The sequence below is a fragment of the Impatiens glandulifera genome, chromosome 7 (genome assembly GCF_907164915.1).
Source record: "Impatiens glandulifera chromosome 7, dImpGla2.1, whole genome shotgun sequence".
Taxonomy (NCBI): Eukaryota; Viridiplantae; Streptophyta; class Magnoliopsida; order Ericales; family Balsaminaceae; genus Impatiens; species Impatiens glandulifera.
The window spans coordinates 36,707,856-36,779,865 of NC_061868.1; the positions used below are offsets into that span (position 1 = coordinate 36,707,856).

The 72,010-nt window shown below is 29.0% G+C and overlaps 2 protein-coding genes across 2 annotated transcripts; both read left to right on the plus strand.

Moving 5' to 3' along the window:
• Positions 1-25,606: 25,606 nt before the first annotated feature.
• LOC124909825 lies at positions 25,607-26,188 on the plus strand. The gene has a single exon (XM_047450459.1). The coding sequence runs from the start codon at positions 25,607-25,609 to the stop codon at positions 26,186-26,188; it is 582 nt and encodes a 193-aa protein (XP_047306415.1).
• A 10,871-nt stretch (positions 26,189-37,059) lies between these two features.
• On the plus strand, positions 37,060-37,968 carry LOC124909826. Its single transcript, XM_047450460.1, has one exon. It carries the CDS (start codon positions 37,060-37,062, stop codon positions 37,966-37,968), a length of 909 nt encoding a protein of 302 aa, XP_047306416.1.
• The last annotated feature ends 34,042 nt before the right edge of the window (positions 37,969-72,010 follow it).

Here is a 72,010-nt window from a genome sequence, read left to right on the forward strand (position 1 = left end):
TTGTCCTCCCAAAGTATGTGACTGTAAAGGTGAAGAGAATTATGTATAAATTTTAATGGGGATCATCTAATTTCTCACTTTCTCATTTAGTGAATTAGATAATGTTAAATTAATAAAAGAGTAGGAGGTTGAGCATCTGAATCTTCTAGTTTCAATAAAACTTTATTATTTAAATGGTATAGTAGATTTGCATCTAAGTAAAATAGTACTTGAGCTAATTGATTAAATATAAGTATGGTTAAGATAAGTTTGATTGGTTCACCAAGAAATCTTATAGACCCGTGGGATGTAACATTTGAGATGGTATCTATGCCATGTGGAATGTTTATCGAGATAATTCATTTTTGTTATGGGTGATAAAATTTGATTAGTTTCTGAGATGACACTTAGTGTTGTGTTAAATGTCTAGAGAATGTTTTCCCCGAGCTTGCTTATATTGTAATTTGTAGAGATGCATCAGTACAAGATATGTTTGAAATTCACTATAATGGTTTTTCTAATCATATTAGTTATAAAGGAAGATTGAACATAGAGGAAAGTATGTCACATGATAGACGGTTGTTCATAGTTATAAATAAGAGGTTAAATCTGTCTTCTGAGGATTCTATACAGTGGCGTGATCTAAATAACTTTCATGTGGAGCATTATTACACTTTGTTCAATAAAATAAGCATGTTTAATCTTTGTTAGGAAAATTTATGAGAGTTTAAAAGACCTACCAATATCTCATTTTTTTGTTGGAGTGCTATTCACGACATAATTCTCACTAATGATAGATGTATGCAAAAATATGATTCTTGTGAATCATTGTTGTATGTTCTATAAGGATGTGAATACGGCTTTCTGTCTGTTTTTACATTGTCACGTTATCGCATGTATATGGAGTGTTTTGTGAAATTTGACCAGAATCCAATAGGTTATGTCGGAGACCATCAGTGACTATTGGGAGGCATGGATTCGGGTGGCTACTTACAAGATGGATTTATGTACCTATAATTTTTAGATGAACTATCTAAGTGGAAAGAAGTAAGAGAATATTTAACAACCAAAGTATGTCATTAAAGATTATTCACAATGTCATTATCATGACGATGCCAAAGATTTACTCCGAAAAATTTGTGAATTTGTGTGAAAACCTTATTGCTCTTTTAGAAGATCTACGAGTCAATTAATTGTATTTATGTTTTTTAATTTATTTTCTTGCTTTTATGAACTCTGTTTTTCATGTTGTGTTTTTTTTTGTGCTTATACGATTTTTTTTATTAAATGGATCATTTTAAAAAAAAATCTAGTATGACACAACACCGCCATGACTTTCACTTCCATTACAATGTAGAGATTGTAACTTTGGATATTCTTGTCTTCAATTGTTGAGTCATATTACTAGTAAGTGTGAAATGCTCGATCATCTCATGGATGACTTTCACAATAATATTTTCTTAAATTTTTTTTTGAGAGGTGACAAATTCTTTTGAGGAGCTTATGTTTTCCAACATGTAGGGGATAGGTGTTTGAATATGAGAAGATTTCGTATAAATATATGGATTTTTTGGGCACACTTAATTGCGTGCATTTAGTTAAAGGAGTGGATTATCCAGTCTTGTGGGATGGCGTTTGGAATTTAATTTATGGTTCATAATTTCTTCTTCTTTTAACTCAATCATCAACTCATAAAAAATATTAACATATGACTATTATGCATTACATAAAAATACATCTGTTTACGTTGAATATTATTGAGATTCATTAGGTATGTCTGAATCTTTGGGTAGTTGTTGAGAACTTTGATATGACAGTGTAACCCCTGAAAAACCATTTGGTTCCGTGGAAACTCGAGGTTCGAGAATCTCAACATTGGTTTGTGTGTAAATAATCTTTTTAAAATATAACATTATTTTAAAAGATTTTAAATGATTCCTGACAACTTTTGAAATTAATTAAAAACAATTAATTTTTTGTTCAAATTTAAATAATATTGAGGATTGTAGTAATAAAATTACAATTTGAGTTTTTTTTTAGAAATCCGTTGTATAAATTAATTAAAAATATTATTTCATTAGAAATATAGTCGCCAATTGATTTTTGAAAATTAATAAAAAAAAACATACGTGTAAAAACGTATTTTTAGCCAGAATTTCTTTTAGTTCGTAGTTTGGTGAGGCTCGGGAAATGACTTTCACATTTAATTCTCTGTACCCGTTTTAGAAACGGTCTCTACTTATAAATTTGGCTTTTAAAAATCGGTTGTATAACATTTTATTTTAATCGATTATTCTTCTGATCCTAAACACGCGTAGGTTTGTGCGTATTTAAAAATTGTAATAACAATTATATAAATGCGGTTACCTGTTGCAGATGACATTGACTAGGTAGGAAAATACCTAAATAGCATCGATTTTTTTAAAGAAATTATGGTTTAGACATAGATCCCAAACGGGCATTAAAATATTTTGTGTGAAAATATCTCAAAAATATTTTTGAAATCATTTTCTAGTTTTGGGGATTTTTAGAAAATTGTTTAGGGTTCTAAAATTATAAAAATAATTTTAGAAATTTAAAAGGGAACCAAATAGGCCTTAGGACCAATGTCCTATATCCTGGGTTCATTTTATTGACCGGGGCTAAAAAAATACTTTATCCTAGTTAGAGACCCCTCGGTCCGGGTTCGGGATCCTCGTTTGAGGTGTAGAAGTCCCTTGGTTGGGTGCTAAGGCATGTCGATCTTTGTCTAGAATTCTCGGTCGGACGCCTCGATCCTGGGTGAAAGTCATCGATCATGGGTTCAGGAGGTCTCATTTGGGTACGAGACTCCTCTGTCTTATGTCTGATTTTTCTGTCGGACCTCTCAATCGGACCTATCAGTCATGAGTGAAAGTCATCGATCTTGGGTTCAGGAGTTATCGGTCGGGTGCGAGACTCCTTGGTCCTAGGTCTAACTTCCTATTCAGATGTAAAAATCATCGGTTAGATCTCTCGGTCCTAGATGAAGAATATCAGTCGGACCTCTTGGTCCTCAAAAATATCAAAATTGTAGGTTTTGCAATTTTGATGGAGTATTGGATTCTTTGATCCATGGGCTTGGGTAGCTTCACAAAGCTTTCAAGAACATTTAAAACATCATCCCAATGTATCAATCGTTCTAGGTGATGATCAATTCATTCAAAACAGTTTATGGCTAAAACTTGGGTTTTTGGTTTTAAAATTGTTTTGAAGTGTTAGGAGTTTACCAATAATTTCCTTATACTTCATATAATTGTTTGGTACCAAAACATGAACACCGACTGTTCATTTGGACCAATTCAAAAAATCAAAATTTCTCAATTATTTTGAAAAACTTATTTTGATCAAACATGATCGGGGTGGATCAAACATGATCCAAATAGTTGTCCAACATCTTTAGAAACATGTTGGAAAGATTTTTAAGCTGTTGATCTTGAGGATTAACCTAAAAACAGAAAACCCATTTTTAAATTTTTTGAAATTCAAATTTGTGTTTTTTTGGATCGAACGATCGATCTTGGCTTTCACAAAAGCTGATAAATGATTATAGGATCAATTTTCAATAAAAAAAATCTAAAAATCAAGCAGCATACAAGCTTATGAAAACTGAAATATAAAAATTTCAAATTCAAACTGGAAGTATGAATTAAAAGGTGAATGAAAATATACCATGTATCGAAGAACACTCCTTAGATCTTATGGAAGCTTTGGAGATGATCAGATCCATGCTTTAAGGTCTTACACGAAAATTAAAAAAGTTCAAAAGATTAGTGCTTTAATGGCGTATTTTTGAGTTTTTATGATTCGAGGCTTGAGAGTTGATCTCATCGCTTCAAAATTGTCAAGGAAGGATATTTATAGCCTCTCGAAGTTAGTTAATGGAGTCAAGTGGATTGAATCAGCCAAAATCTATTTATGGCATTTTGGCTATTTTTCTAGGTAGTTGCCGGAATAGGCATTGATGATGCCTATAGATGTAGGGGAAATGATTATCGTGGTAGGGTGATCATTTCACCTTTAAAATCAACTATAATGGTGGACTAACGGTAGGGTTCCATCTTTGAAAATTCAAAGATGGTTGTCGTCCTTATCCTTATAACAATTGCGATGAAGAAGATGATCGGGGGACGAAACGACGTCGTTTTGGGAGAGAACACGGACGTGGAGTGGTTCATTATCATTCTGTCACGTTCCAGTCGTTCTGTCGAGTTTCAACTAACGAAGTGTTAGCTGATTTGTTGCGGTGCGGGTGCACGTTCCTTTCGACGCAACGGGCAACACAGCGTGCTCCTGGGCGTTGGATGAAAATCTAACGATATGTAGATTTTGTATTTTTTCCCTCTTTTGGGTTTTTTTTAATGAAATGGCACTAAGCTGTTTTCCAATAAAAAAGAGTGCCTCTATCGAATCGAGTTTGAACATAACAAATTTCTTTTGAAAACGCTGATTCGAGTATGATATCTAATATTAAGTTTATCTAATCCAATTTATATTGGGTGTTTAGAAAGATTGAACTTGTAGCGTGTTCATGTTGGAGTGACCTGGAGATGTTGTGTATAACATTTCTTCGAGGTGCTTCCAAGCATTACTTAGGGATCTTTCCTTGACGATTATCCTAACAAGGATAACTCTTAAAATCTTGTTTTACATATCTTAACAAAGTATCCGTAAAATCCATGGGATAAATGATAAATAGATAATCATAGGTGTTTGAAAAATCAAATCCTATTTAGCATGAACATCAACAGATTATTCAAGATAGTCATGTACAAATGACTAATACATAATGTCGCTTGATGAGACATGAAAAAGACATGGAAGTTTTAGTAAATTTCCATGTGAGTTACTAACAAATAACATTCATGGTGATCATATGTGTATGATTGTAAGGCTATCCATAGATAAGTCTTGGTGAAGACTAAAGAGCTCGTCACAAGGTTTACTAACAAGTAAAGCTAGCATTATACGATCATATACATATGATCGTGGTACTATCAATAAATAGTTTTATCGTGGAAGCTGACAAACTTGCCACGCAGGTCACCAACATGTATGGTTGAGGGCGATCATGTATAAATGATTGTGGCACTATCAATAGATATATTCTTTTTGTGAGTTTAAAATAAATATCTATCGAGAAATAAATTTTTTCGGTACCTATCGAGAGATAGGATTTTGTTTGGAGCACCTATCAAGAGATATGGTTTTATTTGGAGCACCTATCGAGAGATAGGTTTTGTTTTAATTGGATCATGTACAAATGATTTCTGTGATTGTCGATAGACAAGATTGTTAACGGATCATGTACGAGTGATCTATGTGCTTGTTAACATACAAGGCTTATTCGAACAATAGATATAGTTTGAATACCTATTCGAGCGATATAGTTTGAAATACTTATTCGAGCTATAAGGTTTGAGATACTTATTCGAGCGATAGGGTTTGAGATACCTATTCGAGCAATAGAGTTTTGTATGGATCATATATACATATGATCTATGGTCCTTATCAATAGACAAGATTGTTAATGGATCATCAACAAATGATTTATGCGTTTGTCAATAAATAAGGCTTGAATACCTATCGAGAGATAGATTTTTTTTGTTTTTTTGAATTAGGAGGTATACCTATTGAGGAATATGATTTTTGATCGAACATCTATCGAGAGATAGGGTTTTACTTTGAGTACCTATCAAACGATATGATTTTGATACATATTCGAACGATATGGTTTTAGAACGGATCATATACATATGATATCGGGTTCTTGTCGATAAATAAGGTTTTTAACGGATCATGTACGAATGATCTATGTGCTTGTCAATAAATAAACTTTTAAACGGAATCGTATATAAATGATGTCTCAACCTATCGACATATTATGTTTTGTCTTGAGTATCTATCGAGAAATAGTGTTTTAATTGGAGAATACCTACCACTTCACATTAAGATAAAACAATAGTTCGTTGCTTTTGAGATTGATAGGTGATCAAATTCCCGTAAAGATAAAACACCATCCCTTCGATGCTTTATCTGTCTTCTGTGTCATCGGCTAGGTCATTGTTAGTGAAACCAACAAGTTCTTTAATATCTTGTCCTCTTCTTAACTGAATCCCATAGCTCGTCGTTCCCTTTACGTAACAAAAAATGTGTTTTACTACATGTTGGTGTAGAGTGGTAGGCTGCTCCATGTATCCACTCACTATGCCAACAAATAAGAGATATTGGGTTGAGTGTGCGTTAAGTACCCGAGACACCCGATGATACGCCTATACTCCTTTAGATCCACTAAGCTTCCTTGCATATCCTATATGAGTTGCATCTTTGATTCTATCGGATACTTGCTCGGGTTGCAATCCTCTATTGTGAACTGTTTCAACACCTTCTTCGCATATGTCGCCTTAACGAGCCGAAGTCGGTAACCCTCTATGTCGAAAACAAATCCGCAATAGCATTAATGAAGAACCCAATGTTTCATGGACGCAACAAACACATCGACACTCGGTTCCACTTCATCCGCGAATGTGTCGAGAGCCGATATATTGTCGTATAGTTCGTAAGCACTAGAGAGCAACGTGCGAACATTCTCATTAAGGCGCTAGCAAGAGTCAAATTCGCGGAGATGCAAGAGCTGCTCGATGTGAAGAATCTCAAACCAAATCAATTTTACGGGGGAGATTGTGAGTCTAAGAATTGATTGTTAGTAAATTGAAAGTTGTTGGTCTTTATTGTCTTTTATGCAATTAGGACTTATTTAATTATTAATGGGTTTAGGTGTAAGTAGTTTATGGTTTCTATGTTAATCTACTCTTTCAAAAGGGTTATTTGCAAAGGTTGATATACAACACTTAAGAATCTTTCTCTTCAACAAATATTATTGTGATTCCTAATTTTTCTTTAATTTCCTTTCGTCATCATTGTTCTTAGAAAATTCGATAATGATCAGAACCCATATGAGTTATTTGAAAAAAATACACGTTCCTCTTATATTTTAATTATTATAACTAGTGTTACCCGAGATCATCCGTACTCTATTCATATGAATGCTCTAAAATTGAGATGAATTTGAGACAATTCAAAAAGAAAATTACAAATTAGGAATGCAACAATTGAGAAAAGGTGACATCCGAGCAAAAGAAAACATGATAAGTGTATTAAGTAGTTTATATAATTTAGATAATTAGGATGTAGAAAGTTTAATTAATTGCGCATGCAAATATTGAGATTGGAATGAAGAGGATGACAAGTAGAAGACGAGATTCTTCCCCCTTTTCTACGATTTGGCACATTCATGTCATGTCAATGGCCATCGGTCAGAGAACAAGAATCAATAATTGGAGGCAACAGTGATGCTGAGTGTACTAGTATTTCTCCCATGACATTTGAAATTATTTTAATAACTACAAATTCGTTTACTTTTCACATTATTTAAATTTTAAACCACTTTTCAAATTACTAAATTAGTACTCCATGTAATTTAATTATTTTGTTTCAAAATTTATTTATTTATTTAGCATATATATATTCATAGTTAGTATCCATCTTACATTAATAACTCTAAATAACTAAGTTAATTAACAAGTCATGCCTAGTATGGAAGACTCTCTAGCTAGCTTTCAAATCTTAGGGCTTCAAGGCGGACAGATCCGTTATTGTTGGTGTGAACCCTTTCGTTTGGACACAAAGCTTTTTAGTATGTTCAATTCAAACGATGATTTAGTCTTGGATGAACTATGTTGTGGTCACAATCGCATATTTAAGATCTCGAAAGACGAATTTTGTGGACTATGGAAATATTGCATATATAGAACCTAGCTAGGAGAGTATGGATTGTCCATATGTTCGCTCCTAGTGATAGCAATTATAACTTTACTTGCTTTACTAGTGTAGTGAGAAAATGAGAATGAATGTGACTTATAGTTTAATCAGTTTATTATGTATGTTATCGTAAATATTGTTTCTTGGTTACTATATTTGATGCCAAAACTTGGATCAAAGGGACTATACACAATAAAACAAAGCTTATGAGAGATGGATCCCATGAGATAAATTCGATTAGAAATATAACATCAGGGAAAGGTATTTGATAGGTGGATTCCCAAAGAGCCGATAATTGGAAGAGATGTGTGGGGATAATTTGTCTTATTGATAGGTGGATCCCTAGAAGACCGTCCGTCTAGTGGGTACCCCTAATGGAGTGATAATTTCTGAAATGTCTTAAACATCGCATTGATCATTCCAAGAAAACACAAACATTCTAATTCCCTTTGTCAACACTTGGGTTACTACTAGAGATGTGAAGACAATTTTTGAAGTATGTGAGCTTCTTGTGGAGGATGAAGATGTCAAGAATGATGATCTTGAGAAAGAGGTCATTGAGGATGAAGTTGATGATGCAATTGACACATATGATGATAAGGATGTGACTATTGTCAAGATGGAGATGAGGACACACCCATTTGAACCATCTTTACATGTCCTTACTACCTTCTATAGTAGCATGTCAATTTGGTCACAAGAGAAAAGAGAAAAAAATAAAACAAAAATTATAGTGTCATCAATAAAAGAGAAGTTGGGAGAAATACACAAAACCACATAATAGCAATGATATTGATATTATTCATATGGAGCTTGGTTTTTCAAGAACATTGATTTATTTGATCTTTGCCATTTTCTTTTGGGGTTGTTATATGGTTCCTTGACTTTTTTACTTAAATTATGATTAGTCAAGGCATAGCTTACATAAATTTAATGCTGATAAAAAAAATACTTTTCAAACAAAAAAAACTCTAAATAACATAATTATTTTTTTTAAAATCTATGTCAACTGAAGTTACAAGAATTATATAAAAATAAATCGGTGGTTATTCAAATAATCTCATATAAAAACAAGGCAAGTCGAAGAGTGATGCCTTTTTCACTTCTTTCCTTTTATAGATACCGTAAAGTTTGAAAAAACTACATAGTGGAGAGATAGAGAGAACCCTAAATATTCATGGTGCACACATTTACCATAATAATTGATCCCTTTAAGTTGTGCATTTTATGTCACATCTCCATTTCTTACTTATCTTTCATCCTCCTTCCCATTTTTCAACCCTCTTAAAGACACAAAGAATAAGGTTTTCGATATGTAATGGAATACAAATAAACTTTGACATATTTATAATTAAAATAATAACAAACAGCATCTAAACTTCATCTAATATATGTATAACTCCTTTAAATTAAATTTTAAATATAATCGGATAAGATAGTTTATGTGATAAGAGTTACTGAAATTAAGTTAGTAGTTTGATTTTCAATATTAACGCATTAAGTTGAAGTTATAGTAATATTAATTTCCTAACCAAATAAAAGTTTAATTTTGATGATGCAAATTATGACCCCCACCATTATTCAATATACATTGGTGAAGCTACTGTTCATTAAATTGTCATTTCAATCTAAAATGATATTAAATTAGGTTAAACTGTTAAAGAGTACAACAAAGCTAAAGCTGATTAAATACTGTTAAGAGATTCAAATATTATGAACACTTAACATTTGTGTTTATCATAATTTAATGAAATTTTTTATTTTAAAATAAAATACTTAAAATATGAGACCATTATTAACTTATAAAATAATATTTATTAAATACTATGACAATATCGTTATTATATTAGTATACTAGTTCTTAATATGTATAATTATATAATGAGAAGAAAACTGTACGATATTTTATTTCTTACTTCTCTAGATATCAATTGATTCAATATATAACTAAGAAAATGAATAACATCCATCATAAAAACTATAATCCCAAGAGACATATAAAATCATAAGGACATGCACATTTACATCCATTAGAAACAACAAACAATTACAACCAAAAAATGAGAAAAAGAAAATAACTAACATTAAAGATACCCAATATCAATTTACTCTGACATACATATCCAAATTAATTAAGCATAATTTCGATCCAAAAAGCAAATGTTGAGTTTAAGAGCCTACACTTATAATAAACTCTACATTGTTAATTAGAGTTTATTGGGTTTTTTTTGTTTTGGGCTTGGGTCTGACCAAAATTATTTAAGTTTATTACATTAATGTTTATCCTATAAATATGTGATTATTAAGGGTTTACACAAGTTAGACATAATTCTAGAGAGATAAAGTGTGAGGCAAAAACTCTATATTCATTCTTCTTTTTCATAGTGAAATCTGGTGGTGGTTGAAGTGGATGTAGCTCAATTTGAGTGATCCATTATAAATCTGTGTCTTTTTGTGTTCTTCTTTCTTGCATGTTTACAGATTGTTTCAAGCTGATCGGATTTGGGAGATACAAATCCTAACAACTAGTATCAGAGCAGTAAGGCTAGATCTGAGCATTGGAAACAATGGCAAGTGAGAACAATATAGGACATGGGATTGGAAGATTTGATGGGATAGATTATGCCTTATGGAGAATGCAGATTGAATATTATCTCAATGGAAAGAAGCTTCATGTTCCTTTGAGTGAGAAACCAGAGAAGATGGATGAAGTCGAATGGAAACTCTTTGATAGACAGGTTTTGGGAGTTGTCCGATTGACGCTAGCCAAGATGGTTGCTCACAATGTAGAAAAGGAGAAGACCACCATGGGTCTGATGAAAGTTCTTTCTGATATGTATGAGAAACCATCTACTAATAACAAGGTACACTTAATGAAAAGACTCTTTTACTTAAGAATGGTTGATGGTACTTCTGTCACTACTCATTTGAATGAATTCAATACAATTGTGAATCAATTGCTATCTATTGAGATTGATTTTTGGGATGAAGTTAAGGCCCTAATTTTGTTAGCATCTCTACCAAATAGTTGAGAACCTATGAGGGCAGCAATTAGTAATTCAGTTGAAAATGCTAAACTGAAATTTGTTAAAGTTAGAGATCGTATTCTTGTTGAAGAGGTTCGTAATATTGATTCTAGTAAAACATTCAAATGTTCTACTCTGAATGTGGAAAACAAGTGTAGAGATAATGATAGAAATTTCAACCGAGGTAAGAGAAGATCTATGTCAAGGAGCAAGAGGAGTCAGTCCAAGTCTGGGAGGACATTTGAGTGCTGGAATTGTGGTAAACAGGGTCATTTAAAGAGGAATTGCAAAGCACCGAAGAAAAACGGTGATGATAAAAATGATGGAGCCAACGTTATTACAGAATCTATCACTGATGCATTACTTCTGTCTGTTGATAGCCCGATAGATTCATGAGTTTTGGACTCATGAGCGTCTTTCCATACCACTGCTCACAAAGAATTAATAGAGAATTATGTGGCTGGAAACTGTGGGAAAGTTTATCTCGCATATGGTGAGCCACTGGATATTTTTGGAATGGGTGACATCAAATTGAAGATGGCAAATGGTTCTGTTTGAAAGATTAATAAGGTGAGACACATTCCAGGTTTAATGCGCAATTTAATTTCTGTTACACAGCTTGATGAAGAAGGTCACAATTTCATTTGTGGAAATGGTGCATGGAAGGTGACTAAATGAGCAATAGTTGTTGCTCGAGGTCACAAAACTGGAACATTATACACGGCTTCAACTTGCAGAGAAACAGTTGATGCTGTAGTTGATGACTCGAAGAACAGTGAGCTGTGGCATTACAGGTTGGGCCATATGAGCGAAAAAGGGATGAAAATTCTTTTGAAGAATGGACAGATTCCAGAAATGAAATCTGTTGAACATCAGTTATGTGAAAACTGCATTCTTGGAAAAAAGAAACGGGTGAGTTTCTTAAAGATTGGGAAGGAGCTCAAGAAAGAAAGGCTAAAGTTGGTACACATTGATGTGTGGGGACATGCACCTGTTTCTTCTATTGACAGATCACAATACTACGTGACATTTATAGATGATTCGACAAGAAATGTATGGATATATTTTATAAAGAACAAGTCTGAAGTATTTGCTATTTTCAAGAAATGGAAGGCTTTAGTTGAAAATGAAACAAATCAGAAAGTTAAGTGCTTGAGATCCGACAACGGAGATGAATATATCAATTCAGATTTCAAAGAGTATTGTGTGCTGCGAATGGGATCAGTATGGTGAAGACTGTTCCCCGAACGCCTCAAGAGAATGGAGTAGCTGAACGAATGAACCGAACATTGAACGAGCGTGCTAGAAGCATGAGATTGCATGCAAGGTTGCCTAAAACCTTATGGGAAGAAGCTATAAATAGTGTTGCCTACTTGATAAACAGAGGACCCTCTATTCCTCTTGAATTCAGAATTCCTGAAGAAGCCTGGAGCAATAAAAAGGTAAACCTTTCTTATTTGAAAGTGTTTGGTTGTTTATCATATGTTCATATTAATGAATGTGATAGGATCAAGCTTGATCCAAAGTCTAATAAATGTTTTTTTATTGGTTATGGTGATATCGAGTTTGGTTATCGTTTCTGGGACAATCAAAACCGGAAGATCATTCGTAACAGAAATGTTTTCTTCAATGAACAAGTTCTCTACAAAGATTGTGTTGGAAAGACATCAGATGGTGATTCCAAGTTGGAAGAGACTGGTATAGTCGATTTGAGAGAATTTTTAGCTGAATATATACCGACTGTCAAAGAAGAACAATGTGTTGTTGAAGATGAAATTGTTGACAACGTGGCCTTAGAGGTAAATCAGCAAACACCGGTTATACAGTTGAGAAGATCGTCAAGGAATCGAAAACCAGTTGAAAGGTGGTCTCCATCTCTAAACTATATCTTGTTGACAGATAGAGGTGAACCTGAATGTTATGAGGAAGTAATACAACTTGATGAATCGATTAAGTGGGAGTATGTTATGAAAGATGAGATGAACTCTTTGATGTTGAATTAGACTTGGGAGCTCACTAAGCTACCAAAGGGAAAGAAAGCATTTCACAATAAATGGATCTTCAGGATTAAATAAGAACATGATAAAACTATGAGGTACAAGGCAAGATTGGTTGTGAAAGGATTTCAACAGAAAGAAGGTATTGACTACAATGAGATCTTCTCTCTAGTAGTTAAATTGATGACAATCAGAACTATTTTGAGTTTGGTTGTGAAAGAAGACTTTCATCTTCAACAAATGGATGTCAAAACTGATTTTCTTCATGGTGATTTAGATGAAGAGATTTATATGCGACAACCATAAGGATTTGAAATCAAAGGAAAAGATGAACTTGTGTGTAAGCTTCAGAAGAGTCTGTATGGTTTGAAACAGGCTCCAAGACAATGGTACAAGAAGTTCGATAGCTTCATTAAAAGTAACAATTTTCTGAGGTGTGAAGTTGATCATTGCTGCTATATCAAGAGGTTTGATAAATCGTACATTATTCTGCTACTCTACGTTGATGACATGTTGATTGCTGGAGCAAGCTTGTATGAGATTAACAAGCTCAAGAAAGAGTTGTCTGAAAAGTTTACAATGAAGGATTTGGGTGCTGCAAAACAAATCATTGGGATGAGAATTTTCAGGGTTGAAGAAATTCTCAAGCTTTCACAAGAAGAATATGTGAAGAAAGTTCTTAGCAGGTTTAACTTGTATGATGTAAAACCAGTTACTACCCCCTTAGCTAGTCAATTCAGACTATCTAAAGACCAGTCGCCTTCAATAGAGGAGGAGAAAAATTACATGGCCACTGTTCTGTATGCCTCTGTCATTGGTTGTATTATGTATGCGATGGTTTGCACAAGACCAGACATAGCACATGCAGTGGGAGCTGTTAGTAGGTTCATGAGCAACCCGGGTAGACAACATTGGGAAGTAGTAAAGTGGATAATACGATACTTAAGTGGATATATATATATATATTAAATAAATTAATAACTTTATAACAACAAATTTAACTAAATTCATTATGTTTTAAAACAAATTTTAAATAATTCAAATTCAAATTATTATTTATGAAACTATAGGTTAAAATTTATATTTACACATTTTACATATTAAATAACTTTTTAAATAAATTTAATAAATTTAACTTATTAAATTAATTTAAATTTTCTAAAATAAATAAATTAATAATTATATTTTATAATTTTTACTAACAATATAATTTAATATATATATATATAAATAAATAACATAACATAAGTGTGTCAAGACACGATTGTATTAACATAATGACAAAATCTAGTCGGAATAACCTATAAATAAATAAATAATTAACATGAGTGTGTCAAGACACGATTGTGTTGACACAATGACAAATTCTAGTCGGAATAACACAAAAACGAATTTAAACACAAATTAGTACGACACGAGTAAACTCGTAGACACAAATAACACGACACGAAAGAGTCCGTGAATCATAATATTTTGAGTGGGACAAGACACGATACGACACGGATAAGATTGAGACACGACACAACACGACACGATTAAGAGTCTAACACGACTTGCTCTAGTCGAATATAAACGTTTATGCACGATGCCCAACTTTAATCAATACAGAAAGAAACAAGATTAAACCAAGCCTAATAAAGAACATTTGATGCTCACTTTTGTATCTAGCTACTGTGACAGGGAAACCTGTAACGACACCATCAATTTGACCACCCAAGACGTATGAGTTTATCTCGATTGTCGCATCGGACATTAAATTCCAGACTTGAGAATATAACTCATTCTTGAAGGTTTGCATGTAGACCTTCAAGTTAAATGCATGCATCTTTTCGACAACATCCGTCATGAAACTAATGTAGAGAGGCCTTGATCGGAAAACATATAACTTGGATAGGGTGATAGAATGTGCAAAATCATTGATATCCTCTATAGAGGAATTATCAACAGTAATAATAGTTAATCTTAATTCTCCTTTACTTTTTTTAGAACTGCCCTGTCTGATGACTGAATCATAATTTTCCGTGTAGATTTTCCATAACTTGAATAGGCCAAGGTACTGAGAACTGCACCAATTACATTTACATTGTAAGGTAGATAACATTATATATATATATATATAAAAGAAATGTATGAATATTTAATAAAGTCAATGCATATCCAAATAGAATAATGTGAAAGGTATAAATAAATAATTAGTATCAGTGTGTCAAGACATGATTGTGCTGACACAATGACAAAATCTAATCAGAATAACACAAACACGAATTTAAACGCGAGTTAGCACGACACGAATAACACGACACGAAAAAGTCTGTGAATTATAATATTTTGAGTGGGTCAAGACACAATACGACATGAATAAGATTGAGACACAACCAGTGGCGGACCTACAAGGGGGCCTTTGGGGGGCCGGGCCTCCCCCAACCATAAAAGTTTTAAGATATTATATATATATATATTTACCAAATAAGGTTTTGTCTTGCTGGTTTTGGAGTTGAAATCCATAATGAAGGTCCGGTTTTGTCTCCTACATCTTTTTATAATAACCTCACACTTTCTTTTATAAAAATTAATATACATCTTTTTATAATAACCTCACACTTTCTTTTATAAAAATTAATAAAAAAAAACTAATTCTTCATAATTATAGTATTCTAATTTCAAATATAATTTTATTAAAGTAAATCATATAAGATTATTGTGTATTTTAAAACTACATTTATATTATAATTATATATATATATTATTAATTTCAATATAATTAATTAATAATACAAATTACTTATAAAATAAAGATTAAAATAATAATTTATATAAATATAAGGGTAAAATAATAATTTATATAAATATAAAGGTAAAATATTATTTATATTTCTTAATTTTAAATTTTTGTATTTGTTAGATTTTATTTAGGGGCCTATGTTATGACACATATTTATTTTTAGTTATTTATTTTATGTAGGATATAGAATAATGAAGATGTTCTATAAACGAATTTGTACTTCTATATCACATGACCAGTCTGAGCCTTCTCAATCAATTAATGAGTCTACTAATGAGTTTAATGTTACTGATCAAATATACATGGTTAAAATATAGCATATCAAAAGATGCATCATTTTGTTTTTAGTGTTATCTTTTTAAGCCTTTAAATAGAGAAAACGTAGATGATACCTTTATAGGAGATTGGTACAAAAATTGGAAAATGGCATTAGAAAGATTCAATCGACATATGAGAATTTTAAATAGTTGTCATAATGAAGCTATAATTCAATTTGAATCATTTCAAGATCAAATACATAGCATGAGAAACGTTTTACGTATACATGATCGTGATATAGAAATAAATTATCGCACCCGTTTAACGACAATGTTTGATGTAACACGCTTTCTATTGAGTCAAGAATTACCTTTTCGAGGACATGATGAGTCAAGTAGTTCATCAAATAAAGGTAATTTTCTTGAATTGATTGATTGATATAGTCAACGTAATGAAGAGATTTTGTCTTCTTTTGTACCGACTAATAGACAAGAATAATTTAGTAATTGTGCTTGTTATTATTTTTATGTAATTACCGAGTAAAATTTTGATTAAAAAATGCATTTATTTGATCGCCAAAAAAATGCTACGTTACTATGTATTTGGCCCCCGAGAAAATATTTCTGGGTCCGCCACTGGACACAACACAATGCGATTAAGAGTCTAACACGACTTGTCTGAGTTGAATATGAACGTTTATGCACAATGGTCCGCTCTACTAAATATTTGTATTTTTTAAATAAAAAAATTAAAAACTTTAGACAACTTGTCAGTTTTATAAATTTATCTAAATTAGTATTTTAGACAACTTTAATTTAATAAAAACAAATTTAAATATAATATTAAAATTTTAATTAATATTTTATATTGAAATAAATCTAAATTAACTAATTTCATGGTTAGAACTATGTAAATTATTTATTACAAATATTTTCATATTATCAATAATTTATAATTTAAAGAGAGAATATTAAAAATTAAATAAGATATGTAAATTTTATATACTGACATTATTATTTTTAAAAATTAAGTACCTTTATTTATTTACATTAATTGATTTTAGAATAGGTTATCCAACTTATATTTATAGGTGAGCAATGTAATTATTTGGATAAATTATTTGGATAAATTATTTGATTTGAGTTGAAATTCAAAATAGATTGAACATGTTAGAAATATATTAAAAATGTATAAAATATACTAAATATGTCAAAAATAAAATAAAATTAGACACAAATTGTTAAATAGTTTAAAAGGTATTAAACAAGTTAAATTATATTAGATTGATCAAAATAATGTTATACGGATAAAAAAAAAATTATTTAACCTATAAAAACATGTTGAAAACTATGAACACTACAAATTTATTTGGTCAAAAATTTAAATTTTGAATCCATACTAATAACTTGAATTGCTGGACAAAAATAATTTGGGCTGGGTTTTATACCAATCGCTCACACTATTTATAAATAAAGGGAAAGGCCCTTTTATGAACCCATAAATATCATATTACTTTGTTCTTTATGTTATTTTAAAATATTAAAATTATCCAAATAAATCATTATCTACCTCAAACAAAATTTTATTTTAATGCATCAAATCTGTTTCCAAATAACTCTAAACAACCAAGATCTAATTTTTGTTTTGAGACTCATAATTACTCTTAACAAAGTCATTTTTTTTTTTTTGCATAATTCTTTTTTCTTTGCATGTAAATTGTCATTTTAATTACATAAAAATAATAGAATTGTTACAAGAAAATATTGAATACAATTGATTTCAAACAAGTCTTATAGTAGATGTAATCATATTACTCTTTGTTATAAGTTCTAGCAGCACAAAAGCTTAATATATCTTATCTTTTTGAGGGTTTGGATTCGAGTCCGTTAGACGACAAGTTCTGTTCGCCTGATGAATTAGTTAAGTGTGTTTGCAGGTTATTGCTTAACCCGTGGGATTAGTCGCACTCTGAATAAGAAATGAAACTCAACATTGAAAAAAAGCGATTCTCCCCTACCATCGCCGTTGCATTCGTCTTCCAATTTCGATATATTATTCTCCATATCTCCTTCAATTTTGATCGAGATTCGTCTATCTTAGATCCGGTGAGTTCCAATACATTTTTCAATTCTGTTGATTCACTCTTATCATTTATTCCGTTCACCATTCTTTCTACATTTTTAACTCTGCGGTTATTGCAAGATTATTAGGTGCCTTATGACCTCCTGACTTGACAATTTTATTTTCCATAATATTTATGGAGCCCAATGGCAGTATTTTCCTGGTCACCTTATTGAATAAATATAATTCCTCTTATAACAATATTATTGTGAAATGGAGTTTTATGAAGATTTGTATCACAATCTTCCTAGCTATCAGTGTTAGATAATTCACTAACAATTATATATGATGACATTCATCTTTCACCTTATTGTTTACACACTCATTTACTAACATTAACATATTTCACTACCTCAATTGTGAATTATAAGTCTTTGAAATAAGATATAATTTGACTTTTTGTACTAGAATGACTAGAGCTTGCAAGCAAAAGCATAAGGAACACAATGCATAAACACCATTGAAATAAGAACTAACAAAATTGAGATACGAAATACCATCCTAACATGTCAATCAAATTTCCCACAAAAACATTCGAATATCATGCGTTTGGATGACAAGATTTGAATTTAACACTAGATTTTAAACTTTAATTCCATATGAATTGACACTAAATTATAATTCAATTTTTAAGTTTAGAAAAATTATAAAATTATAACTCAATTCCATCTTATATGTTTGAAAAAATTATAATAAAAACTAATTTAAATAAATATCTAGCAATGTGTAAGTGGACTCACTAGGAGTGTTTCATACAAAATTCAAAACATTTTGTTTTCTAGTGTAAATGGTTTTCTTTTCATGACCTTATGGTATTCCTTTTGTGATTTCTACTATAACTTCTTTTACATGTCCAGAATCTAAAAAAAAATATCGATCGAGAAAACATCCTATCAAAGTATGATTTGGAATGTGTTCATATAAATTCAAAAACATTTTGTTTTCAAGTGAAATGGTTGTCTTTTCACCCTTATGGTAAGTTGCGTCCCTTAATTTTCTTTCTATGTATTGTCTATATCAAACTATGATTGATACCTTTCAAACTTGAAAGTATTTGTTTTGTGATTTCTACTATAATTCCTTTTACATGTCCATAATCTAAAAAATATATACTTGGGTTTCATTTTCTTTTATGACTATAAGAATGATTATCAGTTTAGTCTGACTACATTATTTTTTCAGCTTTTATATGAAGAGTTATTGTAACAACTCTGACTCCTAATTTAATTAGACTGAGTGGTGGATGTTTTAATTAATCGTACATACATAAGCGGAAAAACAGAAATATTTGCGGAAGAGTTATAAGTATATAAGTGACATTACAAAACTCGGTCCTTTAAAAATAGACACGGTCATTTATATCAAAAACAATTAAAATATGGTCCATTATTACAAAAACAGTGGTCTTTAAGTGCTAGACCCTAAAAAGTACTTGAACTTCATTTGTCCCTCCTCCCACACACACACCTCTCCTGCACCCTGCTCACTCTCCAAGCCTCCCTTCATTAAGTCAACAAAAAGCTATGGTTGTGTACCTACACCACACAAGTATAGTGAGTCTAAAGACCCAACAAACATTTTTAAAGAGAATATAAAAAGACAAGTAAAAACTGCTTTGTATTGATGTGTTGATTTGTAAAACAATTTATCAAAGTGTTGGAACAGAAACATCTTGAGCACATAACGGCCCTTTACATTTCAGAGTTAATCCTGAAAGTTAGGAATCTTGTTTGAGCACATAGTTGGAAAGGCACTCTTCGGAGTCTATCCCTAAAGTCTGCAACATGGTTAGACACTTGTCTGTGTGGGTAGGATCTTCTAGAGCTCGTCCCAGAAGTCCAGTCCTAATAGAAACTCAGCACATATTTTTGGAATCGGACTACCAGAGCTCAACCTGGCTAGCCTTCTTCCCAGATTCGTCCAGTCCATATATCATTGTTCACAAAAACGTATCATACCTTTGAAAAACAGATCTTACCTTTGAAAACAGATCATACCTTTGAAAACAGAATATACTTTGCAAAAACAGATTATATAAACAAGTGTGAGTTTCTAAAGATGAGTTGAGAAAAGAGCTTGTCTTAGATGATCTTGCTTCTATGTTATGATCTTACTTCTAAAGGGTGCTATGATCTTGCTCCTAAAGTGTGCCTTTGGTTTTCTTAGTAGAGAGAAGGAGGAAAAAGATAAAATGAATGAAGGGGTGCAATATATATAGTACTTAATTAGGCTGGTCGTAAGCATGGGTTTAAGTAAATGATGAAGGGGGTTGGTCATCAGTTTATCATCAGTTGCTTATGCCAATGACAAGCAGGTGATCATCCCTTTTATTAAACTAATATTAAACCCAGTTGATGACAAGCATGTGACCAGCCCTTTTATTAAACTAATATTAAACTCAGCTGATGACAAGCAGGTGATCAGCCCTTTTTGATTAACCCATGCCAATGAAAAGCAGGTGACCCACCCTTTCTCTTAAACCCATGTCTATGACAAACTGATGACCAGCCCCCTTCATCATTTACTTGGTCATCCCATGTTTATGACCGGCTGATGACCAGCCTTATTAAGTACTATATATATTGCATATCTTCATTCATTTTATCTTTTTCATCCTTCTCTCTACTAAGAAAACCAAAGGCACACTTTAGGAGCAAGATCATAGCACCCTTTAGAAGCAAAATCATAATATAGAAGCAAGATCATTTAAGGAAAGCAATTTTCTCAACTCATCTTTAAAAACCCACACTTCTTTATATAATCTGTTTTTGCAAAGTATATTCTGTTTTCAAAGGTATGATCTGTTTTCAAAGGTATGATTTGTTTTCAAAGGTAAGATATGTTTTCAAAAGTAAGATATGTTTTTCAAAAGTATGGTACATTTTTGTGAACAATGATATATGGACTAGACGGATCTGGGAAGAAGGCTAGTCAGGTTGAGCTCTAGTAGTCTAATTCCAAAAATATGTATTGAGGTTCTATTGGGACTGGACTTCTGGGATGAGCTCTAGAAGATCCTATCCACACAGAAAAGTGTCTAACCAGGTTGTGGACTTTAGGGATAGACTCCGAAGAGTTCCCTTTCAATTATGTGCTCAAACACGATTCCTAATTTTCAGGATCAACTCTGAAATTTAAGGGGCATTATGTGCTCAAGATGTTTCTGTTCCAACACTTTGATAAATTGTTTTACAAATTAGCACATCAATACAAAACAGTTTTTACTTGTCTTTTTATATTCTCTTTAAAAATGTTTGTTGGGTTTTTAGACTCACTATACTTGTGTGGTGTAGGTACACAGCCATAGCTTTCTGTTGACTTAATGAAGGGAGGCTTAGAAAGTGGGCAGGGTGCAGGGGAGGTGTGTGTATGGGAGGAGGGACAAATGAACTAAGTACTTTTTAGGGTCTAGCACTTAAAGACCACTGTTTTGTAATAATGGACCATCTTTAAATTGTTTTTTATGTAAAGAACCGTGTCTGTTTTTATAGGACCGAGTTTTGTAATGTCATTTATATATTTATAACTCTTTCGCAAATTTTTCTGTTTTTTCCGCTTATGTATGTATGTTTTAAAACATCCAGCACTCGGTCTAATTAAGTTAGGAGTCAGAGTTGTTACAGTTGGTATCAAAGCAATGGTTGCGAACCTTTTTACTTTCACACACATGCTCTTGTAACTACAACTCTAAGGACTCACCTTCAGGTTATTAAGTATTTAAATAAATTGTTAAACTTATAATAAGTTGTATAGCTCTATTTCCATTAGAATCATTAGAAGAGGAACAAGAGTCAATGCATCTACACCATCTAAAGAGACTGACCGGGACAACTTCTTATCCGGTCTTATTAATGCCTTGAGGGATCAAAACCGGATACAAAATGAGTAGATGAGGGACCAAAACCGAATCCAAAACGAGCAGATGCGAGAAATATTCCAAGCTAATGGGACTAATCCGAACCATGCTAGAAACACCCATGAGGGAGGCAGTCAACCACCAGCATACAAACAATTCATGAGCTTCAAACCAACAGACTTTAAAGGAAGTACTGATCCAATGGTCGCTGAGGAGTGGATATAGTCAATGGAGACGGTTTTCGAGTTTATGCAATGCAACAATTCAGATAGGCTAAGGTGTGCATCTTTTATGTTCAAAGATGATGCAAGAATCTGGTGGCAAAGAGCCAAGTCCACCCTCGACCTTAAGGCAACAACCTGGGAAGAATTCAAGGCTGTATTTTATGGCAAGTACTTCACAGTAAGCACTAGGAACAATTTGGCCAGGGAGTTCCTAGAAATCCGTCAGGGAGATTCAAGTGTTGCTGACTATGTTAAGAAGCTCGAGTGGGTAAATATTTTGCACCAATGATAATGGGAAATGCTAACTTGGAGCTGAACCATTTTTTAGAAGAGCTCAATGCAACTATTCGCCGAGATGTGAGGCTGAGCAATGCTGCAACCATGAGAGAAACCATTGATAGAGCACTGATGGCAGAAAAAGACAGCCAAGACATAGTTAGAGTGGCTCAGGCCAAGCAGTCTAGCTATCAAGGGAGGGATTCTATAGGGTCAGCATCAAAACGGCCCTATCAACAAAATAATAATAACAATTATAACCACCAGCAGTCAAGGAACATTTGGCGCCCTCAACAACAACAACAACAACAGCAGCAAAGAAGGACACCATATATAAGACCAGCAAACCATGCCAACCTGCCAGCTTCCCCTTGTAATCTTTGTGGGATACGGGATCGTGTCTGTAGAGTTCCAACGTTTATTTCTTATGTAAGAAAGTTGGGCATTATAAGCGTGATTGCCCACAATTGAAGAAGGTCATACCAGGCAGGGTCTATTCAATGAACCAAAAGGAGGCGAATCCAAATTCTACTATTATCACAGGTAATTTATTAATTGCTGATAAATTAGCCAATACCTTGATAGATACTGGAGCAACAAATTCTTTTATTTCTGCATGCTTTGTACAACAAGCTGGCTTGAAACCAGTTGAGTCCATGGCTGTTTATAAAATATCTCTACCATCTAGACCTGGTCTTAAAACTAATAAGTTTGTTAGAGCTTGTGAAACCCAGCTCCAAAATCACAAGATGTTTGTGGATCTTGTGGTGGTGGAGATGTCTGGATTTGATGTTATTTTATGAATGGATTGGTTACTCCTTCATGAGGCTTAAATCAATTGTAAAGAGAAGTTTGTGGCACTAATTGATCATGATGGGAAGGCCTTTCTATTCAAAGCTCAACAGTTACCTCAAATAGAAGTTCTAAGTGTGTTGTCTACTACTCATGTTATGTTGAATGAGCAGCAACCAAAGTTAGAAGATATCTTCATAGTAAGGGAGTATCCAGGCGTATTTCCTGATGATGTTTCTGGGCTGCCACCAGTTAGAGAAGTGGAGTTCAGCATAATGATTAAGGTTGGTAGTCTGCCAATCTCCAAAGTACCTTACCGTTTAGCACCCACAAAAATGAAAGAATTGAAGGACTAGCTGAAAGATTATTTGAGCAAGGGGTTCATTCGCCCAAGTGTGTCACCTTGGAGTGCATCAGTTCTACTGGTGAAGAAGAAGGATGGGTCAAGACGTTTATGCATCGACTATAGGGAGCTCAACAAGGTAACAATAAAAAAAAGTATCCTTTGCCAAGGATCAACGACTTGTTCGACCAACTCAAAGGGGCTTCGGTCTTCTCCAAGATTGATCTAAGATCCGGCTATCGTCAAATCTGGGTCAAGGATGAAGACATAAAGAAGACAGCATTCAGAACTCGCTATGGGCACTATGAGTTTTTAGTGATGTCATTCGGGTTGACAAATGCACCAACAGTATTTATGGATCTGATGAATAGGGTCTTCCACCCTTATTTAGATCAGTTTGTGGTGATCTTCATTGATGACATCTTGATCTACTCCAAAACAGAAGAAGAACACCAACAACACTTGGCTTTAGTTTTGTAGGTTTTATCTAAACATCATCTCTTTGCAAAATTAAGCAAGTGTGAGTTCTGGCTGAGGGAATCGCATTCTTGGGCCACATTATTTCGGCTAAGGGCATTGAGGTTGATCTAGCTAAGGTTGAAGTAGTGAAAGACTGGGAAGCAACAGCAAGTGTGACTGAAATCAGATATTTTATGGGTCTGGCTAGATATTACCGAAGGTTCATTAAAGGCTTCTCCAAAATAGCACTATCCCTTACAACCTTGACGCGCAAAGATGAAAAGTTTGTGCGGTCTGATCAATGTGCCAGCAGCTTTGAAGAGTTGAAGAGAAGCTTGATATCTGCCCCTGTTCTTACAATTCCAGCTGAGGTGGGCAACTTTATTGTGTGCACAGACGCTTCCAAGAATGGCTTAGGTGTTGTGCTCATGCAGAATGAGAAGGTAGTGGCTTATGCATCCAGGCAATTGAAGATCCATGAGAGGAATTACCCCAATCACAACCTGGAGTTAGTAGTTGTGGTGTTTGCTTTGAAGATATGGCGTCATTATCTCTATGGGAAAAGGCACCAAATCTTCACTGATCATCAAAGTGTTAAGTACCTGTTCACCCAAAAAGAGCTCAACATGAAGCAGAGGCAATGGCTGGAGCTAGTTAAAGACTATGATTGCGAAATAATCTATCAACCAGGGAAGGCCAACGTTGTAGCTGATGCACTTAGCTGAAAATCAAGCACCCTTAATCAACTTACTGCTCCACCAAACCTGATTCTAGAATTCGAGAGGCTGAACCTAGTGGTGTGAGAGCAGCAGCAAGAGTGCATCCTGGCAACTTTGGCAATAGTTTCGGACCTACTTGAATAAATTCGGTTGGGGCAGGCTCAAGATCCTCAGCTGACCACATGGAGGCAAAGAGACGAGAAGAAAGGTACCTCATTGTACTCAACTAAAACAATATGGTGTATCACAAAAGCAGGTTGTGGGTACCATTTGTAGACTCCTTAAGTCAAGAAGTTATGGCTGAGGCGCATTCAACACCCTACTCTCTTTATCCATGAAGCACCAAAATATTCAAAGATCTACAGACTTTATATTGGTGGCCAGGAATGAAGAAGAACATCTTGAAATTTGTAAGTGAGTGTTTAACCTGCCAGCAAGTCAAGATTTAGCACCAAAGACCTTTGGGGCTGCTATGTCCTTTGCCAATTCCAGTTTGGAAATGGGAAGACATTTCTATGGATTTTGTAGTTGGCTTGCCCAAGACCTTGCGAAAGATGAATTTCATTTGGGTCATAATGGACCGTCTCACCAAGTCAGCTCACTTTCTGCCAATTCGCACCACCTTTTCAATGACTCAATATGCGGAGCTGTACCTACAAGAGATAGTTCGACTGCATGGCCTACCAGCAAGGATAGTTTCGGACTGAGACCCGCATTTCACTTCTCATTTCTGGGAGAGTCTTCACAAGGGTCTAGGAACGAAGCTATCCTTCAGCACAACCTTTCATCCTCAAACCAACGGCCAATCTGAACGAGTGATCCAAACACTTGAGGACCTGCTGTGGACTTGTCTTATTGACTTTGGAGGCAATTGGGAACCCAGGTTGCCTTTGATTGAGTTCGCCTACAACACTAGTTTCCAATCTTCCATTGGAATGGCGCCCTTTGAAGCATTGTATGGGAAGAAGTGCAGGACACCACTACATTGGGACGAGGTAGGCGAGAGAATTGTGATTGGGCCAGAAATCGTATCCAACACCGTGGCCCTGGTGGGCAAGATCTGGGAGAGGCTACTTGCAGCTCAAAGTAGGCAGAAAAGCTATGCTGATAAGAAGCGCCGAGATCTAACTTTTAGTAAGGGTGACCACGTTTTCTTAAAGGTCTCCCCTTACAAAGGTATCATCAGATTCGGGAAAAATGGCAAGTTGGACCCAAGGTACATCGGCCCCTTTGAAATTCTGGAGGAAATAGGAGATGTTGCTTACAGACTTGCCCTGTCCCCAAATCATGATACAGTCTACAACGTTTTTCATGTTTCCAATCTAAGGAAATATATTCCAAATCCGACCCATATCATCCAACATGATGTAATGCAATGGACACCAGACTTAGCTTATGAAGAGGTCCCAACAGAAATAATTTCAAGGCAGATCATGAGGCTGCAAAATAAAGAAATCAGCATGGTGAAGGTTCTGTGGAGCAACCATTTTGCAGATGAAGCCACTTCGGAAGTATAGGAAGACATGCAAATGAAGTATCTCGATTTATTCGGTATGTTTTAATTTCGGGGTCGAAATTCTTTTCAAGTAGGATTGAGTTGTCACACCCAAAATTTCATTTTTAGACCGATTAACTTCGGTCCTGGCCAAAACCGAAGCCCAAGTCAAATCTGTGTCGGGACAGAGGGAAAATCTATGTCACGACCGAAGGGTCCGACCGAGGGGGTCCGATTGAGGGGGTCCAACCGAGGGGGTCCGACCGAGGGAGTCTGACCGAGGGGGTCCGACCGAGGAGGTTCGACCGAGGGGGTCCGACCGAGAAGGTCTGACCGAGGGAGTCTGACTGTGGGGGTCCGACTGATTATATTTTTCCAACCCATACTTATGTCACCTCATGCTTGTGCCACCTCATGCTTGTGTCACCTCATATTTGTGCCACCTCATGCTTATGCCACCTCATGCTTCTGTCACCTCATGCTTGTGCCACCTCATGCTTCCAACCCATACTTATTCAACTAACTAATGACAAGCAGGTGACCAACTCTCTTTTGTTAACCCATGCCTATGATAAGCAGGTGACCATCCCTTTTATTAAACTCAGCTGATGACAAGCAGGTGACCAGCCCTTTTATTAAACTAATATTAAACTCAGTTGATGACAAGCAGGTGACCAACCAATTTTGATTAACTCATGCCAATGACAAGCAGGTGACCAGCCCTTTTTCTTAAACCCATGCCTATGACAAACTGATGACCAGCCCCCTTCATCATTTATTTGGCCATCCCATGCTTATGACCGGCTAGTGACCAGCCTTATTAAGTACTATATATATTTCACCCCTTCATTCATTTTATCTTTTTCCTCCTTCTCTCTATTAAGAAAACCAAAGGCACACTTTATGAGCAAGATCATAGCACCCTTTAGAAGCAAGATCATAACATAGTAGCAAGATCATCTAAGGCAAGCTCTTTTATCAACTCATGTTTAGAAACCCACACTTATTTATATAATCTATTTTTGCAAAGTATATTTTGTTTTCAAAGGTATGATCTTTTTTCAAAGGTGTGATCTATTTTCAAAGGTAAGATCTGGTTTCAAAGGTAAGATCTGTTTTTCAAACTTATGATACATTTTTGTGAACAGTGATATATGGACTGGACGGATCTGGGAAGAAGGCTAGCCAGGTTGAGCTCTGGTAGTCTGATTCCAAAAATATGTGTTGAGGTTCTATTGGGACTGGACTTCTAGGACGAGCTCTAGAAGATCCTACCCACACAGATAAGTGTCTAACCAGGTTGTGGACTTTAGGGATAGACTCCGAAGAGTGCCTTCCAACTATGTGCTCAAATAGGATTCCTAATTTTCAGGATCAGCTCTGAAAAGTAAAGGGCCATTATGTGCTCAAGATGTTTCTATTCCAACACTTTGATAAATTGTTTTACAAATCAGCACATCAATACAAAGCAGCTTTTATTTGTCTTTTTATATTCTCTTTAAAAATGTTTGTTGGGTCTTTAGACTCGCTATAATTGTGTGGTGTAGGTACACAGCCATAGCTTTTTGTTGACTTAATGAAGGGAGGCTTGGAGAGTGGGCAGGGTGCAGGGGAGGTGTGTGTGTGTGGGAGGAGGGACAAATGAAGTTTAAGTACTTTTTAGGGTTTAGCACTTAAAGACCACTGTTTTTGTAATAATGGACCATGTTTTAATTGTTTTTTATGTAAAGGACCATGTATATTTTTAAAACATCCAGCACTCAGTCTAATTAAATTAGGAGTCAGAGTTGTTACAGTTATACATCATGGATGCGGAAGCTTTATATTTTCTATGTGCCAGAGTTCCTCAAGGCAGTGAAGGACAATACCTTATAGGGTTACATGAAAAGAATGGCCGAGCCAATATCTAAGTGTTTGTATTGGACATGTTTAAGCCAAGTTTCTGTCAAATGTTGATCGACGAGAGATATTTGCTAACTTTATCATGATCATAAAAAATAATGTTTTTTTTATGATTGATTAGTTAGAGCACATTGAAAGTTGGGCTCACTATACACGAACCAAAATCAAGAAGCCGTATTTGATGAATAAATGTGGCTTGGTTCTTGAGGATTTTGGCCTGAAAACCATGATGGACAAGTTGGTGAAGGACTTCACAAACTTTATAGCTCAAGGTTATAACCAGATTTTCATAGTATTTTTCTTCTTTTATCATGTTGGTTGATCTAAAAAATTTTTGCAGTATTTTGCAGTGATGTAGGTGGAACCACACTTGATTCTCATCTAGGTTTTGTAGTCAAGTATAAAGCATGCAAAGATTCTGAACTAGGTGTGTTTTTTGTCACATTATTTGTCTGCACATTTAACATGTATTTTATTAATTTAACACATTTTTATATGTTTAACACGTTTTGACACGTTTAACAAGTTTTTGACACGTTTAACACGTTTTGACACGTTTAATACGTTTTTCACACATTTAACACGTTTTTGACACGTTTAACACGTTTTTGGCACATTTAACACATTTTGACATGTTGAATACGTTTTTCATGTTTTTAGCATGTTTAACACGTTTTTGACACGTTTAACATGTTTTGACATGTTTAATACGTTTTTCATATGTTTAACACGTTCAACACGTTTTGACAATTTAACACGTTTACGTTTAACACATTTTGACACGTTGAATACGTTTTCATGTTTTTTGGTATGTTTAACACGTTTTTGATACATTTAACACGTTTAACATATTTTTCACGTTTTGACACGTTTAATACGTTTTTCACACGTTCAACACGTTTTTGACATGTTTAACACGTTTTTGGCACGTTTAACACATTTTGACACATTGAATACGTTTTTCATGTTATTGGTATGTTTAACACGTTTTTAACACGTTTAACACGTTTAACACGTTTTTGACATGTTTGACACATTTTTCACGATCACGACACATTTAATACATTTTGACACGTTTTTCATGTTTTTGGCACGTTTAACACGTTTTGACACGTTAAACATGTTTTTCACGTTCTTTACATTTTTGACACGTTTAACACATTTTGAACATGTTTAACACGTTTTCACACGTTTTTCACGTTTTTGGCATGTTTAACATGTTTTGACACGTTTAATAGGTTTTCCACGTTTTTGACACGTTTAACATGCTTCTCATATTTTTGACACGTTTAATACGTTTTTCACACGTTTAACGTGTCAAAACGTGAAAAATGTGTTGAACATGAAAAACGTATTAACATGTTAAAAACGTGTTAAACGTGCCAAAAACATGTTAAAACTTGTCGAAACGTGTTAACGTGTAAAAAACATATAAACATTTCAAAAATATGTTAAATGTGCAAAAACGTGTTAAACGTGCCAAAGACGTGAAATACGTGCCAAAAACGTGAAAACATGTTAAACGTAACAAAACGTGTTAAATGTGCTAAAAATATGCTAAATGAGCCAAAAATATATTAAACGTGTTCAACATGCCAAAAACGTGTTAAACGTGCCAAAATTATGAAAAATGTGTTAACGTGTGAAAACGTGTTAAATATGTCAAAACGTGTTAAACATGCCAAAAATATGAAAAAACATGTTAAACGTATGAAAAATGTGTTAAACATATCAAAAACGTGTTAAACGTGTTAAAATGTAAAAAAAAAACGTGCTATAAACGTGCCAAAAATATGAAAATCGTGTTAAACTTATCAAAAACGTGTAAACGTGTTAAATATGTCAAAAACGTGTTAAACGTGTTAAATATGTCAAAAACGTGTTAAACGTGCCAAAAACGTTTTAAACTTGTCAAAAATGTGTTAAACATGTCAAAAACGTGCTAAAAACATGTTAAACGTGTTATAAGTGTAAAAAACGTGTTATAAGTGTGAAAAACGTGTTAAACGTGTGAAAAACGTGTTAAACATGTCAAAAACATGTTCGACTTAAAGTTGGAAGATGATTAATTTATATTGGATTAATAATAGAGAATTGAATTAAATTTATATAATTTGGGTAACCCTAACCCAACTCAAATTAAACCCAACACATACTCAACCCAACGCATACTTAACCAACCCAAATTAATATTTTAGGTTTGGGTTTGGGTTGGGTTGGGTTGGGTTGGGTTTGGTGTGGACTGTCACAGTGCCTAAGCAATAAAAAGTAAAAAGGTGAGACATGATGTAAGTTGTTTTTAATTTAGCGTGATCATGTTGGATAATTCAATATACTTTTGCCTTTCTAACATGAATATATTTATTTATTTTTGTTACCATTTGTCTAGATATTAGAAATGTTGATGATGGGAGAACAAAGAATCAATAAAGACGGTTATGATTATTGTGTTACAGATTGCGATTCTAAATTTATTGGTTTAAGTACTTCATTATTACACCTTTAAATTAAAATAAAATAATCCGGTCTAGTATGATGATCATGCGTATGACCATCATACTTGATTGCTGGACTAGAAGATCAAAAATATAAGCACCATCTCAAAATTGGCCTAATTTGTCATTTTGAACTTGGTCCAAACATTAAAGTTTAAAAATACTCAAGATTCGGATGAGCTGATACCTTCATATTGACCGGATCGAAAAATTGTGAAATTTAAGTATGATATTGTTTATTTGGTAAAATGTACCTGACAACTATTTTAATGATTGTTTATGTGCACCATTGCCATTTTTCATAAAAAGTTGGAACTCTAAAGATCTAATACGTTCAGATTAATCGGTTCAGAAAACTATAAATTTTGAGTATAATATTATTATTGATAATTTTTTATAGAAGGTGTTCAAAAATCCAAAAAAGAAGAAAACTGAGTCAAAATGGACGGTTCGAGACTCGGTCAACGCGAGTCAACCGCGCCAAGACCATTCAAACATGCGGATGACATAATCGTGATGTCAGCAAAATCCATATTTGTTCTTCACATGGTATACTCCGGTTGAAGGGAGACAAATCATGATCCTTAACTTCTAAATATTGTTTAGGCCTCAATACTTGATGGTTTCGGATGATTTTAGATGTTTCGGAAAGTCTAAAGAGCCCTTTAAAAAGTGTGTTCCACTCGTTCTTCGATCAAAGCTCTTGATCACGTGGAATCATCGATGCAAGACGACGTGTCCAAAATATAATGAAACCCGGCCTATCATTGATTTAAAATTCATAATTTGATCCACATGCCTCAAAAATGAATTTCTACCTACCGTTACAGTTAGAAAGTTGTTCCCAGATTCTCATTCCACGTTTAAGTTGTTCAATAAAAAAACAGTTATCGAATAAACTAAATCAGCATTCAATGGCAATTTAGATAGTCTCAATTTAAGCCAATTAGTAGTTTCCTTGTATTGAAAGATTATATCAATAGTTCTTTCTATTTTCCCTCATAAGACTACAAAAACTATATTTTTTTTTACATTTAACAATACAAGTAATAATAAAACCATAAACCTCGGATAACCAACATTAAAATCAAAGGAATCAAGATTATATTATTTAAAAATTAATTATCTTAGGCCTTATTTGATTTGTGTTATTTCAACTACCATAACAAAAAAAAAAAAAAACTTATTTCAGTCACTCTAATTTATCATATCACTTAATTTATTAAATAAAATACTAAAATATCATATATTTTAATTTTTTTTTTCATTTCATTTTATTTATCATTATATATTAATATCTCTTAAATAATTTTATCAAAAACACTCTCAATTTCTCAAAATTATCACTAATCATAACTTTTTTAAATATTAAAAGTTATTTAATAACTTCATTCAATTAGACGTTTCGATTTAGGGTTATTATTTAAATAAAAAAATATAACTTCTCTTTCTCTCTTTTCATCCAATCAATCAATTTATTAATTAAAATATTAAAATACTTATTATTTTAAATTATTATTTTTTATTTTATTTATATATATATTAATACATTTTTTTACTTTTTTATTAAAAAAATATATAACATATCTTCAAAATCATCATTTTCAACCGAACAAGGCCTAAAAAACAGAACTACAACAAACGAACGATACTACAATATCCTACTATGGCAGTCATATGTAGGTCGTAAAATAGTAGGGACCAATCCGTCAAATGAATGCTATCCACAAATAGAGAAAGCAGGCAATGAACTGTCACTCCAAGTGGCAATATTTGATGAATGGTCCTACAAATTAAAGGACCTTTCTTTAACGCCACACCCTCTATATATATTGCCACACTATAATAAAACATGTTTTTTTTATAATGTGTTAGGTTCACAATATTTATTATAAATTGTAAAAAAAATTATATATTATCTGTTGTTGGATAGATAATAAAGATAGTGTTCTTTATAACATTTTTATCATAAGAATTGTTTTTTTACTAACAACACTGCCAAAACTTATCAAAATTGTTGTTTTCATCTAACAGATTTATTAATTTAGTACTCTTAATAAGTTGAAAATTAAGCCACATATCAAATTAGGGTAATATAATATCACAAAAAATAGAACAACGGATTAAGAATTTAACTAGACGTAGAACTTGTTATCTGACGGAACTCAGAAACTTAGAGTTAGTATTCACCTCTTATTACCGCTAAGTTACAAGAAATAAAATTAAACTTAGCCTCCACGACCAACATCTGAAAGATTGGAATAATTTCTAAAAGAAATATAGGTTATAATTATGAGAACTATACCTCCAAAAATTGAACATGAGGCTTTGTTAGGATTGAGTTATTTAAATAATTTATTAAATTTGGAGTTATAAAAATTTGAGTATAGGCTAAAAAAATGTTAAAATTATTAATAATAATAAATATATATAATTTTTAAATAAAAATATTTTAATTAATTAATTAAGATAACTCATGTGTAAGAGTAATTCTTAAAAAACAAAAAGTTATAAAAAATAATTAATTAATTATAAAAAATAATAATTTTTTTAAAAATTGAATTTTTTTTAATTACTTTCTTTTTCTTTTTCTAACTTAAATTTCTCTTTTATATCTCATTGTAATTTGTAATATGTACGTTCTATTTAATCATTTATTCTTTTCAATTTTGTTTTTTTTTTCTTTTAAGCCATTTCTTCCATTTGTATAGGATTTAAATTATGTATCTAAGGCATGTCTAGTAGGAATTTTTTTTTCAAATTGAACTTGGACTTGCTTGGTATAAGTTTATTTAACAAATTTTGAATTATTTAAAAAAAAATTATTAATGTTGAATTTTGAATTTTTTCGTTTTAAAAAAATATATATTTAATTAGTAATAATATATAATAATAATATTTTATTTTATTTTATTTTTAAATATGAAATATTTTTAAATTTTGATTAATAAACTATGTGATTGTAATTCATAATATATCTATTAAATTATGTTTAATTATATTTGAATTTTTATAAGAGAAAAAAAAATACAAACAAAGTTCTATATATTAATTTGGATTTAGTTCCAAAACACATGACTCACTCTCAAATTATTTTTATTTTATCTTTAAACGTGCTATTTTTTCTACTCATTTCCTTTTATGATCAGAAAACTAGCATTACATGTACCTATTTTTATAATTTTTACTCTTATTTTAAATGTTAAAATGAGAATTGAATCATTGATATTTTCTTAAAAATCATTATTGTTACTTAAACTACAATAATTAATGATATACTTTTCAAAGTTATTCATTGAATATCCAATCTTCAAATTCCCTTAAACATAGAGTTATTTTTTAGAAATTTTTTAGCCATCACCAACGCATATTATTTTACTATTTCTAAATCGAAAAAAAAATTACATATGTGAAATAATATTAAATGTATTAATGCATCCTTACTATGTTCACTCTTTACAGATCTGAACTTTTTAAGCTAAAAAACTTTTTACTTTCCATTCCAACCCTTCTTTTCTTTTAAAATTAAGTTATTCTATGACTGCATAATTTTAGTTTTATATGATTTCACATTTTGAATTTGTGTATGATATACTTGAAAATTTGGTCATGCCAAAATGGTGAATCATTCATCCGTGTGATATATTAAGGTCTTGCTTGATGTATGTTATTTGTTTATATTGAAATAATTCATATATCAAATTTTCCATTCCTTATTCAATTAAATTATTAGTTAAAATACAACTATTTTATATGTAAGAACATTTGGGCTCTTTATACAATCAATATAAAGAATTAATCTTTACATTAAACAATAAGTTTTTTCAAATAACTCAAGAGCAAACAAGACCGAGTTCAGTTCAATACTATGTTTAGAAAGCATAATTAATTTACTACAATATATTGATATGTAAGTGTATTTTCATTATTTGTATTAAATATATCCCAAGCAAGAAAATTTGGAATAATTCCATTGAATGTGAATTGGTTCAACTTGTCCATATTTTTATCAAATATAAAATGCTAAACATAGTGACCCTTAATAACTTGTCATCATTGATGCCATTTAAATGAGATATTGTAAAAGTCAAATATCGAAGTAAAATAGAAACTTTAAATAATTAATCGAATAAAAAATGTAGTATACAAAAGATTGGGTCTTGTTTGAATTTAGGTTATTTAAATAACCTATTTTGAGTTATTTAAACAGTATTGTTAAAGTAATAAAATGTTAGGTTATTGGTCAAAACACTTCAAATATATTAATATTTAATGAAAATATTTATGTTAACAAATAAATAGAAGATATTTTAATATTATGTACTAAAATGATTGATTTATTGATAAAATGATAAGTAAAAAGATGGTAAATTATTTAAACTAGCATGTATCTCGTACATTTGCACGAGTAATAATATAAAAAATCGTGAAAAAATATTACGGTAAAATTTTTAGGGGCGGGTCAACCCACAATCCGACCCAAATATCCATTTACTCTCACATATATTTAAATTAATCACAGCTCTCGACCCGGCAATCCGGACACTTTAAAAATTAAGCAACATTATATATATATATATATATATATATTAGTTATTTAAAAAGTTGAACTTATATTGTTAAAATGTCACGCGTTTATCAAATTTTGGGTTGAATTTAAAATATAAAGTGTTATTAGTCTAGTTGGTTAAAATGTTGTAATTGTTTTTGTTAGGTTTCAAGTTCGAATCATACCTATAGCATTTTTAATTTCATTTTTAACCGTTTTAAGTTTATGGACGGGTCAACCCACAATCCGACCCAAATATCCATTTACTCTCACATATATCCAAATTAACCACAACTCTCGACCCGAAAATCCGAACACTTTAAAAAATTAAGCATCATATATATATATATAAATAGGTTATTCAAATAAACTTTATTGAATAAGGTACCTTTGTTTTTTTTTAATGTTCAATTTTATGTACATAAATTTAAAATAAAATATATTTTATAACTAGTATAATGACCATATGTATCAGTAAGGTGAATGGACTTATCATCTACCATGTTCTATTTTAATTTTTTTTTACTATTATCTATATATTGTTCTATAATCAACTTATTATTCTATATATTATATTAAAATTCATATTACTATGTATAAGAAAAATTAAATATATATATATATGGTATAAAATATAAATAATTAATAAATATATTAGTAATATTATATATTTATTTTATTTTTAATGTTATAGACGAAATCAGAGACAACTTAAATTATAAACACAAAACAAATTATACTCATTGTCAATCCTTTGATCACAAAAAATGACAATATGACAAAAATAATTAATGAAATGGATTAATTTAATAAAGAGATTAGAATAAAGATTTCATCATGACATTTAATTACATTGAAGCCTTCTCCCGACCTATGTAGACCCTAACAAATAGAAAATTATCCTGATTAAGAAAACTCAAATATTCAAATTTATTCAATCTTACCCTTCTTAATATTAACTATTAATTTATTAAATATAATTTTTAAACTTAGACATTTTTTTTTATGCATACGACCTAATCAATTTTATTTTTAGATTCTACCCGCAACATTTTTAAGAAAACTAAACATTTTTTCAGTTACTAATATTTCGTATATTTTGGAAAACAATAGACATGTTAAATAATTAGTCGGTCAAACTTTAAGAGACGTTTCTTCTTTCGTTTAGTGTCATTTGAAATTTCAAAATTACTTCGAATTTTATTAACCACTTCTTTTTGTCCAAAATATAATTTTAGAAAATGACGAATCCCTGTTTGTTTGTAGTTATTTGCTTCTTCTTCTTTTTTTTGCTAAAAAGATATAGTTTATTTATCAAATCACTTGTTATCTCATTATAAATTAAATTATCAATAAAAAATTAGATTACCTCTGTTTTAAATAAATAAAAAATATTTTAATCAATTCAAATCCTATGTTTTAAAAAAGAAAACAAAAAAGAAATAAATGCTGACTCACCCCGTTCTCCAACTTGTCTTATCCCCTCACCTTTTTTATTTAAGCTTGTTTGGTTTGATGTTAAAATTTGAAATTTCAATTAAAAAGCAAATTCTTGTAATTCTATTTATTAAATTTATTAATTAAAATATCAAAATATTTTAATTTTATTTTTTAAAATTCTTTTAATATAAAAACATTTTATTAATTTTTTTTTTAAAATATATAAAAAAAATCAAACAAGCTCGTTCCTCCAGGCTTTACTGACGTGTTAAGGTCTTTAATATAGTATAGTCTGTAAAGCAACTAATAAATAAAAAGATGTTTAATTTCATTTAAAATTACTTTTTTATCCTCCATCCCCACTTTAAATCTCAACCATATCTCAACTCTCAACCACCACTATAAATCACTTCCATGAACCTTCCCTTTTCTCTCTATAATTTATTTATAAAAATTTAATCTTTTTCAATCGATTCTTCTGAATCATTATCTTGATTGTTTCTTAAGATGGAAATCCCCGAATTTAATTTGATAAGCAATTTTGAAGCAGGTGTTAATTGTCTGCAAAACCCATCTCTTTTTTCTCGCGTTTTCGATATCTATGGTGGTGGATTTCCCATCGTCTATAGTTTCTGGAAATGGGGAGCTTTGTTTATCGCATTATTAGCAAGTTTCAAATGCATAGTTTCCAAAGTAAAGATTTTGATTATAGCAATCTCGAACAGGGTTAAAGCATTTGCTGCTTCCCAACCTCCGATTCAGCTTTTCGGTGATGATTTCGATTCCGACGATGATTCCGACGATGCCTGTTCTTCAGCTTCATCAGACGACGACATCGGCTGTTTCACGGTTGAGGAAAACTTCTCAGTTGCCGGTTCTAGAAGCTACGATGGGGATTCGAATCTTCGACGGCGGCGCAATTGCTGGGAATGGGATCGATTTGCCTTGTCAGATTTAGCAGCGGGTAAAGGGGTCGTGAAAATTTGGGATTGTTTAGGTTTGGGACTTGATTTTGAAGATGAATCTAATGATAACGTTGTTTCTCTTTGGGATTTGAATAAGAATAAGAAAATTAGTTCCTTTAATGGCGTTACCGGCGGCGATGGAGAACAAATTCCGGCGGTTTCGATGGCGTCGCCGTCTGTGATTCTGTCGGCGTTATCTAGTAAAGACGGAAACGTTAAGTTTGGTGCTTATGATAGACGGATAGGACTACACAATCCGTCAATATTAGCTGAATGGACTCCGACGCCGTCATCGCCACGGCGGAGTAAGGTGGTCGGAATTGATAAAAAGGTTTATGTAATTGATGACGACGTTTCTTCGTTAACGGTAGGAGATATGAGAAACGTGAAGAGTCCGTTAAGAAATGTGACGGAATCTGACGGAGATAAATGGTGGGATACTGGCCGTTAATTGTTGACGGCGGGTTGGAAGGTCAAAATGGGAAATGAAAAATGTTGAGTAAATATTTCTTCTTGTCTTAATTAATTTACTTTTCTTTATTTTGCCTGTTTTAAATTATTAATTTCATAATCTTTCAAATGTATTGAATAAAATTCAACTTATTTGATCTTTTGAAGGGATGATGTTAATTAATAACTTATTTATTTCAGTTTATTTAATTTATTCACTAAACATTGAAATAACCGTTCAAATTATTATTACAATGATAATTTAATCAACTTTAAAAATTGGATCAAACTAACTTTTTTTTATTAGTTGGCGGAGATCTCAAGGATGAGAATTTACTGAGGAAATCAATATCTTTTGTAGAAAAAGCTATTAATATATTTTATGAGTAGTAAATATATCTGACATAAATTATAAATAACTAAATTAGTATGGTACTATGGTCATTAATATGGTTTTAATTAATTTTACCGGTCAATAAACTATAAGTCACCTCGGAATCCAATCCTATATTTATGGTGACATATTTATTGTAACATGGGAACCAAATTTAAGGAAGATGATAATATTGTTTTGGTATTTGTTCATATATATATATATATATGTGGTTTCAAATATTATAAAATATAATTTTAAATTTAAATAATATATTAATTTTTTTTAATATAGAAAACTAGCTTGACTCTGTATAGATATGATATCCATTTCAATTGAGAATTGAATATTTGATATTGGGTCTTTTAGGAATAATATTATTAGTTTAATAATTATTTATAATAAAAAGTTGTATTATTATAATTGTGATATTGGTGTAGTATTAAACTTTTTCAGATTTAAAAATAATTTTTTTTTAAATAATTCATTTAATAAATAATTGTTTAATTTTTTTTTTTGAAAATGGTCAATAAATAATCGTTTAAGTAAAACGACATGAACATAAAATAGAAAAAAGAGTTAAAACAAACCAAGAAAATAATAAAACATATAAATACAACTAATTGGTTACAAGGTTTTCAAAAAGAGCAATAAAGTCTAATAAAGTCTCTACACGAATCCTCTAATTTAGTCATCGTAATGATAATGAGTGTAAATAATCCTTAGCCGTCTATTTTGATTGTTAAATATTCTTTGATTTTTTCCAACCAAATAGTTCACCAAAAATTATATGGACAAAAATCAATCTTATAAGTATTGCTTTTTTATAGTTGTCCCGATCCATGGCTCCTAATAGCCATGGATAGTTTTGATATAACACATTGAATTATGATCAAAATTTACAAAAGACTTCGTATACTTGTGAATATGTAAAAATAGATGAAAAGTTGTTTACACTTTCTTATAACACATACACCTCAAAATAATAATGTAATTTCACATACATTTATCCTCACTGAAAGTTCTGTCGTGAATAACACTTAAAGTAAAAAATGAAATCTTAGTAGGCATTTTAGACTCCTATAATATTTTTTTTCAAAAAGAATCTAAAATAAATTTATGTTATAAGTTTCATTATTAACAAATTCATCTAAAATTAACTCTTTTTTCTATATAATTATTCAAATATTCCTTAATAAAAAGTATAAAAAATACAAAATTAAAAACAAAAAAAAATATTTTTTTTGCTAAAGGGACGGTCCTTACAATATAATATAAATGATAGTATATTTCTTTGTAATATTGTTTGATTGCTACCATTCAGAAATTTTAGGGTCGTTTGTTTGTCATTTTATTAAAGATAAAGTTTGTTTAATTTTGATTTTTCACTCTCCACTTTTAAGACTTTTAACGAAATTGTTCTAAACCGTTTAAAAAAATGATAGTTATTTAAGTATAACGAAAACACAAAAAAAAAATAATTTATTTTTGTTTTTTCTCTCATTTATTTATGTTTGGTTACTTTTATTATTAATTAACCTTGACCCAAAATTTTCAACCTCTAATCGCCCTTACTTCTTTAATACTACTTACTTAATTGGTCGGTGAAGATTTATGATTCTTTACTCTTACTTTTTTCAATTCACATACAAACAAAATTTTACTTGATATGCTGAGTGATTCTCTTGCCTAGCTATAGTTGATTTATTACAAATGAGTGGTTACAAATTGATGAAGTTTTATTTTTCTATGTTGAAAAAGACGAGACCAGTGCCCATCTTGAAAAAGACAAGAGCAATGGTCGGTGATTTAGAAATTGAGCTGAACTCTAATTAAAAACACATAAATGTGAATTTGATAATGTAATATTCTTCTAAAGCTTAATTATATATTTTCTGAGATACTTGCATGACACCCCACATTCATGACTCCCGCTTAAACTCAAACCGCTACTAGATGAAATTGAACCTGTGACATTTTAGTCTTTAATCATTTATTTTGATAACGCATATTTATAATCATTTATTTTTATATACTTAAGTAAAAATATGTTAAAAATAATAAGTTGAAATATCAAATTTATTTTAAAAGTGAAAAAAAAAACAATCACTGGCTATAAAAAAATAAATCACCAAAAAACCATTTTATCGCTTTAAATTCAATAAATTATATATAAAGTTGTATTAAATTTTTCATTTTGTTCTCATTACAATTCTGTGATTATAATTAATCATATTATTTTTAGGAGAATAATTTTAAACATTATATAATAAAAATATGATCATATATAAACTAAATAAAAAATAAAAAATAAGGGTATAATAGTTTTGATGTATTTTTTAGATATTAATTTAAATATTATTAAATTAATTCAAATATTAAGTATATATTTAAAATTTAGATATTTATGTTTGATAATTTAATTCAGTATTCAAATATTAATTTTCAATTTTATTAAAAATTTAGTTGAAATAGATTTTCAGAAATTGTAGATGTGAAACAAATTAAATATTTCAAATCTTTTGGTATAAGGCATTTTGATTTCACATGTTAGTTAGATGATTAATAAAATGACCTAAACTATATATTATTGTATTTACTAAGTTTTAATTTACTGATTTTTTGAATCGTGTCTATGTTTTTTTTTATAGCTAACTAATCATAAGTTGGAAGATTTTATGATTATATTGGTGTGATGATAAATTGTATTATGGTCTCCTTTCAATATGTTGTAAGGTGCAGACTTCATAATTTATTTATAGACTTATGTTTGTTTGCATTATTTTTTGTTTTTTATTCATAAATTCTAAGTTGAATATATATATTTTTTATTACATCTCATTGTAAAATTTTTTAGGATGCTACAATTTGTTTTTTTTTTGTTATTTAATGATTACCATTTGGACATGAGTTATATAAAGATTTATAGTTAGATAAATTAGATTGAACGATAAGATATTTCAATTCAAGTGTTTTCTTTAATTTAACGATAAGATATTTCAACTCAAGTGTTTTTTTTAACCGAAGTAAATTAGAAAGTCTTTTCTAAACTTAGGGAGGTCATCATAGACCTATGCTATCAAGAGTTGGAAAAAGTTATTTTCAAAGAATACAAGCCTGAAATGATGAATATAACACAAATATTCAAGGATTATACCTTGAATATATCAAGCTATTGTTGGAAATCTGCACTTAGTAATAAATCAATAATGTATTTTTTTTTATTTTCTTGAAAAAATTTGATGTATATTAAAAATAATAAAAATCGTTTAAGCATAATGACAAAAACATGACACAAAGAGAAAATAATTAAAAAATAAAAAAAAAAATAAAAAAAAACTAAAAAATAAAAAAAACGTTATTTAAAAAAATTGAGTATCCTGGTCCAAGTTTACGTATTGTTTTATTTAAATGTTTATGGTTTGACCCAACCCGTGGTTCAAGAGTTGATGAAACATATAGGTTGGTTGACATAAACATGAAACGGAAGTATGCAAAGTATGACCCTTTCATTCTAGCTCAACAAGGTATACAAGTCTACTTTGCTACGTATCCGAACAAAACAAATCAGATAGGTGATTGGTTGGCTGTTTGTAAAACAAAGGCAAGGGGAAAAATAGAGAAACAATGGAGTGATGATTTGGTGTATCAACAAGAAGAGCCAACTATACAACTAGATATTCCCCTAAATATACCACTATATGATGTCAACAATTTAAGTGATCCTAATGGTATGGTTGACGAGCTCGATGATACAAACGTAAGTGAAGAAAATGAATTTGAAGATGTTGAATGGGAAGGAAGTGAGTCAAGTGGAAATGAATCTGAAGGGAGTGGGTCGGAGGAAATTAGTGAAACTCACGAATCATTGGATATTTTTTGATGCTTAATTAGTAAGTTTATTTGTTTAAATGTTCAACTCTTTGTTATGTTTAAAGATTATCTTTTATTCTAATTAATTATGATTATTTAATTTTATGTTCAAATATTAATACCATGGGATGTGCAATTCAAATTGTAATTTTATTTTATGTGAAAGTCGCAAGGCCAGTTGTGATTTGATACGTTTATTACAAAACAAATTACAAATAACTCTAATATACATAATGCAAAACACATTACTTATTTATTTATAAATGAAACTAATAGATAGATTATACCATATCAATTGTTATTCAACTTATATTGCAATATTTAGTTTTATAAAGTTACAATACGTACATTGTTTATCAAAATTGTTAGTAAAAACCCAATGGGTTAGCTCCTACACAAGTTGCTTATATCTAATTTTAATATTATTAATTTTACTTATTCTATAACTATTTATTTTTTATTATTATTATTCTTTTGCAAAATTAGTATAATTAATTTATAATAAATAATTATATACAAAAATAAATGGATACTTCGTACAATATGTATAAATAATTAAGAATTAAGTTAGTAAATTTATAAATAATAAGTTTATAGATAAATTTAAATTTCATTGATTCTTATTCAATAAAATAATGTAATATACAATTAATTATATATATATATATATATATATATTTTTATATATAAAACAAAAATTGCAATTTGAATTTGTATTAACATTGTAAAACAAGTTACAAAATAACTCTATAATAAATTTAATACAAAATAAACTACTATTATTTCTAAATGAAACAACAAATATAAATTAAACAATATGTCAATAACTATTTAACTTAAATTCCAATATTAGTTTTATAACAATTGATAAATAGCATTGAAATTACAAGTTATGTACACATTCAAATTATTGAATAAAAAAATATTCTAAGCTACATAATACCATGTCTCTTAGAAGCTACCTTAAATCTCCCCTACATTAGTTATATCTATTCCGATTATTACTCTATCCAAAAAAAAAAATTATGATCCAAAAAAATATTTACCTTGATTTTAAACATATGTCAAACAATTTAATTAAAAACTTATTATATATATAAACATGTCTTGTTTATTTGTAAACTTTTTAGTTTCGCATATTCATAGTTATGTAATATTATGCAATTTTTTAAACTAATTAATTATTAAGTTTTTTCTTTTTCTTTTCATTTCCAAAATTATAAATACAATTTATTTTGCAATTTTACTTTAAATGAAAGTTGCGAAAAAATTTATAAAATTAACATTTTATTAATACAAAATAAGTTTTTAAATTTGATTACGAAATAAGTTAGAAGATTATATTCAATTATATGTAATGCAAGATAAATAACAAAATTAGTTTAGAAATAATTCAAAATATATTTAAAAGTAGTTTAATTTACTTTTTATTTTAAACTTGCAAAAAAAAATTGTAAAGTAAAACAGTTTTTTTTTTTTAATGCAAAACATATTGAATTTTTATTTAACATATAATTAATAAATTTTAAAATTAATTAAGAATTAATTAAGAATGAAAGCATCTTAATAAAATAAATAATAAATCAAATTATATTGTCTTATATTTGTAACTTCATTTGGCAACATATAATTATAGTTTTGTTGCGAAACAAGTTACATATTAGTGTTAATAATATTTAACACAAACTTAGTTGCACAATAAGATAAGATTAGAGTTTCCAACTTTTATGGTCACTTATTATTTATTTTTTATTGGAATAAAACATTATAATTATAAAAGTGGATGAAAGCGTTGGAATATTTATATATATATGGTAGTTAAAATATTAACAATATTATTTGTATTATCTCTCTATTAATGTGGCTTTAAAAGTTGTAATGATTACTTGTTATAAAAAATTATACTATTTTAATTAATAAAACATTATTCCCTCTTTAGTGACTTGTTTAACAACAATTTATTTGAAGCTTTTAATTTTTTTTATCAACAATCAATTAATGTAAAAAATGTTACAATATTTCCACTATTTAGAATTTATGTTATAATTTAAGTTACATATTCTCAAAGAATGTATTAGTTATATTTAAGTTGCAAAAATAAGTTACTAATGGACCATTTTTTTGTAGTGCGAGCTCGTAAGTCTTGAGAAGAACGATCAACTCCCCGACGGACTCTATCGACTTTCCGGAATGAATCTCAAAAAGCATCATAATAATAACATTATGAATGATACGCATCGGACGACTACAATCAGTGAAAGTTCAATAATTTCTCTCTAACTAGGTAGTTTACCAAAAAGAATTGGTGGTAACCCAATTATTTAGGTCTGCCATATTAGTCACATCAATCCAAATTTTCAAATAATTATTCAAAGACTCATGCATCACCCAATGAATCTTAGTGATACTCCACAAAAGATTTCAGATAATAGTCACCCATCGACAATGTAAAAGTAAGTGAGTTACCGATTCAACCTCCTCGTGACACATACGACAATGACTAACCATAATACAACATTTTTCATTCACATATCATTCGTAAGAATTGTTGGAATTCCATTAATGAATGGAAATTAGAATGTGGGTAGTAAAATCAAATCAAATTTATATGAAATTCAAACGTGAATTAAATGGTGAAATTTGATCAAAATGTATAATTTGAATCAAGTTATTTAAATTATTTGATTTAAAATGTCTTGATGACTAATTAACAAAATTTTGTTAATTTGTAGTGTAACTTACATGAGTTTGTTATTATTTTTAATTATTGTGATAATTTAATAATATTATTAACAAATTATAAAACCATGTAACATTAATATTGAATTCTAAATGGCTTAATTATTTTGGTAAACAATTACTCTCTAATGAAGAAAAAACAACGTTAAGATAAATGAGGAGGCAAACAATGTCAACAGTTGAATCAATTGATGAGTTTATTTAATGGTTTAACTTTCTAACAATGTAAAATATTTTATCTCTAATCTAAAATTGACTTTTCTTCTTATCCTTTCTCACTCTAAAATCCAAAAGCCCTCTTCTAAGATTGTGAGTGTTCTTTGAGTTTTTTGTTCGATATTTTCTAATGAAATCCGATGATAGTTCAGGTACATTGATCAAATTCGATGCGTAGTGATTTCAGTGCAGAATCACCACTAGTTTTGTTGTACCCTCCAGCACAAACGGGAGACGATGAAACTATTTTAAGGGAAATGTACTAAGCACATGCCTCGAATCAACATCTCAATTAGTGATTTCGTTCTTTATATATTTTCTTTTATTCATTTATTTGTAACAATGTATTTTTTTATATATAATTATGTAATTTAAAGACAAGATATCTAACAAGAATTCCACCGCAAATAACGCTTCATCTAAAGAACGAGATTTTGAATGAAATCTTTTACTCCTAAAATTTTTCGAAACAAAAATGATATGAAATTATTTTAACGAACAACTTGTAGCGCAATATTCCACATAAAAATTATTAATGTTTTATCAACGCATAACGATTCAGACGTTAAAATATTAAATTAACATTAGAGTCAACTCTAGGGTAACAGGCTTGGGCACTAGGCCGGCTTGGGCTTAGCAGCAACCCCGCTAAGGGCTACCCCTCTCATCTAATTTTACATTATTTTATATTATAAAAGTTTATTTAAATAATATTTGTTTAATTTTTTAATGAATTAAAAGGTTGCAAAGAACTATTCTTAGGAATAATGATGTTAGCTCATCATTCAAGCATATTATAGTTTTTCCATAAAAAATATCATATCATGCAATCAAGGAGGGTTTAATGTTTTATGATTTGAAATTTAATACTATCATTTTGATCAAATGATTATGGACATATCAAGATAAGGATGATATGTGGAAAAAAGTCATCGATGCCAAAATTAAGGGCTATAGGAGCAAGATTGTGTTCTTGGATTTGTAGTTGATTGGTGGGATGGAGTCGATGGTGTATAATCAAGAAATATTGAGATGTTTATTATGGATTTCATGTATTAAAATTGGTATTTAACATGACACATGCATAAGGAACTCACTCTTAAAAATTTCCTTTCATAATTCTTGATCCGAATGCCAAGGTACCAAATTATTGGAGTAATAACATTGAATTGTGCATTGTTTTTCAATAGATGCTTCTTTTTCTTAAATGCTCAAGATACTTAATGGAATCACTTATAGGTGGACAGATGCTTTAAGAATTGTGCATTTAACCAGGCACACGAGCTCGAACTCAAGACCTTAGGGTGAGAATATCTATTTATTGTTGCAGTTAGGTTAGAAGAGTGAATAAATGGGATAACAGATTAACCATGTAACCCGCAAACACACTTAATCATTTAACCAGACACAGAACTTGTCGCCTGACGGGCTCGAACTCAGAACCTTAGGGTGAGAATATCCACTTCTTGTTGCCGCTAGTTTAGAAGAAATACGTAAATACTTTAATAATATTAAATTTTCGATTAATTTTGATTTTTTAAGCATAAAGGTTGTCACTTTTGTACTTTTGTCAAGTGAGTTGTTATCCATAGATTGTGTTGGATTCCCTGTAATGGAGTTTTTACTCCCAAACTTTAAAGATTTGGTTGTATTCTTCACCATTGATTGATACTAAATTAAAATTCACATGTTTATAAATAAATAAAAAATCAAATCATTAGGAAACAAAAAACTAAATAAATCCAAATATTATACTTAAAGAATAACAAATCCACAAATTTTCCGGCCTATTCCTCCACTTTTGCCGGACTTTTTAGTCTACCTATAAATATCTAACTTGTGTACATTATACAAGTTGAAGTCTTTTTTTATAATCTGTTACACAATTATTTATTAAATAATCAATAAGAAAAATATAATATATTACACTATTATATAGAAGTCTTAATATTTACACTTTGATATAAAAAGAAAATTATAATCTCTTACACTATTTTTTTATTCAATCATATTTTCCAAAGGTAAGTGATGAGTCATAATTTTTTTTTTTTTTTTTGTAGAAGCATTTATTTCTAATAATACTCTCATTTCAAATTAAAACTTCTATTTATATAACAGAAATTTAAAGCTATATAAATAGAGAAATATATTAAAGAGGGTAGGAGGCATGACAGTCATGTATTGTCTAGCATCTTTCTTCAATTCTGTGAAAAAGGTTAGGTATTGGAGGAGACACCATTATTACCCATCTGAAAACTAATTCTATTATTATTATTATTTCAATCAGTTATTCAATAATACACATCAGTATTTTTTTTATAGCCTAAAAAAAATTAATATAGTTTTATAATATATATATTTAAAATTCTCAACAACCAAACAAACTTTTGGCTAATTTAATTCAGTTTAATTATTGCTTAACACTTTATATATTTTGTGCTTTATATTTTGTGTGATAGTATTCAAATTATTTGAATAAGTAAGCTAATTTGAATCGGTAAGTGTATTTGATACGCTTAATCGTTATAATTTATTATTCTTATTTGTTTTTGATTATTTTTTGAAAATAATTCTTTAAATATAAATAAAACGAAAAAAATAATAAAAACAATAGGATCCAAAATGTCACTAAACACGTTCGAAACACAACGAGATTAACTATTTGTTCTTGATTATTCACCTTATTCGATAAACGCTTAAATATGTTTGATTTTATTTATTCGCAGTAACTTATACGTTAAAGCTACAATAACATCTTATTAAACCCTTGGTTACATGTCAAAGGACAAAAATGTCATAGGAAGCAAAAAAATTAGTGACAAAAACAACAAAAGGTTCACCAATGCAACAAGTGAAACCGAAATATAACTACCTAAATCAAATTAAAAAAAAAAATCAATTCAACTACACTACAAAAGAAAAAAACTAGAAAAATGAATGTTAATAGAAACTGAGGTTTTAAGATGTCATCAATTAATAGTCCACATCTACCGATGGAGGAGACCGAGCACTAGTAGAAAAAGAGGTATCTGTATAAATCTTCACCTATAACAAAAATTGATGGAACTCAACATGAAACGAGCCAAAATCAACTTGTTCTCAATCTAAATAAACTCGAAAAAATCCCAAACAGGTAACAATTCTTGTTCAATAATGCTACCTCATTTAAGCATCCCATCCATGCCAATCAGAACTATGCCACTGAATGGCTAGGCATATTCTAGTAGTCGACATTTAAGATTCTCCATAAAATATTGCAAATTTTACTCACAAACAAAAACAATGTCAATCAGTTGTGACTAGACTGAGCTGTTTGTTTCTTAGTCCCATTCAAACCTAATTTTATGACTGGATCTATGAAAAATAAATCATGAATATTTTAATGTTATAGGTTGGGTAAAGGTGTACATATGGTCCCAAAATAAATGAAAGCTAGCTAAGGTTCAACATTTATGGTGTACCAACTAGTTTTAATTAAATAATTAATTAACTAAACTAGTGGCATTTATTGCTTTTACATGTTGGCCACAACAATTCTTCTTTTATTCATGATATCAAATTTTTTTATCATAATTCAAATTATTTTGAAGGCTTGTTCAATATTAATGACAATAAGATTGTTGGTTCTATCCTAGGTGAATAATTTTTACAAATCTACATATTTTGAAAGTATATGAAAAGGAGCCCAAGAAAAACTAACTTGATAAGAATATAATAATATTATAGAAGATGTTGATTTTAGAGGATAACAATAATCTTATTATATTTGTAAGTAAAAACAAAATCATTTTAATTGATTTTAAATTAGACATGTTTGATGTTTCTAGCATTTCTAAAAGGTATATTCAGAAACTATATGGCTTGAAGAAATCTTACCCATAAAGAGTCATTTTCTTAATATTGTCTATTGGTTGCTTATAATGTAAATTATTACCTTTTATAATGTAAACTAGTGAGAATCGAATTCATGATATTTGATCAATAAAGAATCACTCTTATTACTTGAATTAATTTATTGAATTTTATTTTGTCCGTTTTATTATTTTGATTAATGTGATTTTTTTTAAGCGGACAGAAATTTAAAAATATTCTTAAAATTGGAATATATCATAAGAATTTCTTTGATGCGAATATTTTGTATCTCTTATATTGAAAAAAAAGTGAGACTATTCAATTATACATACATTTATACTTTTAATTTTGAGATGAGGTATGATATTTGTAGTTTATTCTGGGCTTGGCCCTGAAAATGAAGATGCCCAATAAATAATTTTTTTTTGTAACCCACAAAATTAACTATTATAATAATTATAAACTTAAAAAATTCAAATATATACACAAATTAAATATATACCTATTATAATTTATTTTTTTCAAATTTAAAGACTCAAATTAATGATAATAAGAAATTAGAAACGAAAAAATATTCAATAATAATTTATTGATTACACTACTTTATAATTAGTATTATGCGATTCTAATCAATTGGACTCATTTAAGTCACCTATGTCTAGAGTTGATTTTGTAAAATTAAGAATAAAATTGAGTTTTTTCTTCTTGTTAACATTATAATTTAAATTAATATATATGGCTGAGAGAGAGTAGAAATAGATAATTAATATGGTAGAGGGAGAGAATAATAAGAAAAGAAAATATAGTAGATAGAGGGGAATATGAATAGATGGATAGATATTATAGTTTATATTATATAGTTAATTATTAATTAATTAGATAGTTAAAAAAATATTATATATTCAAAATCTGGAGGCCCATTAGAGTGGGTGACCCTAAGCAACCTGGTGATTCTATTTTTGTGGAAGAGTGTTACATATACGCTACCATCAATCCTTTTCAATGAGATTATTAAACTTTTTCGATCTTCTATTAGTAATATACTAATTTTAATGTTATATCTATATATATATATATATTAGACTAATTGGTTTAAATTAATTGTTTGACCTTTGCGGATGGATGTTGGTTAAGTTGATATTTCTGGCAGGCTACCAGCATATATAACATAAACTCATATCATCAATTCTTGTAATATCTATCTTTATATTATTCTATTATCTTAGCAAAAAGAATAATATTAGTATTTTATTCATTAAATGACATCCCTTTACACTAACTAGCTTACATTAGATCCACTTTTAATATTTTAGGAAATATATATATTGCCAAATGCATTCAATCATGGGAAGTTTTCAACTTTTTTTTTTTTGAATTTGATTAAAAAATAGGATTTGTTGAGTGAGGAATATTCCGAAGAAATATTTGTTTAGAATTTGATTTAATTTAATTTGGTAGGTTTGAGTCAAATAGGAGACTTTAGTTTAAATATTATTATGTAACGATGATTTTCTTTTTACAACTTATTTGGGTCATGAGCCCTTGGTGTCTAAAAGTAATAACTTACAAAATAATGGACTTATAATTATATGATTGAGCACATTGAATGAAAACTGACCTTTGTCAAGCAAACATTGTTTCATGTCACTCGTACGTGTTTGGTTGGGTAACAATAGACATTTCTTTTTGGAGGACATTTGGTGCGAAGCCCTTCAATTCGATGTTCCATGCGCTATTCCTTGTTGCTTTGAATTGGAAAGATGCGGTGAGATTATCGTGTGGTGAATGACTTTTGTTTTTGCGAAACCTTCTTTCAAATTTCGGATATCCTTTCAAATTTCGGATCTCCTCTCATAGTTGCTTCTATTGTTAGGACCCTTTGCCCGAATTGCAACTATTATATGTGTTGGTGAGGTTGTGACTCTAATTTGAGAGTTCCAAATCGTTATAAAATTTTGAATCTGTCGGTTTCGAACACCTATTCATGGAAGAGAATTGGGAGTCGTTTTATATCCTTTTAAAGAACTCACCAAAGTAGCCCAATGGTAAGAGTTGATTTAAGAGATCAAAATGTCACGGGTTCAATTTCATCTGAAAATATTTTGAGTTTAAGCGGGAGGCCATGATTATGGGGTGTCATCCTAGTTCTCTATAATTAAAAAAAACATTAAATTATTATTCTTCTTAAATTCAAATCACATTTGAAATAATGCAACATTATTTTGATTTGAAAGAGAAAATCCATATGCAATATTCTTACAAAACACTAAAACAAATACTTATTATCAGTCTCAAATATCAAATGCTCAGTTCACAAAATATTAGGAAACCGTGAATTTATGCCTCAGCTTCTTTGTAAGCCCGTCTTTCTTTATATCATTTTCGTGATTAGGTTACGTTGCTATAAATTTAATTTTCTTTCGGCAAGTGTATAGATTTCACATTCAACACTCTTTTTCCCCAACTTTGCAAACACTAGAACATAATGTTAGATTTTATAAATCAAATTTAATAATACTTTATATATAAACTTTAAATAGACATCAAATGATAAACAAGGAATTTGAGATGACAGATTAATACAATTACTAAAAGCGGGACATACTTTTACTTATATTATTCTTGATTGTCCTTAGATGAATTTCGGTTGATGAATCTTCCAATCTAGCACAACCCTTAACTTTATTTTGCGATTTCTCACTTTATGAATCCTCTCTATCAATGGGGATGAGACAAGAGAAATGTCTTCCCTACTGAATGTTGTAACCCTACTAATATCTATCGACAAATATTAAGTCCAATGGGCCTGATTCAATGTAACTTTGTGTAGATTGAGGACCATAATTATCTTTTTTTAGATTTTGGTTATTTATAAATTAGCCCTTCATAAATATTTAATTAACTATTATGGTCTATACTCATTTATTTCATAACTTACGTACCTCATAAACCTTCTTAATATCGTATTTGATCACTTTAGTTTAGGTTTATTACATAATAGCTCAATACTATAAATATTGTATTCAAGACCTAATAATTATTGAATTAATTATAAATTAATCCAACCCATCAACATATAACATATTTTCCATTGTTAACAGATGTTCTTAATGTAGGATCTTCTTGACTGAACTTTAAATTTGGTAATCTATTCTTACAATTTAATTAGTGTATGGATTTATTTTAGATTGTAAACTTTTGAATTGTTCTTTTGATTTTCTTTCTTACAATTTGTTCATTGTTTATAAAATGAATGAGAATAAAAAACTGTTATTTAAGAAGATTGCTCTTGCATAGGGTAAAATAAAGAAAATAAATGAATGATAATACAAAATCACAAGGAAATGATGATCTGCACTGCAACTTTTAAGATGACAATATTCACTTCATAATCTGGATGAATTCACTCTTGACATTATATATTGAAGGAGAAGACTCCAACATGAAATCACCATATGATCTATGTAGAGGATGAGAATTAGAATGAAACTGCATGCCGCTGTTCAAATCCAAAGTTGGTGTACTAAAAACTGGAATATGATCAGAATCCTCCTCCGTGGACAGATCAACTCCAGTACTTAATTCTTCATCCATAGCCATAGATGATCCGGTAATATCTCGGGTGCAGTTAACTAATTGGTCACGACCCGTTAAGCGCTGAACAAGGGCCATGAATTCATTAGGTTTTGTGTGAATGATTTTTGGAGATAGAGTATAGATTATAACAGGTCCTTTTTGATGTTTTTTGATGGGTTTGGAATGGATATTCATCAATGGGGATGGACGTTGAAGAAGGCGGTTGCTGGTTCCTAATAACTTCTTTTGTTCTTGATCACCTTGGTATTTCGAAGGCATCACGTTCGATCGATCAAGTTATAAATAGTTCAACTGATTGTATATATAAAAGCCATGGATGATATATATATATATAGAGAGAGAGAGAGAGGAGACATGGAAGGTGAAGGGAAGGAGAGAGAGAGAGATTTCTGACCTTTGACATTATTTGAAAACGAGATATGGAGAGGAGGCGGAGGTGGAACTTTGTGAAGGTGGTTGCCGTCATGGCGGCTGTATGTAGCCTGCATATTGCCATTTTTAATTCACAAAATCAGTTGGATTATTTGGACAGTAGTATTGCAATGTTTTTTCATTATTAGGTATTAAAAAATAGAAGAAGTTTGATTATAATTTTTTCTCAAAGGGAGGCTAATTAATCTTAATTAAATCTTTTAAATAACTTAATTAAATAATCACAATATTAACTAGGGAGGAAAATGGGACGAGGTATTTAACTATATTTCCCCGAATTTGATCTTAAAAATTATTATCCAACTTCATCCCTGAAGCTGGATATCTAAACCCGATTGTAGCTAATTAGAAATTTTATGCATTTACAATAGCATTTTAAAATTTGAAGAATGATACAGCCGTGACGCGCGACTTTGTGCAGGACTGCCCTCAGCGACCACCTACGTAGAAAGAAAATTAGAATAAGCAAATTGTTTTTCCCACCCCCTCTCATATTCCTTTCCCGCCCCACTCCTTAATTAACTTAAAAATTACTTATTTATCCCTTTCATTTTTATATATTTACTTTACTTTTCTTATCTTATTTATTTTATTTATTTTATTTTATTTAATTATCAAGTTTTTTTATCATTAAATATAATTAATTAATTTTTAATATTTTTTCTATTTTATTTATTTAATTAAAAATACAAGATATTATTATTTTTATATTATAATTGTTTAAAATATATAAAATATTAAAATTATGTCTTGATTTAATAAAATATAAATATTTTATATTTTATTATATTAATTATATATATATATATATATATTAAAATACTTATAAAAATAATAGTTGAATGATTTAATTTTTTTTATAAATAAATTTATCTATTAAATAATAATTAATAATTAGTCTAATCATTATTATTTTAATTAATAATATTATATTTTATTAAATTAGTGCACATTTCAATATTTAATATATTTTAAATAATTATAATATAAAAATAATAATATTTTGTATTTTTAATTAAATAAATAAATTTAAATAAAAAATATATTAAAAATCAATTAATTAATTATATTTAATAAAAAAAACTTAATAATTAAATAAAATAAAATAAGTAAAATAAATAAAATAAGAAATGTAAATATATAAAAATGATAGGGATAAATAAGTAATTTTAGAATTAATTGAGGAGGGAGGGTATGGTTGGGAAAAGCACCTCCCTTAGAATAATAGCGTGATCTTCATCATTTTTGCCCTAACTTTATTTATATATACAGAGGATCTCCGAAAAAGACAAACTTCGTTTTTACCATTGCAAGGACCGTGCACCATTATCTCCATCTGAAACTCGAAAGGTCCGTTTTCTCCGTCACCAAGCTCCATTCTATGTTTCCTCCATCGCAAGCGTAAGCTCAGTATACACCATTTAAAGGTCCTGTGCTCCGTTTTCTTAAAATTCTGAAGCATCTAAAGCACGTTTTCACCATCTCTCTTATCGTCATAATAATACACATTAATTAATTGACATCGGTCACTCAATGTCCTATGGTTCATTTCGAACCAAATATAGTCCATCGGAAAATAATTGAGATATGAACTAATCAACTCAATCCAAATCATCGACGATTGACTTAGGCATCACACACTCAATGTCAATCATATTTAAAGTAGGCTTCAAATCGCAATCACTACTTTATTTATATATATATATATATATATTAATTACTGAATTGTTAATATGTATATTTGGTTTCTAAAAAAAAAAATTTTTTTTGGTTAATATTGTTTGTTTAGCATTAATTATTTATATAATTAAATTTATTTTTAAATAAAATTGTATAATTTAAATAATTTTCAATTATAAAAGTTTATCTATAAAAAAAAAGATAATAAGTAAACCCTCTATTTTAATGGTTTTGAATATCTCTAAGACACAAAAAATTTAAGTTTTATTTTTACTTAAATCTTTTTAAATTGAAGTGGGATCAAGTTGGTAATGTTAATTAGTTTTTTTTTTTTTATTTTCTATAAAATTTGTTAGGTTAGTTTTAAGTGTCAAAAATCGATAATAAAATACCAAAAGTCACTAATTTTATTGTTATTTAAAAAAGACAAATATATATATATATATATATATATATATATATATATATATATATATATATATATATATATATATATATATATATAGTTTGTAAAGGTATTATCTTTGTTTTTACAAAGTAGAGTGCGTATTTACATTAGTTTTATGATGCTTTCCAATTGACTTTTTGGGATAGTTTAAAAACGTGCATTTTTTTTATTGTACAAGTCATTTCTACTTTGTATATATTAAAACTTCCAACTATTTTCAAATATAAGGTACTGGTCATATTAGGTTAATTGTTTTAAATTAAGGTGGTTGTTATAGGTTAGAAACGTCACCATTTACCTTGCTAGTTTTATAGGTTTTATTATGTAATTTTATATATGCATGTATATATCCAAATTGTTGACATAATTGATAGGTTAAGGATTGCGTCAAGAAAGAGATAAAATAATTAATAAATCTAAATAATATAAGAAACAAGGTTGAAGTGGAAGATGGATAATATCACTATTTTATGACGATTTTAAAGGCCATGAAGAAGTTTTAACCTTAATGCTTAATTATGATTCATAATTTATGAATAGGGACAACAAATTTGGGAATGGTTTAAGGATACCTTTTAAGTTATTTAGTTTTTATATTAGTTTACTATTAATTAATAATATATATGTTGCCGAATTCAAATTGAACTCAAGTTCGAAATTTATATCGAATCAGGCTCAAGCCAAAATTTATTAAATTTTCGAGTTTCGAACTCAAATATCAAAATTTTGTATTATTTCGATTCGTTTTCACCCTACTACCCATAATAATGAGTTGTAAATTTGTATTAGAATTTGAAGTTATAAAATGTGTTCTAAATTAATTAGAACAATTTAATTAAATCCAAAAGTTTAAAACTTTTTTTTTTATCATTTATTCTATTCATTTTTTAAACCTATTTTTATATTGTTATTACATAATGAGCTTGCAAATTTACACAAAAGTTGTTAGTTGGAAAATATGTTACAAAATAATTAGAATGATTTTGCACTTAGGAGAAAAAATTATTTCCTTTCATGTTATTTAATTGGTAACTTATCTTGCAATTATTTTATATATATATATGAGTTGCATGATAAATTAAAATTTTATATTGAAATTTTTAGTTACAAATTAATTAGAACTAGTTATTCATGATTAATAACTATTACAACTCCTTATGTAACATAAAAATATAGTTCTTCAGTCGGTGTTTGGGAAGGTTCGGATTAGGTCTGTTTAGCGGTTTCGGTTAGAGACATTAGTGATGGACAATAGAATTCATTATTAAGGCGTATATCGGAGAGGCAACGAGTTCTTTAGCACCTCGATAATATCCAATTTAATGATATAGTTAATTTGCATTCACAGAAAGCCGAGGAGGATGTGAGACTAAAATCTAGTGAGGTGTGGGATGTAATTCGAGAGAGGGGGCCGATTGTTGAGTGAGCTTCTTTGGTTTCGTCGTCAAGGATAATCCTGAGGCAGCAGTTCATTTTTCAATTATTTTTTATTTTATTTAATGTTTTATGAGTTTGTTTTGTAATTTTATTTTAAATTAAATAATTATTAAAAGATCATTTTCTACTCTTATTAAAATTTTACATAAAAACATAAATTTTTACAATATTATCTCATAAAATAATATCATAATTAAATAAAAAAAAATATTAACTAGCATATTTTAAATTTTTAATAATTTTTTAATGATTTAAAAATAATTAAACTAAAAGATAAATTTGTATAATAAAGTAACTACCTAAAAGATAGAAACAACTATTACTCTTTAAACCATTTAAATGAGGCAAAGAATATTATTTCAAGCTATTTGAAACCAAACCATGATCACTATCATCAAAGTTCAAACCATCACCAATTGATTATCTAATTACCTTCTGAATTCTTCGTTGATGCTAATACCCATGTTATATAGATGAAGCCTACACTAGTAATAAATATATAATTACCGAAAATGATCGTCAAGAGCGAAATAATGCTCTCGGCTCTCGGTGATATTAATATCACCGAGGGTAAATGATTGTTCACGATAAAAATTATGATTATAACCAAGAATAGAGGGTTGCTCTCGGTAAAAAAAAATCCCATAATACATTTCTAGAATATAGCTGACACCTTCTAGAAATGATAAGGTTGTTGTAATTTGTTTAAATCTTTTGTTTCTATAATTTGTTGGACTATTTACATTTATGTTTGAATATATTTTGCTATAATTTGTTAGAATATTCATATTTTAGAAATGATAATTGAGTCTGGACAAAGATTTCAGATTATAACTTTTTTTATAAAGATTGATTATCACCGAGAGCATTATCTCTGCTCTCAGTAAAAGAATTTAATTATCTCCGAGGTCAACTAATGCTCTTGGTGATATTAATTTTTTCTTCACCGACACCTTCCGAGGGCGTTTGTCTCCCTTGGTGAAAATTATCACCGATGAAATATTGGTTTTCATGCTCTCCTTAAAAGTCAATTTTTACTAATGCTATATTTTGAAGAGTATGACTCGGGTATGACTCGAGTATAATGACCATTATCTTAGTCAATTTATGACTAAAAGAAGCTACACGCTTTGGTTCAAAGTCATTTGGCACTCCTCGAATATTAAATCATCTAAAAATAAATTAGTCGTGTTCTAGAAATCTGTAGCAATGACTTCCATCTTCAAATTCACGAATTAATCCGGTTAAAACTAGGGAATTATTCGGATCATGATGTAACAAATTCTATATTTGTCATCACGGTTTCCAAAAATGACAATAACCTATAAAATAATCTGGATAATGAATTTTACCCAATGTTCATACCTAAAGACATGATGTATGAAATGTTTCTTGGTTAGCTTCTTCCCCCATCTCTATCGCCTAGAAAATTTTGTCTTACTCTTCAAAAACATCTAATTGATATGACCCAAACTACGATGTTATTATGTTATTGAATTAGGAATATACTAGTGTATTTTGACAAATTGAAATCGAAGGATATGAATCAAAACAAACAATCCGAATTAGAAACAAATCATCAAAGTACTCTTAAATTAAACCATAGATCGTTAAACCGATTAAAACAATATAATGCAAAGTATTACTCAAGGGAACCTTATGCTCATAACTCATGAAAAAAGACACGAAGAATACCTAATATTTTCTCGAAGAAAAGTCTGAAAAAATTTGTTTTCGTCAATTCACCAAGGAAACGTCTTATTATATATTGAGAAGATGGGAGATAATCCGTTAAGATAGGTGTAAGCATGAATATTTGACTTACCATAATTTTCAAATAATATTATTATATAAAATAATATTTTGAATTTTTTATATTCAAAATAACTTAAAAAGGAATTAAATTCTAATTAAGGGTTAATTATTGTGATAATTAAACCCTAATTAGAAAAATTATTCAAAATTTTAAAAATAATTTGAAGATAAAATATTGTATTTATTTTACTCAAACTAGACCAAAGAAGAGGGTGAAAGTATTTAATTGTGATTTAATCATGTATATTTAATTCATTACTTAAACCAATTAAATAAAATATCCTAAAATTCCCAAAATACAAAAAAAAATAATTATGATTATACTTTTTATTATGATTCTAGCAATAATTTTGTGTAGAAAAATGAATTTTAAAAAAAAAATAAAAATAATTTAATAAACATTTTAAATAAAAATAAGTGAGTTTTAATATTGGTCTACAGTATAAAATGTGAACAAAGTAACCCGTAATTCTTTATTTCAATTTATGTAAGTTTTTTAATATATATTATGTAAGTTTTTTTTTATCAGAATTATCTTATTCATATAACATAATTTATATTTTAAAATTATTTTAAATAGGTTGTAATATATATAATTGTATAGATTATAAAATAATTAATATAAATATAATTATTTATTTATAAAAATTATAAAATGAAAATAATAATAATAATAACTAATATAGTGAATATGAAAATAAAATATATATATATATATATATTAACTAAACAAAAATAGAAGTTGGTATATATATATATATATATATATATATATAATATTAATGTTTAAAGAAATAGTCAAATCTATCCATTTTATTTATTCTCACACCAAAATCACAGCCTTCAACTGGATCAGTATTTTTAAACAATGGAAAGTTTTGAAATGGATGATTATTAAGGAGAATAGTCAATTTTTTCATTCTTTTATAGAATAAATTTTGTTATAAAAAAATGTAAAATTGACATGGAGTTTTATAATTGGGCTGACAATAATCCTAGGAAGGCCCATTAATGGAATATGGATATAGTATTATGGATCAGCCGCCTGCTATCTTATAGACAAGAACTCAATACTTTTATAATTTTTGTTTCTTTTAATATTCATTAAATATAATCACCATTTACTCTTATGTTAAACATCAAATTGTAACAAATAATTTTTAAATTAATTTAATTTCAAACAGTCCAATTGAAGAATATGAGAATAGTGTTCTATTTTCTCCCTCTAAATTCACAGAAAATATAAATTAAGGAGGTGATGGAGTGAAAGTATTAATTTGTGATAATTAATAAATTATCTAAGTAAAATTTATTTTAAATATCAAAAATAATTCTAAAGTGGATTCTATACAAATAAAAAACATTTAAAATTTATTCATCTCCGTTACTTTAAAATTTGACATAGTTAATTAAATGTATACAAATGATGTTTTACAAAAGGAAAAAATTTAAACTAATTAGGCATGTAATATTTTAAACTTTTTTTATATCAGTTTTTTCTTAAGGGTAAAATATTTTAAAATTTATTTCATGTTAATTCATTATTTAAAAAAATTAATATTTTATTTATTTTATTTAACTATAAATGAATATTTATTTAGCAACAATTCCAAATTATTAAAAAAATATCATTCTAAATATTAATGTTTTGTTATCTTTTATCTTTTATATATATATATACCAAATGTCAATGTATATTAAAAAGTTAAACTAAATAATATAACAAACTTTTATCTACAAAAATAAATTTAATAATAAATAAAATAAATTTTAAGGAAGTTAGAAAGGTTAATTTTCTTGACCTAACTATAGTTTTTTAGTATGAAGAGTTGAATCGTTTTAATTTTAATATTCAAATTTAAGTTAATTTTATGTTTTATTCGGTTTGATATAATGTTTAGCTGGATCAGTTTTTTTATCTCGAATTTTTATAATTCAAATAATACTCTTAATTATTAATGAGTCGTTTGTTGCTCATACCTTTCGATTATGTTGGTGATCATTTCTCGAGTCTGTGTATATTCCCTTTTTAAAAATATAGGAGATGAAATAATTGAATTTAGAATTATTTTTTTATTTTTTTATTAAAAAATTATTTGATTTGATATTCATAGGTAAGACATTTTATAGGTATTCCTCACATAATTTATATAAAGTTTTTATTATTTGATCATATATGTAAATGATCTAATTTTATTTAGTATAACATTTTTCGGGGTTGCTTATTAACCCGTCATAACTAAGGATAATTTTAAATGCCGCTCAGAATATTTAGTAGATATTCTTCCGATACCGTTTCATTGATTCGTTCGGCTTGCTTTGGACAAACCCTCAAAAAACTGCATGATTGTTGAATTTTTTAATTGAGAGTTTTATTTTTGTAAATTTATTATATGATTTGATATCTAAATCAATTATTTATTTTAATTTTGTAAATGTTATTTTGTACTATTTATATATTAATTTATCGTATATGACTCCTATTTCAATTTATTAAGAATTCATTTTTTTTAAAGTGTAATTACTAAAATAAAATTTAATCAATTAAAAAAATTAAAAAAATTAAATAAAAGAAGTTTAAAATTCAGAAAATTTTATAATATAAGATAATTCAATTAAAAATTGTCAATTAACATTTAGATGACATAAATATTATATATTGATTTTAATTTTTACTATATAGTACGATAACATATGTATAGACTTCAACAAATATGCTTAAACTTAACCTAAACAATTAGGGTCGGTTGGAAGGTGTAGGAGTAAAATTATATTGGAATTTTAATTTTAATTCTTATTTAATTTTTATGTTTAAAAAAATTATATAATTGTAATTTAATTTTAATACTTTTGTTTGAAGAAAAATATAATAAAAATAATTTGAATATATATTATATATTATAAATATATTTGTTAACAAAACCTATTAAAATAGACCTATTAAGATAACTTAAGTATAAAAAAAAATTAATTTAAAGATCGATTTTAATTAAGTAAAATAATATTAATTCGACATTTAATTTACTAAATTAAAAATATATATATTTCGGTTCAATATATTAACTTCTTCAATTCAAAAATAAATAAAATATTGACATTTCACTTCTTAAATTATAAAAACAATTATTAGTTCAAAATGTTTGTAAGCATGGAAATTTGACCTACCTTAATTTATAATAATATTTTAAATTTTTTTAATTCAAAATAGTCCAAAAAGAGTTCAAAATTAAATTAGGATTATTGTTGTGATAATTAAATCTTAATTAGAAAAATTAAATAAAAGACAAAAATAACTTGGAATTAAAATGTTGTATTCATTCTACCCAAATTAAACCCAAAAAATGGTTGAAATAATTTAATTACATTTTTAAACATAAAATATGTAATTTATGGTCTAAAATAATTAAATAAATACCCCAAAATGCCTAAAAATAAAATAAATAAACATTTTTTTATTGCGTTTTCAAAACTATTTTGTGTATTAATTTAATGAAAAAATGAAAGAAAAGATTAAAAATTTGATTTCAAATAACTATTTTATTAAAAACAAAAACTAATGATCCAGTGTGGCCGAAATTAAAGAAATCCGCTGCAACAGGAATTTCATCCATCAGATGAGCGTTTGGTCTTCATCCAACGCGCCAAGACACTCCGCGTAGCCGGTTGTAGCCGAGAAGAAGCGCGCGCACGAGTTGCAACGAATCAAGAGATGTTCGTTAACTGAAACGTTAACGGAACGCCTAGCGTTAAAGGATCGTCAATAGATCTGAATGGTGTGTTCCAATTTAAATGAAATGACAATGTTTTGGTCGTCTTCTTCGGTGAGACAGCGCGAACGCCGGAGAATCGTTCTTGACGCCGATGATCTTCCAAAAACCACTTCATTGTTTCTCATCATTATCCCTCCAAATTCCGGCCATGTGCACGTCTCTCCATCGCCATCATTTCACCTATGGTTTGAATTCAAATCATACCCTAGCACTAGGCCTACGAAGACAAAATAGAAATGCATAGGATGAACTTCAAAAGCCAAATTGAATACGAATTCGGCTTCAAAACCGACCTAGCTTGGGTATAAATACTCCTTAGATCTCTTTATTTCGATCCATCAAAAAGAATCCAACAATCATAGCCTCCTCAAAGATCTTCATCGGAACTCCGACGACTTCTTTTGAAGAAAATTTGTCGATGTTCTAAGCTTTGATACAAGGCTTTGGAAATCTTTCTTAAGATCATAGGAGTGTTTTCCAATCACCAGTAAGCTTCTAAACAACCTATGATTCATGTTAAGATTCAAAATTAAAAATTTCCAATTTCAATCGGGATGAATTTATTTATTGTTTAATTTTGTACTTTTATAGTTGAAATCGATCTTTAAATGATTTCCAAGCTTTCTGTCAAAAGATGTCTCATTAATTCAACCCCAATCAAAAAAACACAAATTTGATTTGAAAATCTGGAAATTTTAATTTTCGTGTTCTTGAGATTAGTTTTTTATTCAGATAGTTGTCTAACATGTTTCTAAACATGTTAGGATAAATTTCAAATAATACAACATGCATCCCTATCATGTTTGATCGAACTGAAAATTTCCAAATAAAATTTTAAATTTTAGTTTTGAAACTTGTTACAGAGTTTGATTGATGTTCTTGTTTTGGTCATGTTTGATTATAAACACCATTTGAAAGCTTTTGGAGCAAGAATTAAGCCATGAGATGACCTAATTCGAAAGTTCACAAATCTTTCCATAGAAATCAATTCGAAAAATTGATTGTCTTAGGGCTTAATTGATCGGTTCTAGGATGAAGGTTGTGATCCCTACATCCAGCTAAGTTAATAACAACTTACAGATCATGTTTTCATGATTTGTATCAAAAATTGTAAATCTGCAACTTTGACCAAATGAAGAACACTGGGTGTTCTTAGACCGAATCCTGTATGACCGAGGACAAAGAGGTAGAACCAAAAATTCTCGATCCTAACCGAGACAAAGGACCGAAAAAAAATCAACCTAGGATCGAGAGGTCCAACCTTAGGACCGAGAATCTTAGCTCAGAGCTAGCCCCAAACCGAGAGGTTTTTACACCTCGACCGAGAAACCTAGCCTTAGGCTAGTCTAGGATCGATAGGTTTTACACCTAAACCGATAATTTCAGCCAAGGACTAAAAGTCCTTGGCACCCTAACCTAGGAACTCTAGTCCTCTAACCGAGTATCTCAAACCCCGATCGGGAGCTCCCTCGGTCTAGACCGAGTCTCTCCAGTCCTTGACCAACAAAAACGAATCTGACGCTTATGACTTTACTCTAAGGCATATTTGATTCTACTTTTCAAAACCCAAAATTATTTTAGTAATTTTGGAACCCTAACCCATTTTCATATATTCCCGAGAGGTCGGAAAATGATTTCAAAATATTTTTCGGGATGTTTCCGAAACAAATATTTTGACTAAAGCTTCGTTTGGGATTTATTTTCTAACACAATTTTTTGATATTTTTAAGTCTTTTACTCAATCTTTTATAACCGCAATCGTAGTTCTTTTACTCAATCTTTTCTAAACACAATCGCATGCACCTCTAAATAATTTTGTACAATTATTTACGTAATCCAAACTTATTCTTGTTTAGGACCCCCGAACTACTAATTTAAACAAAATAAATCTTTGACTAGCTAGACTTTTAAAAATAAAACCGTTTTCAACGAGCACGGAGGACATAGCGCGCAAGCCCTTTCCCGAACGTAACTAAATAATGGATCCCTTATGGAAACTCTGATATAAAGTACGTTTGTAAACGAACATCTTTTTATTGATTTTTCAAAAGCGACTTTGTCTTCAAATAAATAATCTCTTCTTAATTTAATTATGTTTCATTAATTTAAACCATATTTCAAATCAAATTGTCATTTGATTATAACAAATTTCCATATTATTAAAATTTAAATAAAATTAATTATTTGTATATAGTTCAGTTTTAAAAAATAATATTTATTTTAAAAAATGTCTGGCACGCAAATCAATGTTGAAATTATCGAAGATTGAGCCACCTCGGATCCCATATTGCCACGTATCGCCCGGGAGATACAATGTTAACCTACTAAATTTTAAAAATATATATCGATTTGATATTTTAAATTTATAAATGAAAAAAATATTGGTTTAACATGTTAACTCTGTTGTAAATTATAAAATAATATATATATATATATATATATATTTAAAAAACATAAAAAAAATTATAATTATAATTTTTAGCTAAAAAAAAAGTGGAATTGAAAATTATGAAAATACACTAATTTAAATTTTATTGGAATTCTAATTCAAATTCTTACTCTTAAACGTTTTACCAAACAACTTTATAATTATCAAACACACCCTTAATGTTTATAAAGAGAAAACAAAAACTCAAAATATACACTAAACATAGTGTTTATACAGAGAAACTAAATTACAAAATAATAAATAATAAATTTGAGAAACACATTTAAGTAATTTTTATAACTTTAATATGTATTTATAATATCATAAAATCCAATATAAGCATAAAAAACTCCTTATTCTGATAATTAGAACCATTCCATGTTTTACCTATGTTTCAAATATTTTTTTTCAAACTACCCATACTTTTGTTTATTTTTCCAAACTATCCCACCTTCTCACTCTAAAATATTAATTAACTCTTTAATTTAGGGGTGTTCAATATTTGGTTTGAACCGAATATTCGACCGAATTCGAATTTTATTTTCGGTTTTCAAATCAAATTTCAAATCAATTCAAATACGGTTTTCAAATTGATTTTCGAGTTTGGATTTCAACTCGAAACTAAACCGAAAATCGAATTCATTTATTATTATTTTTCTTCCAAACTTAGTTTAAGAAAAAGTTCAAAATAATCAAATTAGAATATTTTAAATTCAAGATTTAATAATAAAATAGAAAAGAAAGAAAAACACATGTGGTCTAGTGGTAGAATAGTACTCTGTCCGGTTATAATATAGACCTAAGTTAAAATAATATTGAATTAATAAATCACTACAAAAATTAATATGATTTATCTTAGATAAACAAGTCCCTACAAAATTAAGATTGTGTAGAAATAAATTTGAATTAGAAGATAAAATATGCATTTGAATTACAAAGATAAAATGTGCATTTTATTTTAACGTTTAAGTAATATATTCTATTTTAGTGTATAATATTTTATTTTAATGTTTATGTAATATATTTTATTTTAGTGTATAATATTTTATTTTAGTTTATATATTTATTTAAATTATTTAATTTAGTATGTTTAATTTTAATTATATATATTATATTTATAAATTTAAGTAAAAATAAAATATATATTATTTTATTTGAATGTTTATAAAATATATTTTAATTAGTTGATGGAAAGAGAGTGATTAAGTTAATTAATAATTTAGAGAGAGATGTGGTTAATTAATAGTTAAAAGAGGGAGTGAGTTAATTAAAGGGTTAATTAATATTTTAGTGAAAAAAGATAGGTAGTTAGGAAAAAAAATGAAAAAGTGGGTAGTTATGACAAATTATTTGAAATATGGATAAAACAAGAAATGGTTCCTAATAATTAACTCAAATATATCTTGCTACAAATTATGCCAGATCTTTATAGTAAATAAATGTGTTGGTTCTTTAGCTAAGAAACCAAAAATAATTTATTTTTTCGTTTTCAAGCAATGAGTGTGAACCTCCAAAAATAAATTTAGTAACTTGATAATGAATTTCTATAATCTAAACAAGATACCTAGTTGCTATCAGAACAATTTAAAAGAATTATTTGATGAATAAAACACTATCAAAGAGGAGTTTCTTTCAAATACTTCACAGCCTGTAAGTTGCATCAATATGTGATTTATAAAAGTTTGTGAATGAATTGCTTAATTTTTCCCAAATGATGCAATATCTCTGTAAAGTTTAAGTACAACAATCTGCCAACCAATCTTTTATATTTGTTTTCATCACATAATTATTCATCATTAATGAGTTTGTTGGTAAGTTTTACTCCTTTTATTATTGGAGTTATATAGCTGGCTTTGAATTAATCAAGCCCAGATCAGAAAGAAAATTCAAAATATACTTTATTTGATTCACATGTATGTCTATGTCATTATGAATAATTTATAACCTAATAAGTACTTGACGTCACAAAGAGTTTAATGGAATATTTTAAATCAATGATGGATTTAACTTTCTCAATATTTTGGAGTGAATTACCTGCAAGTAAAATGTCATTAACATAAACAAGTAATGTATTTTCCTATTGCTTTGATAAACAAACAATGATCATTTGTGATGGTACAAATTCCATGTATTGTTTTTATCAAAACATCAATTTCTAAATTATTGTTTCAATCCAATCTGAATTTGAAGTAGCATGTTTTAGGAAAGTAGATCATGTGACTGATACATGTTTCCTAAGAAATTTATTTATATATGTATATTGTCGTGAAAGAAAATGTTGAAGGTAAAAAATTCTTCCTATTTTCTTTTAATATGTGAGTATGATTAGTCCTTCATCTAGGATGGTGTGTGAGGCCCTAGAACTTCAATTCTCTATTTTATTAGATGGAAAAGATTCTACAACTTAAATTTTAATAAAAGATTCAAGAATATCAATTTGTTATGATCTTTCTATGCTTACATCATAAAAGAATTATGAAATAATAAAAAGTTTTCTTATAGCAAAATGATGAATCATTGTTTTTTTTTGTGGAAGATCGCGTATGAGATATCTAATAAAAACACACTACTTTCTTAATAAAAGTTGGTTGAAGTACCTATTGAGAGATTATGTGATTTAAAGTTTACAATGTTTTAGTCGATCATGAGAAGTTGATCAAGAATGGTGACAACCAATGGTGACAACCGATGACAAAATTACAAGATTGTATAGAGTTGACAGATGAAGAAGAATTAATACATTATTAGTTGACACACAATATAAATAAAAGATTAAAAAATGATGAATAGTGAAAATTTAAGTGGAGACATTTTAGGAGCAACTCTCAAACCAAGACAAAACTATTGAACTGTCAACTTATATGAAGAGATGAATGAGACTTTGAGTGAGATTTTTAGTCATGAAAGAGTGGCTAGATGGGAGACTCGGTCAATTCAAATGTGATGATTTTGTTACTTTTTTTTATAACTTAATTTTTTTTGCGTTGTTGATCACAATTTAGATGAAAGAGATTTGTGGCCTCTTTTGGAAGAAACTATGAATTATCATGCATATGGTAAAGACAATTTGAGAGTTAACGAGTCTTAAAAGTAAATTATTGTATAAGTTTTGACCCGAGTCCGAAACTAGTATATACTAAGTTGATTAATTCATGGATAACTATGAGATATTAGGTGGTTAAGTGTGCGAGGTTCAAGGCAAAATTGGTGGTAATTGTTGGCTAAATTTTTAAGCTTGAGCAAAGATATGTCGAGAGCTACCTTATTTTATTGTTAGAAATTAGACGATACAAGTTTGTCTTGAGTCTCATTGATTTTTTTGATTGATATCTGATTTTAGAGAGGTAGACGATGAAAGTTTGTTTTTGATGTTCTCATTCCGATAGTTGGTTTCAAAAAAAAAATACTTAGTTTGTGACAAATAAGGGTAAATATTATGTTGATATAATAAAAATTTTGTTCATTTTGGTTTTCGCATATGTCAACCAGTATGAATAAAGATTGTGAAAACTATTTAACATCTCTTATCATTGGTGTAGCGTGGTTGCTAAAATCCATTTTGTGTTATAAACTCTATGATTTTCATCTTCTAGGATGGCTTTGATTGAAAATGAAGTTACGACGAATAACTCTAGCAAATGTGAAGATTGTTTTAGAAATAAAAAATATATATATATATATATATATATTAATGTTTACGATAACAAATTGATTCTCCACTTTATTGAAACTTTAAGAGTAATAAAGCACAAATATAAACAGAAATAAATAATACAATAACGTATTTATTTTACATGAAAAACCTCGTTCAAGACTTTCATCCAAATCAAGTTCCATTTCAGGACTTTCGTCCAATTCAAGTTCCATTATGATGAGACGTTGGATATAAGATATAACAACATTTAATAACACAAAAGATAAAGGATTAACAAATAAAAAAATGGACATAAATTTTAAGTTACATAAAATCAAACTTTAAGATGTTTAAATCTTGATCCAACCATTGAAAATGTATAGGAACAGATTACCAACCTCAAGTTACAAACCTCGTGACAAAATTTAAGCTCAAATTAGACTCTAGTTGACACTCCAGTTATGAGCTTGATCAACATTGCCAGAATATAGACAGATATTTGTTTATATTGTCTTCTCTTTTTGTCTCTTTATTTTCTACTCTCTCTTTCTTTATGACTGGTGCTCTATAAATACTATACCTATTAGGCCTAAAAACAATCCTCTAAAATATGAGTTATTTTTAATGAAACTAAAGTAAGCCTCAACCAACATATTGATGTGCAACTCCTAACCTTTTTTTTATTGTATGATATTTGTGGAAGGTGGAAATTGTTAGTTTTCTAAGGGGCTCTTGAATGAGAATGAAGGTAAAGATTAAAGTGTTGAACACGATGTATTTCTTATTTGTCAAAGTGGATATTTTTGGATAAGACTTGTATAACTCCAAGACATCATCAATTTCATCAAGATAATATATTGTCAATTATTCTCAAGGAAGTGGAATTCGTCATGATGGATATTGTTACAAATATGTGACTTAATAATTTGATATGATTCGCGATTATTTAGTTTTTGGACTTAGTGATTTAATATTTGTGGTTTTATAAATAATGATATTGTAAGTTGTAACACATGGTTAAACTTAATTATTAGATCATCATTTGTAAAATGTCCATAAAATGGACAATTCACCATATTATATATGATAATATCTTACATGTATAAGTGTGAATTTCTCATCAAATAAAATGGATTAAGATAACAACTTTTTAAGTGATGGAATAGCAAAGAAGAACTTATATTTGTGGGCTCTTGTTTGAAGATTAGGTTGTTTTGGCCAAACTAGATGTAAGAACTTATAATGATAGAGAAAGAAAGGCTAGCTAGTACTACTACCATTGAATGCCAAGTGAGTAGCTTGGACCCCTCCTCTCATTTTGGGTGAGTGTTAGTTATTGGTTATTTAGGTCCCTACTCCTCATTTTGGGTGGGTGTTAGTTATTGGTTATAAATAAGTTAGTTCTCACCATGTAATAAGTTGAATGAATAAATTGAGTTAAACCAGTATTATTGATTTCGATGAATTTATTAAAAGAAAAATGAGCATTCTAATTTATTTTTTTTCACAACGAAACAAAACATTACATCAAAAATTTATAATAAATGAAAACAATATAGGGAGGTCTTATATCAAAACACACCAAAAAAATTGTGTACCTAAATATTCAAGAATGTGATGAGCTCTTCAACCAGCTTCATGGGTTAGAACGAATCTAGTTATAATAATGACATTATATATTATACGCATGGATCAAATATAACAATTGAAAATATATGACTTAACCAGATACATTTCAAAGTGGGAGTTTATTTGTAACGTAATTAATATGAGTCCTACTAAATACATTCACCAATAATGATAAAATTAATCGATCAATATGGGAAATACCCATACAATTAGCTAATAATTTGATCAAAATATCCGACCATACAAGGGGAAGAGATTAACCTATAGGTATAGGTAGATTAGCGGCTTGTTAGTTATTTGAAAAAATATAGATTATTTATATAAAAAAAATATATTTTGGTGTTGATTTTAGTAAATATATTTGTTTTTATAAAAGAAAATTTAAGAGTATTAATATATAATGATTAAATATATTTGCTTAGAAATATATAATATATAATATTTATTTTAATAAATTGAATAATCTAATTAATTAGAGTACGAATGAAATAATGTTTTATAAAGTTATAAAAAAAAAATCATAATGAAACTAGCTTAAAAGAAAGTTCAAAACTTGTTTGAGAATTTGTTATATTTATTAAAAAAAAATAAATGTTTAGAAAAAGAGAATTAAGAATGTATAATATATATTTTATTTTTACTAACATGCCAGCATATTACATATAGACATGATTTTCATTTTATTTTAAAGGTCTTAAAATTAAAGATTGAATAAGTGAATTTGATAATTGATATAATATTTTAATGTTTAAATTATAAAACATTGTTTATTTTTTTTTAAACAGCTTAGCTTTATTTTATTAAAATGCTAAAAAATGAAGAAATTGTCATAATCAAAGTTAGGCCGTCCATAACTTAATTTGATTAAATGATGACAAAGTTATTTCACCCTTTCATTATATTTATTTCATAAGAACACTATGTAACAAAACTTTCCATTCCAATTGTTCAACATTGTTACATAATCCATAATCAACTTATAAAGTTAATGAATTACGTTGTCACTTGAATAAATTGTTTAATTAAAAGGAATGTGGGATTTGGATGAATGAGCTGAAAGTAAATTTGAATAATTAAGCTTGTAAAACATAAAATAAATAGAATATCAATAAAAAAAAGATTGAAAGAAGTAAAAATAAATGAAGTGGTCTACATCATGTTGTGAGTAGCAGTAGGAGTAAGTTTCAACATTTATTGTGAAATAGACAAGTCATTGAGAAGAGATCATACAGAGCTCATTATACCTCTATGTACTTTCTGGCTACTCAAAAAAAGGTTTAAGGTTTCAGCTCATGCTATGCTAGGGAATTTTAGAACAACCACTTGTTTTATTAATGTACTTTAATTTGTATTTATATACATGTTCTCAACGAAAATAACTTTTATTTATATTCATATTACATTAATGTAACAATCGAAAATATTTGTAGTTGAAGTTGTAAGTTTGTGAGAATCATCGAGTTCGACTTTAACTTGACGTTTTGAGTTGAAGTGTAGGGTCATGGTTGCAAAGTGTTATACTAATTTCTTTTTAATTTAAAAAAAAAAGTTTATGAAAATCATACAACTTTCTACATTAAATAATTATTATTATTAATGCATAAGTTTTGTTCTATGTTATATTCACTCTTTATTTATTTTCATAACATATAAAAATCTCTTAATTTGGACAAAAACTGTTAAATTTTGAGTTCATATTTAAAAAAACAAAATATCAGAATAGTTGGTATTCCTAACTCTTGAGGTTTATTTAATTATATTGTCACTGTTATTCTTTAAATGTCAAATTAATATTTTATGTAATTCTTTTTCTTCTTTTTCTCCCAAAAATTTCAATATTTTCCAAGAAGTGAAAAGAGTCTTAATCTCTTATTAAAACAATAATTAAAAGATAAATGTTCTATTTGGATCCAATTATCTAATATCTTACACTATTTTAAGAAAAAAATAAATAGATTTTAATTAATGATTTAAATCATTTTTAAAACAAGAATTAGTTTATTCAAGCCCAAACATGGAACTTGTTTGATCTTGAGTTATGTAAGTATTTACTTCATGGTTACTAAACAATTTACTTTGATAATATGCAAAACACTCAATGATCTATCCACATTAATTTC

Coding starts and splice junctions, on each gene's coding strand:
- LOC124909825 (XM_047450459.1), top strand. CDS start 25,607: ATGGCGCCCTTTGAAGCATTGTATGGGAAGAAGTGCAGGACACCACTA.
- LOC124909826 (XM_047450460.1), top strand. CDS start 37,060: ATGGAAATCCCCGAATTTAATTTGATAAGCAATTTTGAAGCAGGTGTT.